Source organism: Hordeum vulgare, chromosome 6H, assembly GCF_904849725.1.
Source record: "Hordeum vulgare subsp. vulgare chromosome 6H, MorexV3_pseudomolecules_assembly, whole genome shotgun sequence".
NCBI lineage: Eukaryota > Viridiplantae > Streptophyta > Magnoliopsida > Poales > Poaceae > Hordeum > Hordeum vulgare.
This window is the reverse complement of record NC_058523.1, coordinates 63,308,565-63,380,653: the sequence shown is the minus strand read 5'-3', so window position 1 is coordinate 63,380,653 and position 72,089 is coordinate 63,308,565. Positions and strand designations below refer to the sequence as shown.

Here is a 72,089-nt window from a genome sequence, read left to right as displayed (position 1 = left end):
ATATCAAAGAGTTCATGAACTCTCAAAAGATTTTCAATGCGTCCATAGAGGAAAAGCTACTCAAAATTGATGATTTGGCTAAGAGCGTTGATAGAATGTCTAGTGATGTTGATGCTTTGAAAGTTAGATGTGCTCCTCCCAAAATCAACAAGGATGAAACTTTTAAAGCTATGCGTGTTTCCATGATTGAGAGCCAAGAAAGAACCGCTCAAAATCTTGCTAGACATGAATGGCTTAAAAAGGCGTGTTCTCGTGATGAGAATCACGAAGATCTTAAAGTGCTTAGTGTGACTTCCATTGAATCTTTGTTTTCTTGTGTCAATACTAATGATTATGGGGCTGGATATGAATCCACTTTGGTTGAAAAGTGCCCCAATGATTCGGAGTCCATCTATCTTGATGCTAAAAGCATTGAAAGTGGAGTAGAAGATGTTAAAACTTTGAGTAGTAATGAAATTACTACCGCGGATTTCAAGGAATTCAATTATGATAGTTGCTCCTTGATTGAATGCATTTCTTTGATGCAATCCATGTTAAACTCTCCACACGCTTATAGCCAAAACAAGGCCTTTACCGATCATATCGTCGAAGCTATGATAAAATCTCTTGAAGGGAAACTTGAATTGGAATTCTCTATCCCTAGAAAGCTTCATGATGAGTCGGAACCTACCATCAAAATCAAAATCAAAAACTATGAGTGCAATGCTTTGTGTGATTTCGGTGCTAGTGTTTCTGCGATTCCAAAGTCTTTATGTGATATTCTCGGTTTTAATGAGATTGAAGAGTGTTCTCTTAATTTGCATCTTGCTGATTCTACTGTCAAGAAACCCATGGGAAGGATCAGTGATGTTCTTATTATTGCAAATAGGAACTATGTACCCATGGATTTCATTGTGCTTGACATTGATTGCAACCCTACATGCCCTATTATTCTTGGTAGACCTTTCCTAAGGACTATCGGTGCTATCATCGATATGAAGGAAGGGAATATTAGATTTCAATTTCCTTTAAGGAAGGGCATGAACACTTTCCTAGAAAGAAAATAATATTGCCATATGAATCCCTGCTGAGGGCCACTTATGGTTTCAGCACCAAAGACGACGATACGTGATTCTATCGCTTTTATGTCTAGCTAGGGAGGCAACCCAATGAATTTATCTTTCTCTTTCTGTTTTGTTGCGTCCACACCATCACAATTCTGTTGTGATTGTGTTTTTTGTGTTTTTTTTGTGTGTGAGCCAAGCAAAACCTTTATGACTAGTCTTGGTAATAGTTGTTTGATCCTGCTGGAAAAAAACAGAAAATGTTCGCTCACGCGATGATTTTTCATTTTTATCCAGAAAGAGATTTTGAGTTGATTATTTTTTCTGCTGGTTGATATGCCTTTTGCCCAGGCCATCGTAATTTTTCAGATTTTGTGAGGTATCAGAAGTATGCGAAGTATACAGATTGCTACAGAATGGTCTGTTTTTGACAGATTCTGTTTTTTGTTGAGTTGGTTGCTTGTTTTGATGAAACTATGGTTAGTATCGGGGGGTACTAGCCATGGAAAAGTGAGAATACAGTAGCCCAACACCAATATAGATATAATTCAAGTTTTCTATAGTACCAAAAGAAGTGGTAGTTTGTTTTCTTGTGCTAATGTTATCACGAGTTTCTGTTTAAGTTTTGTGTTGTGAAGTTTTCAAGTTTTGGGTGATGTTCTCATGGACAAAGAGATAAGGAGTGGAAAGAGCTCAAGCTTGGGGATTCCCAAGGCATCCCAAGCAAAATTCAAGGACACCAAAAAGCCTAAGCTTGGGGATGCCCCAGTAAGGCATCCCCTCGTTCGTCTTCAATCCATCGGTAACATTACTTGGAGCTATATTTTTATTCACCACATGATATGTGTTTTGCTTGGAGCGTCTTGTATCTTAGGAGTCTTTTCTTTTTGTTGTGTCACAATCATCCTTGTTGCACACCTTTTTGAGAGCGAGAGACATGCACTCATCATGATTTTGCTAGAATGCTCATAGTGCTTCACTTATATCTTTTGAGTTAGATACTTTTGCTCTTTGTGCTTCACTTATATCTTTTAGAGCACGGCGGTGCGTGATTTGGTAGTTGGCTTATGCTATGAAAGTAGTCCCAAATGTGATAGGTACCCAAATAGGATGCAAAAACCTCCATCTTCCTACGCATTGAGTAGAAACAGAAGTTTTGATTCCTCTCAATTAGTTTTGAGACATGGATTTGGTAATATTAAGAGCTATGTTAGTAGGGTGTTGTGAATCTAGAAATACTTGTGTTGAAGTTAGTGATTCCCGTAGCATGCACGTATGGTGAACCGCTATGTTAGGAAGTCGGAGCATAATTGATCTATTGATTGACATCCTTTGTGTTGAGGTCGGGATCGCGCGATGGTTAACACCTACCAACCCTTCCCCTAGAAGTATGTGTTTAGCACTTTGTTTCGATTACTAATAAGAACTTTCGCAACAAGTATGTGAGTTCTTCATAACTTATGTGAGTCCATGGTATAGATGCACTTTCACCTTCCACCATTGCTAGCCTCTCTAGTGCCGCGCAATTCTCGCCGGTGCACAAACCCACCATATGCCTTCCTCAAAACAGCCACCATACCTACCTACTATGGCATTTTCATAGCCATTCTGAGATATATTGCCATGCAACTCCCACCGTTCCGTCTCATGACTTGTGCCGTCACTCTCATATTTCCATTGCATGATCGTAAGATAGGTAGCTAGATGTTTCGACGTCATACGCCATGCTAGATCGTTGCACATCCCGGTACACTGCCGGAGGCACTTCCAATAGAGTCATCATCATTTTGAGCTGTGAGTAAATAAAAGTGTGATGATCATCATTATTAGAGCATTGTCCCATGTGAGGAAATAAAAAAAAGGCCAAAGATCCCAAAAAGAAAAAGAAAAAAAGAGGCCTAAGAGCCCAAATGAAAAAAAAGAAGGGACAATGCTACTAACTTTTTCCAGACTTGTGCTCCATAATAGCACCATGTTCTTCATGATTGAGAGCTTCTTGCTTTGTCACTACCATATGCTAGTGGGAATCTTCATTATATAACTTGGCTTGTATTTTCCAATGATGGGCTTCCTCAAAATTGCCCTAGGTCTTCCTGGGCAAGCAAGTTGGATGCACACCCACTAGTTCTACTTTTGAGCTTTCACATACTTATAGCTCTAGTGCATCCCTTGTATGGCAATCCCTACTCATTCACATTGATATCTATTAATGGGCATCTCCATAGCCTTTTGATATCCTGAGTCAATGTGAGCATCTCCTCCTTTTTGTCTCACAACCACCACCACACTCTATTCCACCTATAGTGTTATATCCATGGCTCACGGTCATGTATTGCGTCATAGTTATAAAAAGTTTGAGAAAGTAAGAGTGCGGAAACAATTACTTGGCCAATACCGGGGTTGTGCATGATTTACATTAGTTGTGTGAGGATGATGGAGCATAGCCAGACTATATGATTTTGTAGGGATAACTTTCATTGGCCTTGTTATTTTGAAAGTTCATGATTACCTTGCTAGTTTGCTTGAAGTATTATTGTTTTCATGTCAATAGCAAACTATTGTTTTGAATCTTACGAATCTGAACATTCATGTCATGTGAAAGAAGTTGCAAAGGACAACTATGCTAGGTAGCATTCCACATCAAAAATTCATTCTTTATCACTTCCCTACTCGAGGACGAGCAGGAGTTAAGCTTGGGGATGCTTGATACGTCTCCAACGTATCTGTAATTTTTGATGGTTTAATGCTATTATCTTGTCAGACTTTGGATGTTTTGCATGACTTTTATATATTTTTTGGGACTAACTTATTAACTCAGTGCCAAGTGCCAGTTCCTGTTTTTTTCATGTTTTTGACCCCTTTCAGAGGAGATTTTGAAACGGAGTCCAAACGGAATAAAATCCCCGAAAAGAATTTTTTTTGTAACGGAAGAAGATCAGGAGACTTGAGAGCCAAGGCTGGGGGCCCTAGGGGCCCCACAAGCCCTCACCCCGCGGCCCACGGGCTTGTGGGCCCCGTGGACGCCCTTTGCCCTAGGGGTTGCGCCTATATATTCTCTAAAAATCCCAAAAAATCAGGAGATCATCAAAAGTACTTTTCCATCGCCGCAAGCTTCTGTCTCCGCAAGATCCCATCTCGGGCATGTTCTGGTGCCCTGCCGGAAGGGGGATTCGAACACGGAGGGCTTATTCATCAACACCATGACCTCTCCGATGATGCGTGAGTAGTTCACCATAGACCTACGGGTCCATAGCTAGTAGCTAGATGGCTTCTTCTCTCTCTTGGATCTTCAATACAAAGTTCTCCATGCTCTTCATGGAGATCTATCCGATGTAATCTTCTTTTCCGGTGTGTTTGTCGAGATCTGATGAATTGTGGATTTATGATCAGATTATCTATGAATCTTATTTGAGTTTCTTCTGATCTCTCTTATGCATGATTTCATATCCTTGTAATTCTCTTCGAGTTGTGGGTTTTGTCTGGCCAACTAGATCTAGGATTGTTGCAATGGGAGAAGTGCTTGGTTTTGGATTCATACCGTGCGGTGACCTCACCCAGTGACAGAAGGGGTAGCGAGGCACTCATCGTGTTGTTGCCATCAAGGGTAAAAAGATGGGCTTTTCATCATTGGTTTGAGAATATCCCTCTACATCTCGTCATCTTGCTTAAGGCGTTACTATGTTCGTCATGAACTCAATACACTAGATGCATGATGGATAGCGGTCGATGTGTGGAGTAATAGTAGTAGATGCAGAAAGTATCGGTCTACTTGTCTCGGACGTGATGCCTATATGTATGATCATTGCCTTAGAAATCGTCATGACTTTGTGCGGTTCTATCAATTACTCGACAGTAATTTGTTCACCCAGGGTGATATTTGCTATTTTGAGAGAAGCCTCTAGTAAACACTATGGCCCCCGGGTCTACTCCACACCATATTTTCAGCCTTACACTTTTTACTTCCTTGCACTTTCCGCCTTTAGATCTCACTTTTGCAAACAATCTTGAAGGGATTGACAACCCCTTTGAAGCATTGGGTGCAAGCTTGTTTGTGTTTGTGCAAGTACTCTCGACTTTACGAGACCCTCCTTCTGGATCGATACCTTGGTTCTCAAACTGAGGGAAATACTTACTGCTCTTGTGCTGCATCACCCTTTCCTCTTCAAGGGAAAAACCAACGCAAGCCCAGTCTCCGTCAACGTGTCAATTTCTGGCGCTGTTGTCTGTTTCCGTTGCACCTTCTCAGGCAGTCCGGAGATTAAGTCGCCAGAGTGACTACGGGTCTTGTGCTTGGGTGTATATCTTGCTTTCTTCAAAAGGAAATCAGGGTCCATATAAGCATATGGGTGAGACATAGGCACTTTCCCACATATCCGTCTGGCTGGTCTAGGAGAAGGAGAAGGTGAGTCGGAAGAAATGGAAATTAGCTCGACCGCATCATCTTGGCTCTTATTGTCCTCACCCTACACATAAAGATGCATGGTATAAGCACAAGTCGGAATACACAGATAATGAGTGAGGGGGAAGCCTTACCTCTGAATGCGCTTCGTCAGCTCGTGACTCGCCAACAAAAGGTGAATCTTTGGTGGCGTCTTTACTTTTGCTTGTTTTCTTCTTCTTATTTGGAGGCGGCTTGGTGGTCTTTTGGGCGGTCACTTTGGGGTCCCTTCGCCAAAATGGATCGGTTTTCAGATGAATAGAAGCGAATTTCAAACCAAGAGCATTGGTAAGCATAAAAAGACGAAAGGCGGGTTGGATTCTTACTGGCGGCACCGGGTTAGAGCGGCAGAAGGCCTTGAGCCCAATCTTGGCGCATTCTTCCAAAGGCGCGCCGGTTAGCTTCTTGATGATTCCGACAATTTCACTCTCTGAGAGTCTTTTGCAATTGAAGCACTGCGGATGGTCAACCGTACCATCATATTCATACATCAGCCCATCTCGGCAACTCAAGGGAAGAATATTCCACTCCACCCAGCAGCGGAATAGATCAATCCTGATGAGTCCGTTGTTGGTCAAAGACTTTAACTCGGAGAAAATGGGGATAAATTCCGACTCTTCTTCTTCTGTGAGTTTCTCCGGCGGTTTGAAGTCCATTGGCAGGCGATCTACTCTGAAGCCCGGAAGAGGGTTTTTGCCAAGTGGAGAGGTATCCCGGTAATAAAACCATGACTCGGCCCAGCCCTTGGGATGGCTGGGCAGAAGGACTGATGGAAATCCACGCTCGCGGCTTCTTTGAATGTTGACTCCTCCAAGTTCATGGTTGGGGCCGTTGGGAAACTCGGTCTGGCGATTCAAATGTAAGAAGTTCCAAAATAAAGGAACTATGGGTTCTCTCTGCAAATATACCTCACAAAAGACCTAGAACTGGCAAAGGTTGATGATGGAGTTGGGTCCCAGGTCTTGAGGATGAACGTTAAGGAAGTGCAGGACATCTCGGAAAAACTTCGACTCGGGCGGTTTAAAGCCTCGTTCAAGGTAATCGGTAAAGATGACTACTTCTCCTGCAGCGGGATTGGGAGTCAACTCGCCCGGGGCGGTTTTCCAACCGATGGTTTCCTTGCTGTCAAGGAGACCCGCTTTGACAAACTTCTCGAGAGCAGCGTCATCGATTTTCATGGGTAACCAATTGCACTTTGAAATAGCCATGACTACAAAAGAGAGGCGAACGAGGCGGTTTAGTGACAATTATGAAGTATTCTAACTCCCCGGTATGGGTCTACAGTATGTTCAATAAGGATTTGGTGACTCGCCAAATGAGTGACATACGTCATAACCCGCTATTCACACGATTCATGGAAGTATCTTTGAAGTATTGTAACTCGCCCCTCAAATTGGAAAGAAAGGGGGCATAGCTATGGTAATAAATTTAAGTCGCTATGGAAGCTGGAGCTAAACGGCGACTCTGAAAGGTCTTTTTTTCCTTAGGAATATTCTCGGGAGGCGAACAAACATCTTTCTAAAAACAGGCAGTAAACTATGGATCTACGAGTGGATCAAAAAAAGGGATATTGCTCGAAATAATGGTGGAAAGCTATGAGCATAAGGCAGTGATAGCATTGGATCTACTGTATGAAGGCTTAAGATAACAAAAAGACGCGATAACGTGGCCATAGTTTGCTACTGCCTAAAGCCTATTGCAAAGATATAAAGTGGATCTAAGGCAGGTAAAGAACATTCATCGCATCGCGGAGATAGCTTGCAAGAACAATGGTCATGGTGTCCTCGGCTTAACCCTAATAAGGGAATGTGTGTACCTGGACAAAGGAGATCGATGCCGGATACGAAGGCGCGGAACTTCGTGCTCCTTGGTGCCTGGAAGACCACGGTCGATGGAGGAGCCTGATACGTCTCAAACGTATCTATAATTTTTTATGGTTTCACGCTATTATCTTGTCATCTTTGGATGTTTTATGTACCTTTTATATCTTTTTTGGGACTAACTTATTAATTCAGTGCCAAGTGCCACTTCTTGTTTTTCTGTGTTTTTGACTCTTTTCAGATCTGATTTTGGAACGGAGTCCAAACGGAATAAAAACCCCGAAATGATTTTTTTCCCGAACGGAAGAAGATCAGGGGGCCTCTGGGCCAAGCCAGGTGGGCTCCAGGGAGCCCACAAGCTCCCACTCCGCCACCAGGGGAGGCGGCGGAGTCAGGGCTTGTGGCCTCCCTGGCCGCCCCTGACCTAGATCCTTGGCCTATATATTCCCAAAAATTCAGCAAAAAATCAGGGAAGCCTCGAAAATACTTTTCCACCACCGCAAGCTTCCGTTTCGGTGAGATCTCATATGGAGACCCTTCCCGGCGCCCTACAGGAGGGGACTTTGGAGTTGGAGGGCTTCATCATCATCATCATCATCACCCCTCCAATGACTCGTGAGTAGTTCACTTCAGACCTACGGGTCCGTAGTTAGTAGCTAGATGTCTTCTTCTCTTTCTTGGATCTTCAATACAAAGTTCTCCATGATGTTCATGGAGATCTATCTGATGTAATCTTCTTTGGCGGTGTGTTTGTCGAGATTCGATGAATTGTGGATTTGTGATCAGATTATCTATGATATATATTTGAGCCTTTGCTGATTTCTTATATGCATGATTTGATATCCTTGTAAGTCTCTCCGAGTCTTGGGTTTTGTTTGGCCAACTAGATCTATGATTCTTGCACTGGGAGAAGTGCTTGGTTTTGGGTTCTACCATGTGGTGACCTTTCCCAGTGACAGTAGGGGCAGCAAGGCACACATCAAGTAGTTGCCATCAAGGGTAAAAAGATGGGGTTTTTATCATTGGTTTGAGATTATCCCTCTACATCATGTCATCTTGCTTAAGGCGTTACTCTGTTCTTATGGACTTAATACACTAGATGCATGCTGGATAGCGGTCGACGTGTGGAGTAATAGTAGTAGATGCAGAAAGTATCCCTCTATTTGTTTTGGACGTGATGCCTATAGATATAATCATTGCATAGATATCGTCACGACTTTGCGCGGTTCTATCAATTGCTCGACAGTAATTTGTTCACCCACCGTCTACTTGCTTTCATGAGAGAAGCCACTAGTAAACACTACGGCCCCCGGGTCTATTCACATCCATCGTTTACACCTCCGCTTTTACTTTGCTTTGTTACTTTGTTGCTTTCAGTTCTCACTTGGCAAACAATCTATAAGGGATTGACAACCCCTTCATAGCGTTGGGAGCAAGCTTTTTGTGTTTGTGCAGGCTCTTGTGATACTCCTCCACTGGATCGATACCTTGGTTCTCAAACTGAGGGATATACTTACCACCGCTACGCTACATCACCCTTTCCGCTTCGAGGGAACACCAACGCAAGGCTCCAAGGCCACGGGGGAAATCCTTTGCATACTTGCCTATGAAGTCCCTTAAGGCGTAGCTGTAGCAGAAGGATTCCTGGTGTCGTAAGCACACCTATTTCTGGCGTCGTTGGAAGTTCTTTTGTTGCAGTAGCAGAAGTATTTCTGGCGCCGTTGCTGGGGAGGACAAATCAAGATCTATCCAATTAGGTCTCACAAACTCTTCTCTTGCATTTACTTTTGTTGCCAGTTGCCTCTCGTTTTCCTCTCCCCCACTTCACATTTGCCGTTTTCATTTGCCTTTCTCCTTTGCCTTTTTCGTTTGCATTTTTCCGTTCGCCCTTCTTCCACTCGCTTTCTGTTTGCTTGTGTTACCATGTGCCTTCTTTTATGCTTGCATCTTCACTTGCTGAAACGCTATTGATATGGATCCTCATCCACTAGCTAGTCTCTTTAAGAGACCCACTATTGTTGACCGAATTGCTAGTGAGTTATGGACACTTGACTATCTTTATGGAGTTTTGCTTGAGAGGCGTGACTCTGAAAATTGTGTGGAAGAAAGTTATGAAGTGATTCACGAGGGTTCCTTGGATGAAAAGCATGATTGCAATGGTTTCACTATAAAGCCTATTAGAGACAATCATGCTAAAAGTATGCAAAACCCTAAGCTTGGGGATGCTAGTTTTGCTACGCCCCCTACTTGTTGCAATAATCATGATTGGGATGATGATCTCTCTTATGATCTTGAAAATTTGTTTAAACCTCATGATGAATATGATATTTGCAATGATATTGAAAGTGGGTTTGGAGAAGTCATGACTTTAGATGATAATCCCACTATTTTTGAAGAGCGTCAACTTTGCATCCATGTGGATCATGAAAAGAATATCCTATGTGATAGTTACACTGTTGAATTCGAATATGATCCCACATGTAATTGCTATGAGAGAGGAAAATATTTTGGTAGAAACTTTCATGTTACCAAATTACCTCTCGTTATGTGGAGATTGCTATTTTCTCTTTCTTCTTCCTTGCATATGGAAACTATTGGTTGTCTTGCCAATTTGTTCTGCTATAAAATGCCTATGCATAGGAAGTATATTAGACTTAGATGTGATTTTCACATGCTTTATGATGCTCTTGTTGTGCTTCAATTCTTGTCTTTTGTGAGAGCATCATTCAATGTCTAGCTAAGGGCGTTAAACAAAAGCGCTTGTTGGGAGGCAACCCAACGAATCTATCATTTTTCTTTCTGTATTGTGTTTTCCACACTTCCATAATTCTGTTATGATTGTGTTTTTTTGTGTTTCTTTTTGCGTTTGTGTGAAGCAGAATCGTTATGATTAGTCTTGGGGATGATCGTTTGGTCATGCTGGAAAAGACAGAAACTTTCGGCTCACGAAAAGAATTTTCATTTTTTTCTGTGCGAGGTTTTGAGTTGATTCTTTTTGCTGCTGATTTCTACGCAAATCCTTCAGACTGTCGGAATTTTTAAGAATTTTTGAAGTAGCAGAGGTATACGAAATATACAGATTGCTACAGACTCGTCTGCTATTAACAGATTCTGTTTTTGTTGTGTTGGTTGCTTATTTTGATGAAACTATGGATAGTATCGGGGGGTATTAGCCATGGAAGAATGAAAGTACAGTAACCCAACATCATCACAAGTAGAATTTAAGTTTGCTACAGCACCTAAGGAAGTGGTGGTTTTTTTTCTCATACTAATGTTATCACGAGTTTCTGTTTAAGTTTCGTGTTGTGAAGTTTTCAAGTTTTGGGTGAAGTTCTTATGGACAAAGAGATAAAGAGTGGCAAGAGCTCAAGCTTGGGGATGCCCAAGGCACCCCAAGAGATTCAAGGATGCGTAAAAGCCTAAGCTTGGGGATGCCCCGGGAAGGCATCCCCTCTCTCGTCTTCAATCCATCAGTAACGTTACTTGGGGCTATATTTTTATTCACCACATGTTATGTGTTTTTGCTTGGAGCGTCTTGTATCGTAGGAGTCTTTTATTTTTTTTGTGTCACAATCATCCTTGCTGCACACCTAGAGAGAGAGACATGCACACACCGTGATTTGGTCGAGCTTCACTTATATCTTTTGGTAGACAATTCAGCTCACATGTGCTTCACTTATATCTTTTGAGCTAGATGCTTTTGCTCTATGTGCTTCACTTATATATTTTAGAGCACAGCGGTGTGTGGCTTGGTTGTTTATCTATGCTTTGAAATTAGTCTCAAAAGGGGTAGTTATCCAAAGAATACGAAAATTTCCACCTTCATGTGCATTGAATAGTTAGAGAAGTTTGATTCATCTCAATTAGTTTTGAGTTGTGGTTATGAGAATTTCGGAGTCATGCTAGTAAGGTGTTGTGGATCTAGAAATAATTGTGTTGAAGTTAGTGATTCCCGTAGCATGCACGTATGGTGAACCGCTATGTGATGAAATTTGAGCATGATTAGTATATTGATTGTCATCCTTTGTGTGGCGGTCGGGATCGCGCGATGGTTTATACCTACCAACCCTTCCCCTAGGAGTATGCGTTGAATGCTTTGTTTCGATTACTAATAAAACTTTTGCAACAAGTATTTGAGTTCTTCATGACTAATGTTGAGTCCATGGTTTAGATGCACTTTCACCTTCCACCATCACTATCTTCTTAGTGCCGTGCAACTTTCGCGGGTGCACAAAACCCACCATTAGCCTCCCTCAAAACAGCCACCATACCTACCTACTATGGCTTTTTCAAAGTCATTCCGAGATATATTGCCATGCTACTACCACCATGACATGTTCCACCAGGTCTACATTGCCATTGCATGATCGTAAGATAGCTAGCATGATGTTTCCATTGATGTCTATGCCATGCTAGATCATTGCCACGGTACACTACCGAAGGCATTCCATATAGAGTCATAGTTGCTCTAAGTTTTGAGTTGAAAGTGTGATGATCATGATTAATGGAGCATTGTCCCATGTGAGGACATAAAAGAGGCCAAAGAAGCCCACCAAAAAAAAGAGGCCAAAGATCCCACCAAAAATTAAAAAAATGAGAGAAAAAGAGAGAAGGGACAATGCTACCACTTTTTCCACACTTGTGCATATTAAGCACCATGATCTTCATGATTAAGAGTCTCTCGTTTTGTCACCACCATATAGCTAGTGGGAAATTTTCATTATATAACTTGGCTTGTATATTCCAATGATAGGCTTCCTCAAAATTTCCTTAGGTCTTCGTGAGCAAGCAAGTTGGATGCAAACCCACTAGTTTTCTTTAAGAGCTTTCACATACTCGTAGCTCTAGCGCATCATTTGTATGGCAATCCCTACTCATTCACATTGATATCTATTGATGAGCATCTCCACAGCTCATTGATATGCCTAGTTAATGTGACTATCTTCTCCTTTTTGTCTTGCAACCTCCACCACACTCCACACCATCTATAGTGCTATAACCATGGCTCACGCTCATGTATTGCGTGAGAGTTGAAAAGGTTTGAGAAAGTAAAGGTGTGAAACAATTACTTGGCCAATACCGGGGTTGTGCATGATTTAAATTCGTTGTGCAATGATGATAGAGCATAGCCAGACTATATGCTTTTGTAGGGATAACTTTCTTTTGGCCTTGTTATTTTGAAAGTTCATGATTACCTTGCTAGTTTGCTTGAATTATTGTTTCCACGTCAATAGCAAACTATTGTTTTGAATCTAATGGATCTGAACATTCATGTCACATAAGAGGAATTACAAAGGACACATATGCTAGGTAGCATGAAAGCATCAAAAATTCATTCTTTATCACATCCCTACTCGAGGACGAGCAGGAGTTAAGCTTGGGGATGCTTGATACGTCTCAAACATATCTATAATTTTTGATGGTTTCACGCTGTTATCTTGTCATCTTTGGATGTTTTATGTACCTTTTATATCTTTTTTGGGACTAACTTATTAATTCAGTGCCAAGTGCGAGTTCCTGTTTTTCTGTGTTTTTGACTCTTTTCGTATCTGATTTTGGAACGGAGTCCAAACGGAATAAAAACCACGAAATGATTCTTTCCTGAACGGAAGATGATCAGGGGGCCTGTGGGCCAAGCCAGGTGGGCTCCAAGAAGCCCACAAGCTCCCACTCCGCCACCAGGGGAGGCGGCGGGGTCAGGGCTTGTGGCCTCCCTGGCCGCCCCCTAACCTAGATCCTTGGCCTATATATTCCCAAGAATTCAGCAAAAAATCAGGAGAGCCTCGAAAATACTTGTCCGCCGCCGCAAGCTTCCGTTTCCGCGAGATCTCATCTGGAGACCCTTCTCGGCGCCCTGCCGGAGGGGACTTTGGAGTTGGAGGGCTTCTTCATCATCATCATCGCCCCTCCAATGACTCGTGAGTAGTTCACTTCAGACCTACGAGTCCGTAGTTAGTAGCTAGATGTCTTCTTCTCTCTCTTGGATCTTCAATACAAAGTTCTCCATGATCTTCATGGATATATATCCGATGTAATCTTCTTTGGCGCTGTGTTTGCCGAGATCGGTGAATTGTGGATTTGTGATCAGATTATCTATGATATATATTTGAGTCTTTGCTCATTTCTTATATGCATGATTTGATATCCTTGTAAGTCTCTCCGAGTCTTGGGTTTTGTTTGGCCAACTAGATCTATGATTCTTTCAATGGGAGAAGTGCTTGGTTTTGGGTTCTACCATGTGGTGACCTTTCCCAGTGACAGTAGGGGCAGCAAGGCACACATCAAGTAGTTGCCATCAAGGGTAAAAAGATGGGGTTTTTATTATTGGTTTGAGATTATCCCTCTACATCACGTCATCTTGCTTAAGGCGTTACTCTGTTCTTATGGACTTAATACACTAGATGCATGCTGGATAGCGGTCGACGTGTGGAGTAATAGTAGTAGATGCAAAAAGTATCGGTCTACTTGTTTTGGACGTGATGCCTATAGATATAATCATTTCATAGATATCGTCACGGCTTTGCACGGTTCTATCAATTGCTCGACAGTAATTTGTTCACCCACCGTCTACTTGCTTTCATGAGAGAAGCCACTAGTAAACACTACGGCCCCCGGGTCTATTCACATCCGTCGTTTATACCTCCACTTTTACTTTGCTTTGTTACTTTGTTGCTTTCAGTTCTCACTTGGCAAACAATCTATAAGGGATTGACAACCCCTTCATAGCGTTGGGAGCAAGCTTTTTGTGTTTGTGCAGGCTCTTGTGATACTCCTCCACTGGATCGATACCTTGGTTCTCAAACTGAGGGATATACTTACCACAGCTACGCTACATCACCCTTTCCGCTTCGAGGGAACACCAACGGAAGGCTCCAAGTCCACGGGGGAAATCCTTTGCATACTTGCCTAGGAAGTCCCTTAAGGCGTAGCCGTAGCGGAAGGATTCCTGGTGCCGTCAACACACCTATTTCTGGCGCCGTTGGAAGGTCTTTTGTTGCAGTAGCAGAGCTCCAGGAGCCAGCGACAACGCCGGGGTGCTGGTGCTCGAAGAGTAAGAGCGCGAGGAAGATGAGGAAGAGATGGAGGTAGGTGACGGATTTCCCCCCCCCCCAATTTCTCATGTGGTTATATAAAGGGCAGGAACGGGAATAGAGGCTGTCAAGGCGGAGATCGAGGCGACAAGTCAGAGACTGCGATGATGGCGCCTAGATTTTCGGGATAAGTGATTATGGAGCAAAAGATCCGTTGATGGTTGCGGTGTTAACAACCCCGGAGTTAAAGGGATGAGGTGATATCATCAGAGATTACACGGCGGGTCAGAGAAGATTACAACAAGTGGCGACTTATCGATCGTCGAAAGATAGAAATGGTAAGAGTCGCCCCAAATTGGTGAAGGTTTATTGACATGAATGAATTCAAGACAATCTGGGGCCTAATGTTGGGGATATTACCTGCGGATAACCAGCCCTCAGTGGTCCGGGTCATCGAAGAGGCGGCTTACCATTCAACACGTGTCTCATGGCCCAGAAGCTGGATGGCGGTTCAAGAGGTCGTGCGGGTGACAAATTACCAAGGGAGTTCCCAATCGTGGAGAGCACGGCAACTTACAGATAAGGAAAGCCACGAGGAGTAGCATGGAAGGACTTTGTAAACCCTAGGGCCTCGACCTGTATATAAAGGCGAGTCCCGGGGTAAGGTTAGGCGGGTTAGAGAGAATCGAGAGCTAGGTCAGGCGAGTTGCGCCCTCCTTGTAATCGAAACCACCATTAATCCACACAAAGCAGGACGTAGGCTTTTACCTCCTCACGAGGGGTCGAACCTGGGTAAATTTGAGTCTTGCTTTCCCTCACCCCCTTCGAGTCGCCACCAAGGTGCGATGGCTTCATATTTAAGTCCTTTCACGAGGACATCTGCTGTGACAAAACCATGACATATCCCCTTCTCTATCAACAATCATCAGTTCGTCCATCTCCATGTTATATTTTTATCACTTCACATGTTATGTGTTATGCTTGGAGCGTCCCACTCTTTACTTTTTAGTTTGTTTTAGTTTTGATTGTTGTTCATAACAAGTCAGAACCTAGCCTACCTTGTTTGGTAGAGAAACACGCTCCATTCCACTCTAGAACACAACATAGGTTTTCATGCTTATCTTTTTAAGAGCTTTTATTTAGGTTTCTTTTGGAACTCTCTTGAGTTATCATGCTTATCTTGTTTAGAGAGTTGGCTCGTTGCACTGAGTTGTGTGTCTTGCATGAGTAGGTAATTGAGGTTGCTATTTAAGTATAGTAGTAACTTGCAATAGTTTTGAGGTATTGATTTGAGTAATGTTTGGACTATTGCTGCCAAGATCTTGAGCCTATTAGTGATAGGTGTCGTATTTTGGGAAATCCGTGTGTTTTTTCAAAACTAAAAATTAGTTGAGAACTCTAGCTACTAAATTGATCGCTAACCTCTGGAGGGGTTGGAATATATAGAGTACCCTCACGTTACCATGAGTCGAGGATGCGCAAGGATAACCAAGCCCCCAAACACTCCTCCTTGGGGTACTTGTCTCTTTGTGAATTTCCTAACTAGATAGAGAGTTACCGATAATAAGTGTATGAGTTCTTAGGACTAATGTGAGTATTCGATTGTTGGCACTTCCACCATCCTTATTTTGCTAGCCTCTTCGTTACCGTGCATTGCCCTTTCTCATATTGAGAGTTGGTGCAAACTCCGCCGGTGCATCCAAACCCATGACATGATACGCTCTGTCATACATAAGCCTCATTATATCTTTCCTCAAAATAGCCACCATACCTACCTATTAAGACATTTCCATAGCCTTTCCGAGATACATTGCCATGCAACATCCACCATCTCATGACCTGATCTTCATGTCATACATGATTTTGCTTGATCGAGGAGCCGCAAGCTAGTTCGGCCTTGCCCTCATTACTGCTACATGACGCGCTGGTATCATTGCATATCCTGCTACACTCGCAGAGGCATACATTTGCATAGATCATGATAGTTTTCACTTGTCTTTATGTTGAGCACTTCTTATAAAGTGTGATGATTTTTATTTTTATTCTTAAAACATAGAGTGTTGCCCTTAAGAGAGGAAAAGATCCCAAAGAGGACAAATTAAAAGATCCCAAAGAGGACAAATGAGAGATAAAAGAAAGAGCTAAAGAGGCCACACAAAAAAAGAAAAAAAGAAATAAAAAGAGAGAAGGGAGCAACACTACTATTCCTTTTGAAAGATCTACACTCGTACTCCATTGCTATATTTGTACTACATAGAGATTATTATTCATGCATAACTATGTGCGGACCCTTACACTATAGAACTTGGTTTGCATATTCCAATGATGAGCCTCCTTAAATGAGCTCTAGGTCTTCATGAGCAAACAAGTTGGATGCACCTCCACTAGTTCCATTTGAGAGCTTACCTTAGCTCATATGGGCATCCGTTACATGGCAATCCCTACTCCTCACATCATATCTATCATGTGGCTTTCTCTTGCCTATGGTTGTCCTCATTGATGTGAGCCTTTCACACCCTTTTTGTCTTACTTCCCCATCATTATTCTCTTTGCCATCCTAAGTGCCAACATATCTTAATTACGCTCATCCATTGCATGAGTGCTCAAAGTCAAAAGGGAGAGGATCATTTTGACTTGTGCCTGACTAGTGGTCTCGGGATGAGTCAAAATAAGATTTCGAAGGAGACCAAGTGTGAAATTTTAGTAGATTGAGTTGTCAATTAAAAAATATATATTTTATGCTTTAAACCCATCTACCACTTCTTGCACGCAAACACCATTTGGAGACATTCGAGTCACGGACAGCGAGAGCTCTTGCACCTTTATGTTCTTACTTTGCTAATCTCAATACTAGACATAAACTCTTGCTTGTTATTGTCTTGACTTGAATTGCATATCTTACTTGCTTTACTTTGAAGTTCTTATATGTGTGTTAGCATGTTGATACGTCTCAAACGTATCTATAATTTTTATGGTTTCATGTTGTTATCTTCTCAACTATGGATGTTTTATGTACCTTTTATATCTTTTTTGGGACTCACTTATTAATTCAGTGCCAAGTGCCAGTTCCTGTTTTTTCTGTGTTTTTGACTCTTTTCAGATCTGATTTTGGAATGGAGTCCAAACGGAATAAAATCCCCGAAATGAATTTTTCCAGAACGGAAGAAGATCAGGGGCCTTGAGGGCCAAGGCAGGAGAGCCACACGGGGCCCACAAGCCCTGTAGCCGCCACCAGGGGCGGCGGCTACCAGGCTTGTGGCCTCCCTGGCGCCCCCCTGACCTAGCTCCTTCGCCTATATATTCCCTAAAATATAGATTAAATCAGGGAATCCCCGAAAACACTTTTCCGCCGCCGCAAGCTTCCGTTTCCGTGAGATCTCATCTGGAGACCCTTCCCGGTGCCCTGCCGGAGGGGACTTTGGAGTTGGAGGGCTTCTTCATCAACATCATCGCCCCTCCAATGACTCGTGAGTAGTTCACTTCAGACCTACGGGTCCGTAGTTAGTAGCTAGATGGCTTCTTCTCTCTCTTGGATCTTCAATACAAAGTTCTCCATGATGTTCATGGAGATCTATCCGATGTAATCCTCTTTGGCGGTGTGTTTGTCGAGATCCGATGAATTGTGGATTTGTGATCAGATTATCTATGATATATATTTGAGTCTTTGCTGATTTCTTATACGCATGATTTGATATCCTTGTAAGTCTCTTCGAGTCTAGGGTTTTGTTTGGCCAACTAGATCTATGATTCTTGCAGTGGGAGAAGTGCTTGGTTTTGGGTTCATACCGTGTGGTCACCTTTCCCAGTGACAGAAGGGGCAGCAAGGCACGCAACATGTTGTTGCCATCAAGGGTAACAAGATGGGCTTTTATCGTAGATATGAGATTGTCCATCTACATCATGTCATCTTGCTTAAGGCGTTACTCTGTTCTCATGAACTTAATACACTAGATGCATGCTGGATAGCGGTCGACGTGTGGAGTAATAGTAGTAGATGGAGAAAGTATCGGTCTACTTGTTTTGGACGTGATGCCTATAGATATAATCATTTCCATAGATAACGTCACGACTTTGCGCGGTTCTATCAATTGCTCGACAGTAATTCGTTCACCCACCGTCTACTTGCTTTCATGAGAGAAGCCACTAGTGAACACTACGGCCCCCGGGTCTATTCACACCTATCGTTTCCACTTTCGCTTTACTTTGCTTTGTTTCTTTTTGCTTCCAGTTCTCACTTGGCAAACAATCTATAAGGGATTGACAACCCCTTCATAGCGTTGGGTGCAAGCTCTTTGTGTTTGTGCAGGTACTTGTGATAATCCTTCACTGGATCGATACCTTGGTTCTCAAAACTGAGGGAAATACTTACCGCCGTTGTGCTACATCACCCTTTCCGCTTCGAGGGAATACCAACAGAAGGCTCCAAGGCCACGGGGGAATCCTTTGCATGTTTTCCAAGGAAGTCCCTAAAGGCGTAGCCGTAGCCGAAGGATTCCTGGTGCCGTTGCTGAGGAGTATCAAGACAAGAATAGTCACCCGTCAGCATGCTTGTTTCTGGCGTCGTTGGAAGGTCTTTTGTTGCAGTAGCAGAAGTATTTCTGGCGCCGTTGCCGGGGAAGGAGAGATCTATCCAAGTAGGTCTCACAAACTCATCTCTTGCATTTACCTTTTTTGCAAGTTGCCTCTCGTTTTCCTCTCCCCCACTTCACATTTGCCGTTTTCATTTGCCTTCCTCCTTTGCCGTTTTTATTTGCCTTTCCCCTTTGCCCGTTTTCCTCACTTGCTCTTAGGCTTGTTCGTGAGAGATCTTTCCTCATCGCCAAACCAAACTATTTCAGAATGTTGGAAGACATTGAAACTAGTGTCAAAGGTTTCATGTCCTCTCAGTTTGACCAAAATAGTTACTTCCGTAGGGAATTAAAGGATCAAAATTCTTTTATGGCCTGCTTGGATAAGGAAGTTGATGATATGGCAAAAGAATTCCTTGCACTAAATTCTCAGCTCGCTCACCTTGAAAAATTGGTGGGCCAAATTTCTGACAAGCAGGCTACCTTAGTCAATAAGATGGCGGCTAAACCTGAAATTTTTGACGCAAACCACGAAGATCTTAAAGTGCTTGGTGTGACTCCTCTTGAATCTTTGTTTTTGCGTGTCAAACCTATTGATGAAGGGGCTGGATGTGAATCCACTTTGGTTGAAAAATGCCCCAATGATTCGGAGTCCGCCTATCTTGATGATAAAGGTGTGGAGAGTGGAGTAGAAGAAATCAAAATTTTGGGTAGTAATGAAACTCCCACTTTGGATTTCAAGGAATTAAATTATGATAGTTGCTCCTTGTTTGAATGCATTTCTTTGATGCAATCCATTGCAAACTCTCCACATGCTTATAGCCAAAGCAAAGCCTTTACCGCGCATATCGTAGATGCTATGATGAAATCTCTTGAAGAGAAGCTCGAATTAGAAGTCTCTATACCTAGAAAACTTCATGATGAGTGGGAACCTACTATCAAACTTCATGGTCGACGTGTGGAGTAATAGTAGTAGATGCAAAAAGTATCGGTCTACTTGTTTTGGACGTGATGCCTATAGATATAATCATTGCCATAGATAACGTCACGACTTTGCGCGGTTCTATCAATTGCTCGACAGTAATTCGTTCACCCACCGTCTACTTGCTTTCATGAGAGAAGCCACTAGTGAACACTACGGCCCCCGGGTCTATTCACACCTATCGTTTCCACTTTCGCTTTACTTTGATTTGTTTCTTTTTGCTTTCAGTTCTCACTTGGCAAACAATCTATAAGGGATTGACAACCCCTTCATAGCATTGGGTGCAAGCTCTTTGTGTTTGTGCAGGTACTTGTGATAATCCTTCACTGGATCGATACCTTGGTTCTCAAAACTGAGGGAAATACTTACCGCCACTGTGCTACATCACCCTTCCGCTTCGAGGGAACACCAACGCAAGGCTCCAAGGCCACGGGGGAATCCTTTGCATGTTTGCCAAGGAAGTCCCTAAAGGCGTAGCCATAGCAGAAGGATTCCTGGTGCCGTTGCTGAGGAGTATCAAGACAAGAATAGTCTCTCGTCAGCAAGCTTGTTTCTGGCGCCGTTGGAAGGTCTTTTGTTGCCGTAGCACATGTCACCACAGAAATTATTGTGTTATCATTTATCTACTCGAGGACGAGCAGAAATTAAGCTTGGGGATGTTGATACGTCCCAAACGTATCTATAATTTCTGCTTCTTCCATGATCTTTTGGGTGACAATGTTATATGTTTTGCTACACTTTTATATCATTTTACACATATTTGGACTAACCTACTAACTCAATGCATCCAGTGCCAGTTTCTGTCTGTGATGTCTATTTTGCACGGGCTTTTACCTAATTTTCTGAAGCCCGAAAAATTCCAGGAAAAAAATATAAAAAATCAGCGCAACAAAAGCTTCCAGATCACCAAAGATGGGCTAGAGGGGGCCAGGGGCCGTCCAGGCGACCTGCTGGCACGGCCTACCCCCTGGCCGCGCGAGGAGGCCGCCTGGGTGGGCCCCACCTCCTCTGGTGCCCTACTTTGGCTCCTATTTTTACCCCCGTGGAGGAAACGCTGATTCCGGAACCCTTTTCTCCAGAAGCAATTCCGATCTCCGCCGCCATCGCCAACAAGTTTCAGGGGACCAGAATTCCTGTTCCGGCACTCTGCCGGGACGGGGAAGTGCCCTCGGATTCATATCCATCGACGTTGCTTCCTCCCTCTATGAAGGGGGAGTAGTTTATCCTTTGGGTTGAGGTCTTCTACAATATCTATGTGGTTAATTCTCTCTCTCATGATGTGATCTTGATTGTGATCATGGGCTATGTTAATCTAGGATGATCCCATGATGTTTCCCCTTATTCTATGTATTGGATTTATGTACTTACTTGATCTTATCTAGTATAATCCCCGAGACCATGGTGACAGCGGTCTTTGGACATGGATTAGAAGAATAATATTCATGAGTGATTTCCTCTTTTGTGAATTCATTGAAGATTGAGAGTCCCTTGGTGCTTGTCTTTGACTATCCTTGAGATATGTTGTGGTTATTGTGGTACTCTCTTTGGATGGCCGCGGTGACACTGGGAAATCCATAGATGAGATTGGGAAATCCATAGATGAGAACTACGAACTCTGAGGTGTGCTTTTGTAGCCCTACATAATTCTCGTCCTCTCTTGATCACAAAGGAATGACCTCCAAGTATGTCTCCATTGCATGTTTTGGTGAAAATATCATGTGATTAGATTATGTTAACATTGTTGGGAGTTGCCACTGGTGAAAGTATGAAGCCTATGCCCTATTTCTCACCATTGTTACACCGTTTATGCTCACTTTTGTCACTTGCTACCTTGATGCCATTTTTATTTCAGATTTATATTACCTTGTTTTACCATCCATATCACTTACCTTTTAACATCTCTTCGCCGAACCGATGCACCTATACATCTAACAATTGTATTAGGTGTGTTGGGGATACAAGAGACTTCTTGTATCTTAATTGCAGGGTTGTTTGAGAGAGACCATATTCAACCTCTACTTCCCTGAGTTCGATAAACCTTAGGTCATCCACTTCAGAGAAATTGTTGCTGTCCTACAAACCTCTGCGCTTGGAGGCCCAACATGTCTACAAGAATAGAAGCGTGCGTAGACATCAGCAGGTCGCCTGGGTGACCTGGAGCTCCTCTCCGGCTCCGCTTCAGCTCGGAATTTTCTTAATTTCGCAAAAACACATAATACGGAACTTTTATTGATGTTCGCGAAGTTTCCTTACCGTATTTCATAACTATTCTTATCCTGCTTATGCCGGTGTCTGATACAGTGTTGCAACATTTCTTCGTGAGTGGCTACCTGTATCACATCCACCTCTACATTGATGGGGTCTCCAGCCATGTAATGCTTGAGTCTCTCCCCATTCACAACATGTGGTTTTGTGCCTTCAAAAATATTAATCTTGATTGCACCGGAGCGGTAGACTTCTTCAATATGGTATATGGTCCTTCCCACTTGGAAAGTAATTTAGCTGGAGAAAACCTAAAACGAGATCTATATAACAAAACTTTGTCACCAACATTAAATTCACGTTTCAAAATTCTCTTGTCATGCATCTTCTTTACCTTTTCTTTGAACATTTTTGCGCTCTCGTAAGCTTCACTTCTCCACTCATCTAGAGAAGTCAAGTTCATGAGACGCTTTTCACCAGCAAGCTTTGGATCAACATTAAGCTCTCTAACAGTCCAGAAAGCTTTGTGCTCTAACTCTAGAGGTAGATGGCATGCCTTGCCATAAACCATCTTACACGGAGACATCCCCATGGAATTTTTCTAAGCAGTTCTATACGCCCACAAGGCATCTCCTAGCTTATTGGACCAGTCCTTTCTAGAACTGTTCAGTGTCTTTTGCAAGATCAACTTGATCTCTCTATTTGTGAGCTCGACTTGCCCACTTGTTTGAGGGTGGTAAGGTGAAGCAGTTCTATGATTAACATCATATTTGGCTAGAGCTTTTCTAAAAGCACAGTGTGTAAAATGTGACCCTCCATCGGTCATGAGGTACCTAGGTACACCAAACCTAGGGAAGATTACGTCCTTGAGCATTTTCAAAGATGTCTTGTGATCAGCACTTTCAGTGGGGATTGCTTCAACCCACTTGGTCACATAATCAACAGCTACTAAGATGTGAGTGTACTTGTGTGAAGGAGGGAAAGGACCCATAAAATCAAAACCCCAGCAATCAAAAGGCACAATCACTAGAGAATAATTCATAGGCATCTCATTCCTCCTACTAATATTACCAACTCTCTGGCACTTATCACAAGTCAAAACATAATTTCTAGCATCTTTAAAAAGAGTAGGCCAATAAAAATCTGACTGGAGAACCTTGTGTGCGGTCCTCTCACCAGCATGATGTCCTCCATAAGGACTGTTATGGCATTGTCTCAAGATATCCTTCTGCTCATGCTCCGATATGCATTTCCTCACAATTCCATCCGCACCTTCTCTAAAAAGATGTGGGTCATCCCAAAAGTAATACCTCGAGTCGTGGAAGAACTTCTTCCGCTGCTGGAATGTTAAACCTGGAGGAAAAAACTTTGCAACAATAAAGTTAGCATAATCTGCATACCATGGATCTGAATTAGATTTCACCTGCAAAACAGCTAACTAATCATTAGGAAAACTATCGTTAACAGGAATAGGATCATGTGGTATGTCCTCCATCCTGGAAAGGTTGTCTGCTACAGGGTTGTCTGCTCCTTTCCTATCAACAATCTGCAAATGAAATTCTTGAAGAAGAAGGATCCATCTGATAAGCCTTGGTGGCATCCTTCTTTTTCATAAGATACTTAATAGCAGCATGATCAGTATGAATGATGACTTTAGAATCAACAATGTAAGGCCTAAACTTATCACAAGCAAACACTACCGCTAATAATTCTTTCTCAGTAGTAGCGTAATTCTTTTGAGCAGTATCAAGGGTTTTGCTAGCATAATGGATAACATTTAATTTCTTATCAACCCTTTGTCCTAACACAGCTCCAACAACAAAATCACTAGCATCACACATGATTTCAAAAGGCAAATTCCAATCAGGTGGTTGGACTATAGGGGTAGTTATCAAGGCTTTCTTAAGGACTTCGAAGGCTTCCTTACAATCTTCATCAAACACAAAAGGAATATCCTTCTGATGAAGAATAGTGAGGGGTTTCGAAGTTTTAGAAAAGTCTTTAATAAATATTCTATAGAAACCAGCATGGCCGAGGAAACTACGAATACCTCTGATGTCTTTTGGATAAGGCATTCTCTCAATCGCTTCAACCTTTGCCCTGTCAACCTCGATTCCTTTTTCAGAAATCTTGTGGCCAAGAGCAATTCCCTCATTGACCATGAAGTGGCACTTCTCCCAGTTGAGTACCAAGTTCGTCTCCTCACATCTCTGCAAAACTTTATTAAGGTTGTGAAGACAATGGTCAAAAGAGGTTTGATAGACGGAGAAATCGTCCATGACGACCTCCACAATTTCCTCACAAAAACCATGAAAGATAGCGTACATACACCTTCGAAAAGTAGCAGGAGCATTGCATAAACCAAAAGGCATACATCTATAAGCATAAGTACCAAAGGGACAAGTAAAAGTGGTCTTCTCTTGATCGGCAGTGTTAGCATGAATTTGAGAGAAGCCAGCGTACCCATCAAGATAGCAAAAGTGAGTGTTTTTGGATAACCTTTCAAGCATTTGGTCGATGAATGGCAGCGGGTAGTGCTCCTTCCTGGTTGCCTTGTTCAGGTTCCTGTAATCAATACACATTATATATCCAATAATAATTCTTTGAGGTATTAGTTCATTCTTATAATTAGGAACCACAGTCGTACCTCCCTTCTTGGGAACACAATGTACTGGACTTACCCACTTACTATCAGTTATAGGGTAGTTAATACCTACGGCTAGAAGCTTGAGGATTTCGGTCCTCACAACATCCTTCATCTTCGGGTTCAACCATCATTGATGATCAACAACCGGTTTAGCATCAGGCTCAAGATTGATAGCATGCTGACAAATAGATGGACTAATCCCCTTAAGATCATCAAGGGTATAACCAATAGCGCCTCGGTGTTTACGAAGGACTTCCAATAATCGCTCTTCTTCATATCATGAAAGGTTAGAATTGATAATAACATGATATACTTTCTTTTCATCTAAATAAGCATACTTGAGCGTACTGGGAAGAGGTTTTAGATCAAACACCGGGTCTTCTTTTGGTTTTGATAAAATTACCAAAGGTTCAATCGGAAGGTTGTGCTTCAGGGTAGCAGGTTGTCTCAAGAATATGTCATCTAGCTCATTCATTTCCTACATATGCATATCATGCTCGTGGTCCTCCATAAATTGCTGCAGAGGATCGTTAGGAGGAATAGCAATAGAAGCAATCTCTTCAATAATTTTATCATTACTAGGTAGATCAGTACCACGAGTTTGCTTCGAGAATTTATAAAAGTTAAATTCATATGGCTCACCATTAAATTCAACAGATACTTTTCCTTTCCTGCAATCTATAATAGCTCCACAAGTATTGAGAAAAGGCCTACCAAAGATAATAGGGCAAAAACTATCTTGTACTGAACCAAGTACTAGAAAGTTGGTAGGATATTTTACCTTTCCACATAGAACTTCAACATCTCGCACAATTCCAATAGGAGAGATAGTTTCTTTGTTTGCAAGATGAATAGTAACATCGACTTCTTCAATTTCACATGGTAGAATCTCATTCATGATCTCTTGATAAAGTGAAAAAGGAATAGCACTAGCACTGGATCCCAAATCACATAGCCCATAATAATTATGATCTCCTATTTTAACAGATACAACTTGAGTACCTGAAATTGGGCCTTTATTCTTGGCTGTAACAAGGTTAGTTGAAAGAGCACAAAAATTTATATCAGAATCCTCAATATTACTAGGAACAAGATCCTTGACTAATGCAACTTGAGGATCGACTTTAATGAGGTCATCATGCTCATGAGTCGGTCTTTCACTTTTATTCATGATGCCTGTGACAAAAGAATGCTCCCTCATCCTTGCGGGAAAAGGGGGCTTTTCATATTCAACTGCAGGCAAGATAGGGTCAACAACATTAATATCAACAGGTAATTCCTTAAAAGGTTTATGGTGTTGATCCTCCTCCTTCTCAGAAGAGTCAAGATGAGAGGCAAAGACTTTGCAAAAATCAATTAGAAGTTGGGAATCAAGACCAATCTTAGCACAAAAGGTATTGAAGTAATCAGTTTTCACGTAGCTCTCAATGTAATCACGCTCATAATTTATAACGGGTTCAATACCTTTATCAATCTCCCAGTCTTCAGTGTTCTTCTGGATCCTTTCAATAAGATCCCACTTAGCTTCAGTGCTTTTGTTGGAGAACGCCCCACTAGAGGAATCATCAAGCATCTCTTTATCTTGACGAGAAAGCCTTGCATAAAAATTTGTAAGAATAATTTCTTTGGAGAGCTCATGATTGGGACATTTGAGCATTATTCTTTACCGCTGAACCATTATGAAGCTCCTTGTCACATTTGAGATATCATCCGAGACTCCGAACAACTTTCGGTCACCAACATACATATCCCTATACTACTCTATCATCACCGAACGTTAAGCATGCGGACCCTACGGGTCCGAGAATCATGTAGACATGACTGAGACACCTTTCCGGTCAATAATCAATAGTGGGACCTCGATGCCCATATTGGTTCCTACATATTCCACAAAGATCATTATGGGTTGAACCACGATGTCAAGCATTCAGTCAATCATGTATGCAGTTCCCTTTGTCTATTAGTATGTTACTTGCTCGAGATTCAATCGTCGGTACCTCCATACCTAGTCCAATCTCGTTACCGGCATGTCTCTTTACTCGTTCCATAATACAAGATCTCGTGACTAACTCCTTAATCACATTGCTTACAAGCTTCTTGTCATGTTGTATTATCGAGAGGTCCAAAGATACCTCTCCGTCATATAAAGTGGCAAATTCTAGTCACGATCGATGTCAACCCAACACACACCCTCAGAGATACATGTAGAGCACCTTTATTATCGTCCAGTTATGAAGTGTCATTTGATACATACAAGGTATTCCTTCGATATGAGGGAGTTGCATGATCTCATGGTTTTAGGAACAAATACTTGACATGAAGAAAGCAGTACCAACAAATTAAGTGATACGATCAAATGTTATGCTTACGATTGGGTCTTGCCCGTCACATCATTCTCCTAATAATGTTATTCCGTTATCAAATGACAACTCATGTCTATGGTTAGGAAACCTTAACCATCTTTGATCAATGAGCTAGTATAGTAGAGTCCCATTAGGGACATTGTGTTGTTTACATATCCGTATATGGATTTAAGTTTTCGGTCAATACAATCTATAAGGTGGATGTCATGCATGATAGAATTTTCACAAGTCTCTATTGGAAGGAATTGCTCCACCACGGGAAAAACACTCAACTACGAATGAGTTTTGCAAGACACCCCAAACTAACGGTATGAGCGTCTGAATCAACAAACCAAGTGTTATATGAGATGTGTTTCAAATAGTTGTTCAACATTTTTCAAATACTCGTTCAACATGTTTTAATACGTGTTCAGGATTTTTAATATTTATTCATCGTCTTTCAAATACTTGTTCAAAATTTTCATTAATTATTCAACATTTTTAAATAGTTGTTCACCATTTTTTAAATACTCGTTTAACATTTTTTTTCAAATGCTTGATTAACAATTTTTATATACATGATTAACATTTTTTAAAATACTTCCTCAACATTTTTCAAATATCTATTTAATAGTTCTTAAATACCTATTCAACAATTTTCAGATTCTTTAAATAGAGCGTTTTTTATAATATACACATTTATAATATTTAAAGTATAAAAGCAAAAAAAAACACAAAAAGGCAGAAAACATAAAAAAGGAAAAACAAATTGTGGCCTGCGGTGTTGGTGGGATAGCCCATCTATGTCCCCACTTCAACAAGTGGTTCAAATGTCCAGGTTTCGCACAGGGCCTTCGCTGCCTTTGGTAATGGGGCCCATTTACGTGCCAACAACATCGGTTTTGGAAACCTTCTAGAGATTTTCAGTCGATTTTTTCTTCTTTTGGAAACTTTCTAGAAAATTTTGAACCGATTTTTCTTTATTGTTATTTCCTTTTTCTATTTCTTTTGTTTATTTTTTTTCTGTTTTAAAAATGTTTTGGATTTTTAAAAAATGTTCCGAAATTCGAAAAAATGTTTCAAAATTTGCAAAAATGTTTCAGAATTTGAAAAATGTTTGAGAATTTTAAAAATGTCCAGGTATTTCAAAAAATATTTCAGAATTCGAGAAAATGTTTTGGATATGAAAAAATGTTCTAGAATTATAAAAAATGTATTGAATTTTGAAAAAATGTTCCGGAATTTAAAAAAATGTTCTGATATTTTTGTTAAACCTTTCGAATTTTTCAAAAGAAATGTTCCGAAATTTGAAAAAAAGGTTCGAAAATTTGAAAAATGTTCCGGATTGAAAAAATGTTTCAGAATTTGAAAAATGTTCCAGAATTTGAAAAAATGTTCTAGAATTTAAAAAATGTTCAAGAATTTATAAAAATGTTCTAGAACTTAAAAAAAATATTCCAAATTTTCAAAGAATGCTACGGAATTTAAAAAAAGTATTCTGATATCTTTACCGAAATGTTTCAGATTTTTGAACTGCTGGTCGCTAACTTTTTTTTGTGATCTCCACCTTCGCTACTGGTGGCTAACTTGGACTGACCTAGTCGGGGCGACCCCCCTTGCGTCCGCTCGGCAGTTGCCGCAACGAGCGGCGCATTGGAGGTCCCGACAGCGAGACATAGGGTACCCCCTCGGAATCGCCTAGGGACAACATCTAAATGGATGACCCAGTATTGCGGATTTGTTCGCTACGAGCTACAGGTCCGTTGAGATCATGTTTTCTATGGTTTTTCTTTTCAACAGTTTCTTTTTATTATTTGGGTTTCTTTATTTTCTCATTGTTTTTTATACAACAGTTTTCTTTTTCTTCTTCTTGGTTTTATTTATTTTATTTGTTTGCTACTCCCCGTTCTTAAATATAGTGTGTATAGTTTTTGGCACGGAAATTAAAGAATGCTCGTGGCGGGAAAATTTTACAAGTTTTGGATGACATTAAACCTAACTAATTGACATCAGAAAATAGAGGAGTTTGCCTATATAAGGGCATGTAATCAAATCCCTAAAATAAATATCCAAACGAGTGGTGCAATGCAATACACCTTATATTTCAGATTTTTTTTCTCAAAAAATTATACACCTTATTGTATCCACGACCGGAGGGAGTATATTTTTATTTATTTGTAAGCTTTTACCGATTATATATTTTCAAGAAATCTCTACTTTTTCCTCGTACAAAATGTACATTTCTAGGGCACACGTCAAACATCTTTATGATACATGTTGGACATTTCTCAAGTATATGATGTACATTTTTTTAAATACATGTTTTGAACACTTTTTTGAATTAATGGTGATATATTTTCCATATTCATGTTTTATATTTTCTTAATGGTAATAAAATAAATTTTAACTACATGATTTTTTTTTGGCATTGTATAAACATTTTCAAAAATTTCACGAGTTTTTTTTTGGAAATGTGAGATTATTGCCCGAAAATGTCACCTACATTTTATTTAATGGAATATTTTTTTTTCGAAATTGTGCAAACATTTTCCGTTACAGTGTATACACATTTTTTTAAAGTTCGCATGCATTTTTGGTAACATGGAAACACTTTTTAAAACTTAGCAGCATATTATTAAAACTGCACTTACCATTTTTTTACTACTTTAAGATTTTTAATACATGTCTTGATGACCTCTTTTATGAACATTTGTTTTTCATTTTTCATGTACCGCAGGAACAATTTTTATACACGTTTATTTTTTTGTCAAATAGATAGTTAACATGTTTAAAATGTGCGATGAACACTTTAACAAACTGAAAAGGAAAAAAAAAAGAAAGAGGAACAAAATATAGAAACAATAATTAAAAACAGAGAAGGTAAACAAATGAAAAGAAAAAAAGCAAGCCTGACAAAATGCTACTGGACTGGCCCATGAAGCGGTTGCCTTTAGCCGAGGCAAGCTACTCCCTTGGAAACTATCGTCCCCTCGAAAAATCATACGTTAGCTACAGATTCATTCAAAAGACTAACCCTAGAGGCGACTAGGGTTTAGGTTTTCCTACTCCGGCGGATCACCACCGCCGTTGAGGTTTGGATACTTGCCTCGCAATGGATCATCCCCGCAAGACTCCCTCCCTTGCAATGGCATCCTCGTCTGGTGCCCCTCGTCAGGGTGGTGGCACGGGGAAAGCGCCGGCTGATCTGGAGGCAGCCATGAGGAACATGAAGCTTAAAGAGGCGGAGCTAGATGCGGTGATGGTGGATGAAGAAGAAATCTCGAGGTTCTCGGAGGAAACACGATGGCTCGCTGTGGCAAAAGTGCATACTATCAATACCCCCAGCGTAGCTCAAACCCCCCACGTACCCGGGGCCGCCGCGGTAGGGGTGGAGGACCGCAGGGGCAGGCTACTTCCAACAGTCGAACAGAGAATGCAGCAAAGAAACGCTCTTCGTAGGAGGCAGGGATGAGCGAGGACGAGAACGTTGAGGACACGACTGAGAGCCCAATGAAACCAATGCAGATGGAGCAGGATGAGAGGGAACCACCCCAGACAGAATCTTCTGCAAAAAAGAGGTTGGACATGTCTAATGCTACTACAGCCGGGCCGAAGGATCAAAAGGGTGATCACCAGTCCATGACCAGTATGAGGGAGGCACCTGAACTCCCGGAGAATACTCCACCACCTCCGCAGGCGTATGTTGCACCAAGGGATCGAAAGAAGTACAAGGCAGGTTCTCCACCACATACAATAACAAATACGATGAGCGATTTGGCGGGCTCCTGCGAGGAGCGCCGCCGGGCTCAATGAGTCTTCTTTGCTGGAACTGTCGAGGGGCTGGTAGGCCCGAGACAGTTCGTGAGCTTCGCAATCTTGTGAGGCAATATACTCCAATGGTGGCATGCATTGTGGAAACTCAACTCCCTGGAGGAAGAGTAGAAAGCTTAGCAAGTTCATTAGGGTTCGATCTTTCATTTGCTCTTAGTAGCTCTGGTAGGAGTGGAGGTTGAGGGATCTTTTGGAATGATTCAATAAAGCTTGATATTTTTGGTTACTCGGAATATCACATTGATGCACTCATCACCATGCCGGGGATGGAACAATGGAGAATGACGGTGGTTTATGGGGAAGCAAGGGTGGAGGAAAGAGGTATAACCTGGGATCTACTTCGATCATTAGCTTCGGCAACGGATCGTCCTTGGTTGTGTTGGGGGGACTTCAACGAGGTCTTGCGTTTGGACAAGTACGAGGGATCAAGCCACCGCAGCTTGACACAGGTCAATGGTTTTCGTGATGCCGTTGATGTGTGCGGCTTCTCTGATCTAGGATTCACTGGACCGAGATGGACCTTCGAAAGAAGGGTCGCAGGAGGAACCTATACCCGCGTCCGATTAGACAGAGCATTAGCTACTACGGAGTGGCTGTCTATATTCCCAAATGCAAGATTAGTGCACAAAGTGGCTGCCACATCTGACCATAGCCCCATCTTGCTTGAAACTGAAGGCCAACTGGGCAGCCTCGTGAAACAAACTTTTAAGTATGAGATGATGTGGGAATCGCATGATGGTTTCCAAGAGGAGGTGCAACAACATTGGCAGGGCCCTGGAGTGGATTCAGTAGCAGATTTGAAAGGGAAGATAGATGCTTTGGCAAAAGGGCTCGGGCGCTGGGATCGAAATACCTTCGGTAACGTGCGGAAGGAGATCAAACGGCTGAACGGAGATCTAGCAAACCTACGGGCAGATCAAACACGTACCCAACCTTCTAGGGTTGAAATAAAAATCAGGGATAGACTGTCCGAGCTCTATTTCAGAGAGGAGGTGATGTGGCGTCAAAGGTCCCAGGTAACATGGCTCAAAGAGGGTGACAGAAATACGAAGTTCTTTCATCTACGGGCATGCAAGCGTCGACGCAAAAACAGAATCCAGTCTCTGGTATGTGAGGATGGTACTAAAGTGGATAATGTTGTTGAGCTAGAGCATATGGTCACCGATTTCTACAAACACCTCTACACATCCGAAGGTACATCCAATATGGAGGAAGTACTTAACAGGGTTCCACGTAAAGTTACCACTGAGATGAATAATCATCTTACATCGGAGTTTACTCAAGAAGAGGTGAAGGAAGCTTTATTTCAAATGGCACCCACCAAAGCGACAGGGTCTGATGGATTTCCAGCCCATTTTTTCCAACGCCACTGGGATGTATGTGGCACAGAAATCACTGCAGTCACCTTAAAAATTCTGAAGGGAGAAGATGATGTGGCCATCTTGAACGATACTATTCTGGTGTTGATTCCAAAGGTAACAAGCCCCACACTCCTCACACAATTTCGTCCTATCAGTCTTTGTAATGTTCTTTATAAAATAGCATCCAAGGTCATAGCAAATAGATTGAAATCCATCCTCCCTGAGATCATATCCGAAGAACAATCAGCTTTTGTTGGAGGAAGAATTATTACAGACAACATAATATCTGCTTATGAATGTGTGCACTTTATGAAACGAAGCAAATCAAAGAGGAATGGATTATGTGCCTTGAAACTAGACATGATGAAAGCATATGACCGGTTGGAATGGACATATCTGAGCGCTATGATGACCAAACTAGGTTTTGCACCAGCCTGGGTTGATCTTATCATGCGGATGGTTAGCTCAGTTACGTTCTCGGTCTTATTTAACGGAAAGAAACTGGAACAATTCACTCCTACGAGAGGGATTCAACAGGGAGATCCACTATCACCCCTATCTCTTTTTGTTGGCAGAAGAGGGCCTTTCGTGCCTCCTCAAAAACCATAATGAGTCATCACCTATTCACGGAATTAAAGTGGCACCAACGGCTCCGCCGGTAAGTCACTTACTGTTTGCTGATGATAGCCTGCTGTTTTTCAAGTCGAGTTGTCACGGAGCTACTATGGTATCTTCTTTGTTGGAAACATATTGCAACGCTTCGGGACAGAGAATTAACCAATCTAAGTCCTCCATTTTCTTCAGTAAAGGGTGTTCAGACCTAGAGAAGGAGAGTATCAAGAACATTCTCAATGTGCACAATGAGAGTGAATGACAAATATTTGGGCATGCCCACAAATGTTGGTAGCAGCAAAAATGGGGCGTTTAAATATTTGAAAGATAGGGTTTGGGATAAAGTGAAAGGATGGATGGAAAAGATATTATCCTCAGGAGGGAAGGAAGTTCTTATAAAGTCCATTGCGCAAGCAGTCCCGGTCTTCTCTATGGCGTGCTTTAAACTGCCCCGCGGTTTGTGCCTCCACATCAACTCCCTCATAAGGAAGTTCTGGTGGGGTAGTAAGAACGGTGAAAGGAAGACCAGCTGGGTATCGTGGGAGGTGATGACACGGCCTAAGTATGAAGGTGGATTGGGTTTCAAAGACATTGAACTATTTAACCTCGCCTTACTTGCTCGACAAGCTTGGCGCCTGCTCAAGGCTCCGGAATCCTTAAGTGGCAGGATCCTAAAGGCACGATACTACCCCTCTACTTGCTTCCTCGATTCTCAGCTTGGAAATAACCCATCACAGATATGGCGAGCTATCATCGAGGGGAAGGAGATTCTCAGATTAGGACTGATCAAACGGATCGGAGACGGATCAACCACAGAGATATGGAACCACAACTGGCTCCCTAAAGTTGCTTCCATGCGACCTATTGCATGTCTCACGGCCCAACGTCCCACCATGGTTGCCGAGCTCATTGATCACACATCAGCCAGGTGGAACCGGGAGTTGATCACCTCAACTTTTCTACCGATTGATGCGGACGTGATTCTCAACATCCCTCTAAGCACTCGACACTATGAAGATTACTGGTCATGGTCACAAGAGAAGAAAGGATTGTTTTCTGTCAAGTCTTGTTATCGCATGCTCATTACTACTAAGCTCCGAAGGGAAGCCTGGCTCGAAGGCAATGGCGGCCCGGCGGATGTCACCAGAGAGAGGAAATGCTGGTATGAGTTGTGGCGGATCCAGGTCCCTTCCAAAATCAAGATCTTCTTATGGAGACTGGCCCAGACTTCTCTACCGACAGCAGATGTTCGACACCACCGCAATATGGCACCTACCCGGGCATGCGCGGTATGCGGGGCAGAGGATTCTTGGATCCACTCCCTGCTTACATGCACCATGGCTCGTTGTGTCTGGGTACTACATAATCCAGAGCTAGTGGAGCACATGTTGGCGACTGCGGAACCAGACGCAAAGTCTTGGCTATTCTCCATGCGTTCATCAGTGTGTGAGACCGAGATGACCAAGATCACGGTCACACTCTAGGCGATCTGGTTCGCCCGATGCAAGCTAATTCATGAAGGAGAGCATCAAAGCCCAGGAGCTACACTAGCCTTCGTCAACCGCTATATAACAGAGTTGGAACTGAACAAGCCAGCATCAAGATCAACCCCTACACCAGTTCACTCCAATACTCGGCGATGGATCAAGCCCCCTACGGGTTGGACAAAGATCAATGTCGACGGTGCAGTTTGCAAAGCTCCTCCAATAGGAGCGATTAGTGTAGTATGCATGGACGAGCAGGGAGCTTATCTGGGCTCATCAGCCGTTGTCTTCCATGGTTTAACTGATCCTCCAATTCTGGAAACCCTTGCATGCCGCGAAGCTCAAGCTTTGGGACGAGACTTATTATTGCATAAGGTTGCAGTGGCTTCTGATTGTCTGAATGCTATCCAAGATATCAACTCGGGATCTGAAGGAATAACCGGCCCTATTATCAAAGAAATATCTGATGGCAATAGTGACTTTCAACATATTTTGTTTACCCATGAAGGAAGATTATCCAACATGGAAGCTCACCACTTAGCTAGATATGCTTTACATTTAGGGGAGGGACGCCATGTGTGGCTACTCGAACCCTTTGATACTACTATTATTCCTGTAATTCGTAATAGTGATCAATAAAGCAGTTTTCACCCCTAAAAAAAAGCTACTCCCTTGGAGTAGGTGGGACATAGCCACACCGTACTTATCTTGCATACTGGCCCCTACCTTGGTCCAACAAGAATCTTACACCAAAATAGATCATATGGTGAGGAACTTTGATGTGACATAGCTAATTCTCATCTTTACAAAAATTAGCAAATCTATAAATGAAAATCTTGCATTTAGTAGAGAAAAGTGCCAGCATACACCATCGAGATTAATTCAATGTAAAATGAAAGGCAATTTGCTTGGACACTGCATGATAATTTATTATTTAACATGTAGGTTTTCTTCTCACAAGATTATTGACATATTTATTTTCCATAGATGCAATTTAAACTAACCCAACAAGTATGTTTTTTATATAAAGCAGCACATTGTTATAATATTATGATAGCTTGTGTTGGGGGGGGGGGGGGGGGGGATATTATCAATTAGGCTCGGCCCTCCATGCTCAAATGCTGGCTCGTAAACTTACTAATTGTTCGTGTATTGCAACGGGCTAAATATATTTTAGCAATTTAATATCAAGTATGAGTTCCTCACTAAAGACGCTATAGAGTTTTGTTTCCTATGGCACGTTCCACATTAACATGGCCGGGTAGGATTGTGTGGCAAAACGTAAAGATGGTGAAAAGGAAACAAGAGAATTTAGGAGGAGCCCACATTAATGATATTTTTCATGAATTCAGGCGATTCTCTCACATGCTATAGTCAAAACCAAGGAAAAATTGATACTCTTCACACTTAATGTGAGCATTCTGTCCATCGTTACATTATACTTTCCAGAAATTAATGAATGTTAATTTTGTTTTATGGGAATGATAGGAGAAGGAAATAAAAGTACCAATTTGGTTCATAGACTATTTCAACTTATTCTATATATTTTGGGAAATAATTGTAATCTGCCGGTAGATCACATGTTGAGTTTCCCCGCACGCACGCGTAGCCATTAGATATAGTTTGATCGAACAACGCAGAACCTCTAATCAGCCGACCAAGATGTTCATCCGTTGATGCGTGCCTCTGACACTTTGACAATTTTTGCAACATCATTCGTGTTGTAGAAGTCTTTCCGCAACAATAGCCAAGTTACAAAAAAATTAAGATGCAAATAATTCTGCAACATCATTTGTGTTGCAGAAATTCTTCGACAAGAACACTCATGTTTCACAAAAATGAAGGCAGGAAAAAATATTCGCGATAGAATCTCGGTTACATATGTTTCAGCAACAAAAGTTATGTTTTAAAAGGTTCGACAACACTATCTTTGTTGCATTAGTGAGGAAAAGACACAGGCCACCAAATAACCCCCAAAGATCCGTCGGCCGACGCATAACATTGCCCATATACTTTAGTTTTTTTGGTGCAACATCGATCAAGATTACTAAAAAAATATCTAAAATATCTAGAGAAAATCAAAAGAGGATGTGGATGTGGGAAGGAAAAACCGGAGGAGGAGGTGAGGCGAACCTACCACTTTTTTTCAGGGATAACAACTCTCCTGTAATAGTAGAGACTTGGGCTTTGTCACCTTTCAGGAATGCATTCAGGTGGAGACCCTCAAGGCTCAAAAAGAAAAGAAACGGTGGAGACTCCCCCTATGACCGTAGTAAGGAAAATATCCAGAATCTTTTTTTTTTTGAGAGAGAGAAAAAATATCCTGAATCTTGAGTGACCTTCCAAACTTTAACAACTAACAAGTGGCAAACTGACCCTAAAAAAAAAAACAAGTGGCAAACTGGACCAACTTATCTGCAAAATGGTGTCCACAAGCACGCAAAAAAATGCGCTACAACACCTTATCTTCACCGTTATGCGCGTGATCAGCACCAAGCCTTCACACAGGCCTTTCTTTCCCCCCTCTTTCGGGGAGATATTTTTGGATCCATGGATTAGCGTTGGTGACTCCTAGTCCTATGCACGGCTAGAACTAGAGACAATCGGGCCGCATTTGTTCGTTGAAAAGTCCCTTTCCAGACGGTTCCGGGCCATTCCATGAACCGCATCATGATCGATGAGGGTCATGACGTACGCGGTCCGCCAGACCTTTTCGCTGCTGCTGCTGATCTATCCGCCGATCAAGCATTATTTACGACCATGAACCAACGCAAAGATGCCAATATTCCCTCACGGGAGGGATCGCCACCAACTGATCAGAGAGCCCAGCGATTTTCCAGCTATTTATATGTAACGACGCTTTTGTCGAGTACTATGAGCGGACAATTATTCCATGATCCGTTCAGCACCCCGGCCATAACCACCGTGCGAGTAAATAGTGTCGCACTCATTGGACTAGCCATGGATTTTGGTGTGAGCTCCGAATTTTTCCACGCCCCTGATCGCTGCTACAGTAGTGCCAAATCATTTCATACTCGTATCATTCATATCATGGATAATGGTTACGTCCGATGGGATGTCTTCCTAAAATAGCAAGTGAAGCTCTACAATTTGATGCAAGAAAGAAAACCAATCAATCAATCAGTTCGCTAATTGCTCGGCACATTTCTATGGCATTGCAGTGGCACGCTTCGTCGATTTCACCAACGAATTAGTAAACTGTTACTTCCATATATGCTTACTAGTGTATCTGTATGTATGTAAATCAATCAAATCAAGAATTGACTTTCCTGCAATCCAGCCTGATCTCGCCGCTGGAGGAAGTGAGCGGGCTGACGTTGCCGAGGTTGATCATGGAGGCGGCGAAGTCGGCCGAGAAGGCGGCGGGGTTGGCGCTGTAGAGGCGCACCAGGGAGTCCACCTGCCCGTTGTTGAAGAGTTCCTGGTCGGAGCGCAGCAGCCCGGCGCCGGTCATGAGGTTGCGGTAGTAGCCGTTGTCGAACTCGTTGGGGGTGAGCGGGTCGAGCGGCGCGAGGCTGGCGTCGCCGCCGGAGGCCGGGCAGAGCTGCCGCTGCTGCGACGCGAACGCCGGGCTCACGTTGGCGTCGCAGTAGACGTGCGTGCGGAACTGGACGCAGCGCGCCATGCCGACCGTGTGCGCGCCAGAGAGCGCGGCGAGGTCGCGCGGCGTGAGCCCCTTGGCGGCGAAGGCGGAGACCAGAGCGGCGAGGTCCAGGTCTGGGCCCGGCAGCGTCCTCGCCCCGTCCGGGTCCGGGGCCGTCGCGTCGCGCCGCCCCAGTGGCACCGCCCAGCTCGGCCCGCCCAGCTGAATGCACGCCTCATCATTCACGCCGCCGTACCGGCACATACGCCGGGGAAGAAAGAATTGGTAGGGAGTGTGGAGGGGAGAGAGGGGCTGACCAGGTTGACGCTGTCGCGCGCGGCGAGGGCGAGGATGTCGGCGCAGGAGACGGTGCCGGGGCAGGCGGCCTCGACCTGCGTCTTGATGTTGTCGATGACGTCGAAGCCGAAGGTCGAGCCGCCGGCGTTGGGGCCGGAGCTCTTCTCGCCGGGCGTCGTGGCCGTGTCGTCCAGCAGCAGCGAGGCGTCGCAGCCCTGGAGCCACCATATTCAGTTCCAAGTTCAGTTCAATCAAAGAGGGCGATGCGGAAGCTGAACCGGGTGGATGGTTGAGCGGCGTACGTTGACGAAGCAGTCGTGGAAGAAGAGGCGGAGGATGGCGGCGCCGGTGCGGGTGTCGTTCATGACGGCCTGTGACATGACCTGACGCACGGCGCCGTGCACGGTGGGGCAGCTCGCCGAGTAGAACCCCGCGGAGAGCTGCGCGTGGGCGCCGCGCGCGAGCACCGCCGACGCCGCCAGGAGGAGGGGGAGGAGGAAGGGTCTCGGCGTCGCCCTCGGCGCGGAGGAGGAGACGGCCATGGCTGCTCTGGCTTGGCGACCACAGTCCACGGACACCCACCCGATCGGAGGAAGGTAGACCTCACCGACCGCACACACTCGGAAGCGGCGACAGAAGCTGCCGTAGCTAGCGGCACTTGCTTGGCCGCAACCAATTATTGTGGCTCGGTGCGGCGGCGGGTTGGGTCCAGCCAGGGGCGGAGTCTGGTCTGTGGCTGGAGGGTTGGGTCCGGTCCAGGGTCAGCGACCGCCTACATGTGGCTAGGCTGGACGTTGCTGCAAGCAAACGCACGCACGCAGCGGATTGCACGATCCCATGTTCTCCCGTCCACAGCCCCACGAGATTGCGCAGTCCGACTCGTTCCGCAGGGCACCAAATCAGAGGATCGGACGGACGGGACGGTCGAGGTCCAGATCAAATGTTTCCTTGGAAAAATGAAGGGCCGGGGAAGATGTGTGGCCCGCCGCGTGTACCGAGGATGGACGAAGGGGAGTGGCACCGCACCGCACCGCACCGACCATGGATGGATTGTGAGTTTGTGACCCACCCAACGGTTCGTATGGTTTTTTGTGGTGGTGAGCCATTTGGGGCAGGGCATACCGGGAAGGCAAGGCAGGGGAGTGCGGGCGCGTGCTGGTGGCTGCCGGCTCTCCCCATGGTAATGGTGGGGGTTGGGTCGACATGGCTACCCACCCATCGCATCGGCTGTTTTCGCGTAGGGAGGAATCGTCCATTGATTTCTTCTCGGTCGTAAGAGCATTTGTGGCAGAACCCTGGATCTGCAAAATGCATTTACAGTTTAAAAAAAACGGCTTTACGAATCGGCAAGGACAAGGATAGAGTAAGGGTGTGTTTGGTTTGAGGATCGAAATTCATGAAATGTCATGGTTCCGTCCTGAAGTCATGGGTTGGTTCCATCCTTGTGTTCAGTTGATGATAAAAAAAGTCATGGGTTGGTTCTGTCCCGGTGTTTAGTTGAAGAGATGAAATGAGAAGAATCTGATACCACTCATCTCTTCGATATAAATGATGAGATTACATATCTGAACAAATAGAGTTATTTGCATTTAACAAGCCTATAATTTAAATTTTCAGCAACATTTTCTTTCTATTTTCAACACATGCAAATAAAAATATATGATTCTGAGTACATATCAAATATTTACGAAAAAGAATCACGAACATGAAAAAATAACCACGAAAAAAATTAATCACGAAAACGAGAAAAAATAACCACAAAAAAATAACCACGAAAACTTTTGTTCGGGTGCGAGGGTGAACGCGGTGAGAATTGCTTGGTTATTTCTTTTTTTCTTTGCTTTCTCAGACGAATAACGAGTCGATTCCTCCAAATCGATGGAATCACTTGGTGAAGCATCTGAAGGGAATATTCCCTGCATGCGGATGACCCAATTCCGATTCCTAACCCAACTAAACACGAGAACGGCTTCTAAGGATGGAACCAACCCGTCCGATTCCACCTCATCCTGAAACCAAACACACCCTAAGAATTTATAAATGAATTCATAAAAAGGAATAGTCGGCTGCTACGGATCAACCGACTGATTTTTCAGGAAATCAGTCGGGTCCCCATCCATTAGATGCGTTTTACAGAGACGTTAGATCTGGTCAACGCGAGGAGCAACCGCTCGTCGTGATGAAGCTTCATTGCAGCGCGAGTGGAGCTTCATTGCAGCGCGGGCGCTGCATCGCAGCGCCGCCGGTGAATCTCCATTGCAGCCGTCGGTGAAGCTTCATTGCAGCTTTGGGCGCTGCATGGTAGCTCTCGTCGCCGTCGGTGAAGCTCCGTTGCAGCTCTTGGCGCTGCATTGCAGCTCTTGACGTCGTCGGTGAAGCTTCATTGCAGCTTTGGGCGCTGCATCGTAGCTCTCGTCGCCATCGGTGAAGCTCCGTTGCAGCTCTTGGCGCTGCATCGCAGCTCTTGGCGCCGTCAGTGAAGCTCCATTGTAGCCGCCGGTGAAGCTCCATTGCAGCCGACAGTGAAGCTTCATTGGAGAGCCGCACTGGCGCGGGGGTGCTCCAACGCAGCACCGGCAATGCTTCATTAGAGCGTGACACCGGCGCCGCAGGCTCCATCCCAACATCTCGCTGGCGTCGTCGGCGGAGCTTCACTCAACGCCACCCCCCGTGCATTGGTGCTTCTCCATCTCAGCACCGGCTGTCCCTCATCGTGCTCCATCCCAGCATGGTTGCTATGGAAGGAAAAAAGGAAGAAGATGAGGAGAAGAATGAGTGGAGGAGAAAGCACCCGTAGGGATAAGGTGGGAAGAAAAAGATGTAACTAGGGGGACACGTGAGGAGCTAGCGACCCGGCTGATTTTTGAGTAAAATCAGTCGGTTGATCCAAAATGTTTTTCAAAGGAATATTCACATAATATGCTTTTTTTACGAAACCATCAAAGATCCTCCTTCGTCGCGAGCTCTGCGTCCGTCGGAGCTTGCCGGCCGCGATGACCTCCCAGAGCACGCTCTCGGGCAGCCGCAACGTGAACCTCTCGGCGCCGGAGCCGGTGCCAGCGCCGGCTTGTGCGGCGAGCGAGTGACCTGTCGAGTGCGAGCGAGGGAAGCGCGCGGGCCCGCGGTTGGACTTCGACCGCAGCGCGCGTTTCAGGCTGCCGATACGCGTCAGCTCATCGGTCTCCTCCCGTATGATCCTCTAGTCCTCGCTCTCCTCCACGTCGATGATGACGGCGTGCGCTGCCTTCGTTTCAGATGCTGGTTCCTGCGGCTGCAGGGCGAGGTGGACGCTCAACAGCTCAGCAGGCGCATCACCAGCGGCGGCAACGTCGGTGTCGTCGCCGGGGATGAGGTTCGCGCGGCAGACCGGGCAGGTGACGTTGGAGGCGAGCAGGTGTCCATGCAGTCCGGGTGAAAGACGTGGGAGCACTTGGGCAGGAGGCGAAGCGTCTCGTCGTCGTCGAACTCGTCGATGCAGACGCCATGGTCGGGAAGGTGTCGAGGACGGCCGGGTCGAGCCCGTGCTGCTGCCGCCGCTGCGCCGATCGGGAGGGTGTGGCCGAGTAGGTGTCGTCACCGTAGCAGTGGCGTCTGGGGACGGGCGACGTGCGGGGCGGCCCACGGCAGACCCGCCAACTGCTTTCTCTCAATACAGCGCATCATAAAAGCAGACGTGAAAACTGTGTTTTTACGTATAGGAAGAAGCTTTTTACCTTTTTATTTATTGTTCTTCAAACTCATCAATGAGTATGAGTTATCAAGGAGACAATAATTATTATATGTTATACATCTTTTCTTTTTATTTTTTTCATTTGGTTTAAAAGATTTTTTGAAACATATCTGCATTATTCTTTTCAATTTTTTACAAGATTTTTGAGGAGACTCTCAGGACTATACAAAGATTTCTGAAGATGGAAGACGAATATTCAAGAAGCATTCAATGATGAATCATTCAAGAAGCGGTATCATACAAAGAAAAATATTAGTAATTAATTAGTTAATTAGCACACATATATTTTTATTAGCACAAATAATTAATGATCCATCATTGGCAAATGGGTATGTCCAACCTAAAGCAGTCATGTCCTTTCTGTATTACCAACCAGCCTTGAAACATACACCTCTTTCTCTCATCTCTTTCAGATATAGTATACTTGAGGACCAATAGAAATAGAAATTAAGATTGGTCGTCTATTCACCTTCAATCTTATTTTACTATAACAAAAACTACCTCAAAGTCATGTTTGTTGGCTGCATGTCATTCTTACCACAGATTACTATTAGCGACAACAGTACCAGAAGTTTGGACTCCTTGCTCGATGGTTCAGGATGGTAGTACTTTGCAGTGATAGTTGAAGTGAAGGAAATTAACACCACGGACAGGCCCACATGGGAGAGGCATAGGAGTAGCAAGCAGGGAGAATATCATCCAAAAACCAACATTTAGAAAAAAACTTCACGGAAAAACATATTTTTAGAAGTTCCAAAAAAACTAAAAAACATGAGACGTTAAAAAGATGATGTGTTATTGCCACATAAAATTTTAAATTGAAACACGCTACAAGGTGTGATCTATAAAAAAAACAGCATCAAATAGTGATGTTACTGTTCAACACTATTCAATGTTGATTTTGTTATATTCATAACCAACATCTCAACTTAGAATTTTACATGGCAATAGACATCACCCTCTTAATATTCCGTGGTTTTCATCAATTTTCACCGAATGTTGGTTTCCTTTAATTCCTTATGATATTCTGCCCAGCAAATGTCCTCGGCGGCGTTCTAGCCAGCCACGCGTAAACCTGGAGAGGATCCCGGCTATCTTCTCCTAAACAAATCCTGCTTTCTTTACATCCAATGTACAGTAGAGTCTGGAGTTACTCATCAGTACATCTCACCTATGTATGCTTTGGCCTACATCAACGATTCCTATTTCTTCCAACACCATTTCAAGGTTTCCAAAACATGCTCGAACACGTGACAGCATGGACTGCGCACCAAGAATCGTATGTCTGAAACTTAACTTTCCACTACCTTTGACGCATAATTCCATCTACTGAAATGCACCATCATCTCCGTGGAACCATTTGCCCAGACTCATCCTTCTCAAATATCCTCGCGATCCACTCACTCCAGACCACTGGCGAAGCCTCGCTCACCTCATGAGTTGTATTTTCATCGAATGTTCCGTATGTTGACGGCAGGTTAACATCTGAGATTCCTAGCGCAATAGCACGCCTCAGGGCCGCCTGCTGCTCCTCATTGTGATCCCTTGTCGCCGTGGTTTCACCATCCATCCTTTGATTTTCAGGAGCTTTCATGGTCCTCTCATGCTCCAGCATCAACTGAAATAATGCGAGGAAGCTATTTTGTGGGATACAATTGGGCATCATAGTAAATCTACAGATAAAGACCTGAAGAAAAATATCTGGCAAGTGATGGAGAAGGGCTGATGCTGAAAGAAGGTGTCACGGAAAACTAATGCAAAATTATGTTTTGAACCTTGAGCCTTGATGATTGGTTATTGATGAAGTACTCCCTCCGTCACGGTTTAGAATGCGTGTTTATAAATTTTCTGAAACCTAGATGGTTATTGATTGGCTGTGAGATGGGATAAAAAATAATATTCACACTACCCATGCATATAGAAGTGATACAATGAAGTACTCCATCCGTCCCAAAATAACTGTCTCAACTTTATACTAGCTCTAGTACAAATTTGTACTAAGCTTAAGACAATTATTTTGGGACGGATAGAGTACTAATTAGCTGCAAGGAGTGAATGCAATGCGCCTTAAACCTTGTCTATTATGGAAATGCACGCAAGTTTAACTATGCTTTCTAAACCGTGACGAAGGTAGTACTATTTTCTGGGAAGTACACTATCTGAATTGATACTTTTATGGGCAGTAACTCAATGAGAGGAGGACAGGCGTAGGCTTACATCCACTGCTCTTTGGGCTTCCCTCTCTATCCAGATAATGGCATGGTCAGAAATTGCGTTGCAAGAAAGAACAATGTGCTCGAATCTGCCATCCACTGGAACTGCTGTTCTAACGGCAGGGGGATATCTTCCACATCTGCAGCAGTTATTTCAACAAACTATAAGTCTCAACCAATGTTATAAATCCAAGCAAGAAAAACAAAAACTAAAATCACCCGGGACCTCTATAGCATTTCTCTGTTTCACATACTCCGTCCGTCCCGTAATGTAAGATGTTTTTTTGACTCTACAGTAGTGTAAAAAAACGTCTTACATTATTGGGACAGAGGGAGTACTTGTTAGTTGTACCAGCTAATGAACTGAACAGTACCTTCTATTTGTAGAAAACTTCACTAAAAACATTTCAGGTAAAAACATGCATACCTGAAAGGTTTCCTTTCAACGATGTGGTAAAGCCGGCCTGGTGCGTACAGACGCCTTGGATCCCTCAACATGACACTTTCAGGTATACATGTAGCTATGAGGCAATTCCCGCACAGAAGGCATGGCAAGCTGTACAAATTAAGGGGACTGCATCAGGCACCCTGAAAAGATACAGACTAGAGACAGAGTAACAGGATCCCCCTGCAAGTATGAGTTACCCCGTTGATCATGGTTTCTTTACCAGAAAAGTGACTTGATAATGTCTTCCAACGGAATGTCGGTGCGAGGAAGAAAATCATCCTGTGATTTACCAAAACAAGAATCAGACAATATAAGCAGAATTCAGTTGGGCTGTTTATCTTGACAAATGATAAAAGAAAAATGCTGCTGATGATGGGGGTGTACATTATGGACAAAGCTTAGCACCTGAAGAATGACCGCGTTAATGACGTCGGCATAACGGACTGCCAGATTGAGCGACGTGCACCTGGGGGGCGCCATGGCGAAGCACCGTATCCTCCTCCTCTCCACGCCACCCAGCCGCTCCCTGTCGCGCACCGCCAGCAGAGCCAGCATGGCCGCGACGCCGGAGCCGAGGGAATGCCCGGCGAACGTGAGCGTGTAGCCGGGGTTCCTGGCCAGGAGGTCCCTGAGCACGTCGCACTCGGCGTCGAACACCCACTCGGCGGCCTTGAGCAGGCCGTTGTGCACGTAGCCGCCGTCGAAGCCCGCCTGCCCGATCCTGTTGTCCAGCAGCACGGCGTAGTCGCTCTCCTTGGCCATGTCCATGCCGCGCACGGCGAGCACCACGTCCGCGTGCCGGTGGTCGAGGTACAGCAGGTACGTCGGGGCGCGCCCCTGCGTGTGCTCGGGCGTCCGCCGGCGCAGCACCCACCGGGGATCGATGCCGTAGCCCCCCGGCGGCGCCCACTGCGGGGTCTCGAGGTCGTCCTCGTAGACGGCGAGGATGAACCGGCATAGCCGCGGCACCGGCTCGAACTCCCCGGACGAGGCCAGGCCCCAGGTCTCGCTGTCGTAGCCGGTGGTGTGGAGGCAGCGCTGCCACACCCACCGCGTGCATGCCAGGCAGTACACGCACTCCACCACCGGCAGGCAGCACGCGATGGACATCGTCGTCACATCCACGTCGGTGGGAGTTCACTGTTCAGTGGTCTGACGACGCCGACAGATGGAAGGGCTGCAAAAGAAAGAAAAATATACCATATTGTTGGGTTATCCAGAGAAACATTCAGAAAGGATATGCTCGCTACTGGGGCAATGAAGTTACTGGGGAAACGGTAAACTGAGGATGGATTTCGAATGCAAACAGACGGGGATTGTGAATCCTATGTGTGTGTGATGGGAAAATCGCAGGAAATCCTGAGGGGATATCGAATTCCAGCCGTGAGATTCATCGATTAAGCTAGGGATTTGCTCAGCCGAGACAACTAATTGCCAAAGGGGACCTCTATCCATCAAATTGCAGCATTCTATTCCATCCCCTGTTGCGGCCGCGACTGTAAATAGATACTGAAATTACCGAACTAAACTTCTCTTGCTGGACTTGCGGAGCTTGGAGCACATCCGAGACCAGCAAGAAGGAAAGGGGGGATGCTGATACTGATAGTGGAGGACATGTTACCTTGAAGCGGGAGGAGAGGCATCGGAGACGACGAGTAGGTAGCGTCCGTCCACTCGGTCACTCTCGGGCACACACGAACACTAGCGAAGCGGCGAAACCAGAGGCAGCTACCTTTCTTTGGGTCTTGGAAGGCAACCTGCAACTACAAGTCAAAGAGGGGAAATCACCGCAGCAGGGGACGTGTGGCTATTTTATTTTTTCGCTCCCTCACGCCAATCACTCCACATGATGCAATCCGTGTCACATACAGTAGGAAATTTACTCCGTTGTCTCCGCAGTTTTTTTTCCTTTATCATTTCATTAATGCAAGGAATTATAACGGATACAGATAAAAATAGGCACCCTTCTGTGCCGGCGCACCCGCGCGAGCGCCTCCGCCGGTCAACGAGTGACCCTACGATGCAACAGCTGCTAGCCATCAGATCTGTTTGTCTCTTCGCCAATCTCTTGCATCGTCTTCCTGTGTAAAATTGCAGCGTCACGAGCGCTATTGACCCCGGCAGTAATTTCCCGTGAGGCGACTGAGCTCGAAGCAGCACAACACACCCCGTGCTCGCCGGAGCCGCTCATCGGCGCGCTCGCCAGCACGCTCGTCGAAGCCACTCGTCAGAGCTGCTCATCGGCGCGCTCGTCGCCTCTCGTCACAGCACCCTCATCCCTCCCTTCGTCGCTCGCCGCTCGTCGTCGTCGACGTCGCCGGTTTGAAGCTTTTTTCACTTTCCTTGAAAAAAATCCGCGTCACTTGAAGCTTTTTCCACAACGGTTGAAGCTTTTTCCATGTCGTTTGAAGCTTTTTGCTAGTTGTAGCAAAAATGACAGGCTTTCCTCGTTGGTCTGTGGTTGAAGCTTTTCAAACATATGGTTGAAACTTTTGAGTCAAGGATTGCAGCTTTTTGTGTTTTGCTGGTTGAAGCTTTTTATATCGTCGGTTGCAACAAATCAAATGAAGAACGTAGCAAATTTGTATAATGGTTGTAGCATTTTTCCATCATGGTTGCAGCTCGCCATGCCGACGCTTGTAGCAAAGAGCATAACGGTTTTGCAACAAAATAGAATTACGGATGTAGCAAATTTGTATAATGGTTGTACCATTTTTTTCATCATGGTTGCATCTCGCCATGCCAACGCTTGTAACAAAATTTTCGTCAACGCTTGAAGCTTTTCTTCATGCCGGTTGAAGCTTTTTCAATGCCGTTTGAAGCTTTTTGCACACCGCTTATAGCTTTTTTTAATAGATGCATACACACAGATCCGTCCATGGCAGGAGGCAGCCATGGCATCTCCCGTGGCTCGGCCCGAGCACCGGCGATGGTGGTTTTGCAGCAGTGCCAGCAAAGGGTACGAGGGCGTGCGGCGGCGCATGCGAGTGGGGGGGGCGACGGCGGCCTGCGCAAAGGGGACGCCAGCGAAGGTACGAGGGCGTGCGGCGGCGCCTGCGCGGGGGGAGGGGGCGACGGCGGCATGCGCAGAGGGGACGCACGCGATGGCGGCGCCTGCGCGGGGGGAGGGGGCGACGGCGGCATGCGCAGAGGGGACGCACGCGATGGCGGCGCCTGTGCGGGGGGAGGGGGCGACGACGGCCTGGGCAGAGGGGACGCACGCGACGGAGGCGCCAGCGGGGGGGGGGGGAGGGGGCGACGGCGGCCTGCGCAGAGGGGACGCGCGATCCGCCCAGATCGGACGAACACGGTGCGTCTGGCCGAAACGGTTCGACCGGCGCGCCGTGTATAAACGTTTCCCAATAGAAATACAACAGATGACACAAACGCAAGAAATGCATGGAGCAAAGAGACAAGAAATGATGGACCTGGACAAAGGATACAATGCAACAATCCACCAAGCTCGGAGCTAGAGAGGTAAGTCGAACCAACACAACATCCAACATCGCCAAAAGCCAACATCGGGGAGGCCGCGTGCGAGTAAGATGATACGTTCATGAAGAAGAACGATGTTGTGGCGCCGTCGCCATCCTGTCCAAGGAACCAAAGTTTTCCCTCAGTTCGAAGAGGGACAGAAAAAGGCCATGGGAGCGCCTTGAGGTAAGCCATCATCCGCGAGTGTCGACATTGGCAACCCGAGCAAAGGTGTTGTCTTGGCTTGAGTCTGAGCAAACTTATAGCCGCCGGATCAGGGTCCGGAGATGAGGTAGTTAGGCCGTTGGTCGACACCGCCTCCTTAGTAAGGGAGGTGGGGTTGCACTTGCCGTCGGAGAGTGGCACCCGACACTGCTGGACAAACAAGCTTAGAAGTGGCGGAGGTAGACACAAACTACTGGGAGGCCAAGCGTAAACGATGCAAATCTGGGAGGCCAAAAGCTAATTTCCCCCTCATCTAGGTCCTCAAAAAAAAATCTTCAAACTTTTTTCCAAGGCTGGGGGGGGGGGCAGCGACCCCGTGGCCTCAACATAGCTCCGCCGGTGGAGCTTAGGATTAGGCACAAGGGCGAGGCATGGAGGTAGACACCGTTTGAAAGACGATGAGGCGGAGAGAGCCGATGCAAGGGAAGAGACATCGTCGACGAATTTAACGAGCTAGGAAATGGAGGGTATGTAAATCTGAGATGTCGGGGTCATAGCCGTTAGGACACGTGCGAGCCGAGAAAGATGGAATGGATGCAACTACCATATTATCGGACCGAAACTGCATCGGTAGAGGAAACTCATAAGCAGTTGATGACCCAAAGTGTAGGGTACTGCAACAGTCTATGAAGGAAGTATTTCAAACCAAATTTATTGATTCGGCGCCAGAAAAGCGAAAGAATATTTATAATAAACCTTAGCAATTGAGTTGTCAATTCAATAACACCTAGATAAATAACTTGTTTCACAAAAAATATTAGTAATAAAGTGATATGATAACATTATTAGTCAAAATAGTAACGGTAATAATATTGCAGTAAAATAAAAAATTGCAGATGTAGTAATTATAAAGAGAGCAATGATAATGAAGAATGTAGGCATGGAAGTAGATAATGAGTGTTGCGTGGATGAGAACATTTATGCAATTGTCATAACATAGAGCGACGACAAGCTAACTCCAATTCATGAACCATATGTATGTAGTTATACATGTTTGGTGGTAAAAATTTGTACAACATCTTTTGTCCTACCCTTCCTTTGAGCAGGTTCCTGATACGTCTCTAACGTATATAATTTTTATTATTTATGTTGTTATATCATCAATATTGTATGCTTTATATGTTATTTTATATCATTTTTGTACTAACCAATTAACTTAGTGCCTAGTGTGAGTTTGTGTTTTTTGCCTATTTTTTGTTTCACAGAAAACCATACCAAACGAAGTCCAAACGTGATTAAGTTTTACGATGATTTTTTTGGACCATAAAAGATCCTAGAAGCTTCGAGGGAGCACCAGACGATGCCCGAGGGGCCCCACAAACTAAGGTGGCGCGCCTCGAGTGGTAGGGCGCACCATGTGCTTGTGGGACCCCTGAGGCTCTAACTTACCTAATTATAGCACTATAAATTCTCTAATGTCTGGAAATCCCAAAGTGAGACTTTTACCACCGCCGCAAGCCTCCGTTCTTCCACGATCCCATCAGATAATGTGCAACAGATCAACCAAGCAGTAAGAAGGTGAACATAAACAAATGATGGAAACCTGATTGAAAAGAAGCACCAACTAAGGACAGGAGGGGAAGACAAGCAAAACGTACATAAAATGGACACAAAAGAAGAGTTTGGATGAAGTATTAGTTCAAGTATATTGTATCGCATTCGTAGTATTCCTAGTTTACATCTCTTTTACATACAATTTATCCAAAAGGAAATTTTGGATCATAACGCAAATAATCGGTTGCAGATGGGTGCGCAGTTGCATGCCCTACAATTTTTTATTAAGCCAACCCATGTTTTCTTACCCTTAACTCTAGTTATTTACTTTCGCTTGCATCTTTACTTTTCGTTTGCTATACCCTTATAGACTTGCATGTGTAGGGTTATTGATAGATTGTTAGAAACACCTAAAAATGCTAAAGAAATTAAAATTTGAGAAAATAGTCAATAATTTGGCTTGGTAGTCTATTCAACCCCTTGCTCCTTTATGGGTGAATGTTATTGGAAACGTAGCATGAAAAATATTTTTTCGTACGAACACCCAAGATCTATCTATGAAGGTGCATATCAACAAGAGGAAGAGTGTGTCTACGTATCCTTGTAGACCGTTAAGCGGAAGCATATATAACGCAGTTTCATGTAGACATACTCGCCATGATCCAATCGCGGTCTAATCTAATCTAGCGACGAACGAATGACACATCCTCATTCAATACACGTGCGACTCAATGACGTCTCAGATACTTGTAGTCTGCATTGGGTTTTTCGTGAAGAGGAACAGTGTGATAGCTTGGCTTATTAGGAATGATAGACTACTCATATCAATAAGGAATTCCTTCTTTTTTGGGAGCCCATTCGAACTGAACTTCCAGGTTAAGCATGCTCGGCTTGGAGTAGTTCTAGAATGGGTGACCGACCGGGAAGTTGATCCCGGGTGCGCATGAGTGAGGACAAAGTGCAGAAAAAGACTAGCATTGATATGTGGGGCCAGTCTAGATCCCGCCAGAAGTAACGACTTGGCTTAGTAGTATATTTACCCTCCTTCCGGACATACTTATCGATCCTACACAAGCCCTCATTGAGACAAGTTCATCGATGAAAATAGATTGCTAATCGGGTTAACGGTTCATAAGATCAACCATTGTGTTCGGAAGAATGTAATCACTATTGACCTATAACTAAAAAAGTTAGAATAGAACAAGGATTATGTCCAAAATAGCATAATCTATCGTTGATGGGGTTATAGCCCCAGGGTAGGGTCATAGGCCTGACCTATAAGTCCTACCCAAGGGCACCTCATTATTAGCTTAAGGATCACAAGATACTTACCGACTGGATTAAGACAACCTCTGATCCACTCGGTAAAGAACCACTCGGAAGATTACTTAATACTCGACGACTGGATTCCAGTCGGTAAAGACCAGAAGCGAGTTGACATAGAAGTCCAGAAGCTACTCCAGCGAGGCTAACAGTGAGATGTTAGACTACAATAGTTAATGTCATTTATGGCATACGTTACCTGTAACGTATGCATTCAATCTCACTTATTGCACCCTTGAAGGCTGGACACTTATGAGGGGCAGCACACTCTATATAAGCGACCCCTCCCCTCTGGCACAAGGGTTCGCATTCTGTAACATTCATATTCCACTCGACACTAAAGCTCCAAGAGCACTGATACGTAGGGTTGTTACCTCCACCGCAGAGGGGCCTGGACTCATACAACCTTGTCGTAGCTAGGACTCTGCCCTCTACTTTTGTATCCTACACATCTACTGTCAGGCTTATATCCACGACAATTGGCGCCCACCATGGGGCAGGCGTCTAGGCAACTTCCGGCAAGTTTGCGTTTTTTCCTCTTCACCATATCTTTCGGCGGTGATTTGTGCCTGGGCCACGAGATCGTGCTTTGCACACTCGTCTTCATCGCAGACGATTCGGCATGGATTCGGGAGGCGTCTCTCGATGTCGAGGCGCTTCGAGTTCGCGGGGCGACGTTCTTCCGCGCTAGTGCCTGCGAAGTTCTTCTTCACCAACCGTCGACTCCGTCGTCGACTGTGCTCCCCATCGCACGTCGCAACAAGTGGCTCGGTCGCTCACGGCTCCAGCGCTGGGTGTGTCATGCTCTCACGCGTCAAGCATCTTCGCCGCAAGTGGCAGCCATTGAACGTGCTGCACCTCCGTGTGTTGCATCTCATTCAGTGTTAGATCCGTCTAGCTCTCCTTCCGAGTGTGAGAACCGCAGCCCTGCGGCGGAGGTTTTCATGTCCGACTCACACGAGAGCCCGCCAAGGACCAATCGGGACAAGCGGGAAACCAGAGAGACTTCGGATGCGCGTCATCATCCACGCCCTCCAGCATCCGGTCGGCGTTCGCATCACAACAACATCGAGGTATTCCGCATGCCTATCCTCAACTTGCATGCGGCCGCAAGGATTGCATACTCCATCCAGCCGTCAAATTCATCAGCGGGCAGAGGAGTGCAGCAGATCCGTGCCCTGTTGCACGCGGCACAGCAGCAGAATTCCGCTGTATCTCAGTCTCACAATAGACTGCACAACAATTCCGTCTGAGCAAACACAGTTCAGTCGGTTTATAGCCCAGGTTCTCTCGAGCGTCGTGATACGTCTCCAACATATCTATAATTTTTGATGGTTTCATGCTATTATCTTGTCAAAACTTTGGATGTTTTGCATGCCTTTTATATCTTTTTTGGGACTAACTTATTAACTCAGTGCCAAGTGTCAGTTCATGTTTTTCCGTGTTTTTGACCCTTTTCAGAGGAGAATATTAAACGGAGTCCAAATGGAATAAAACCTCCGAAAAGATTTTTTCCGGAACAGAAGATACGCAGGAAGCTTGAGAAGATAGGGAGGCCACAAGCCCCCTAGGCGCGGCCGAGGGGGGCGCCTTGCAGGCTTGTGGGCCCCCTGTGGCTCGTCTGCCCTACTTCTTCCGCCTATAAATCCCCAAAAAATCCAAAACCACGGGAGAGATCCACGAAAATACTTTTCCACCGTCGCAAGCTTGTGTCTCCGCAAGATCCCATCTGGGGCACGTTCTGGTGCCCTGCCGGAGGGGGGATTCGGATACAGAGGGCTTCTTCATCTACGCCATTGCCTCTCTGATGATGCGTGAGTAGTTCACCATAGACCTTCGGGTCCATAGCTAGTAGCTAGATGGCTTCTTCTCTCTCTTGGATCTTCAATACAAAGTTCTCCATGATCTTCATAGAGATCTATCCGATGTAATCTTCTTTTGCGGCGTGTTTACCGAGATCCGATGAATTGTGGATTTATGATCAGATTATCTATGAATCTTATTTGAGTTTCTTTTGATCTCTTATATGCATGATTTCATAACCTTTTAATTCTCTTCGAGTTGTGGGTTTTGTTTGGCCAACTTGATCTATGATTCTTGCAATGGGATAAGTGCTTGGTTTGTTCATACCGTGCGGTGACCTCACCCAGTGACAGAAGGGGTAGCGAGGCACGCATCGTGTTGTTGCCATCAAGGGTAAAAAGATGGGGTTTATATCTATTGCATGAATTTCTCCCTCTACATCATGTCATCTTGCTTAAGGCGTTACTCTGTTTGTCATGAACTCAATACACTAGATGAATTAATAGTAGTAGATGCAGAAAGTATCGGTCTACTTGTCTCGGACGTGATGCCTATATGTATGATCATTGCCTTAAGGCGTATCTCCCTTGGTTCTCAAGCTTCCTGCGTATCTTCTGTTCCGGAGAAAATCTTTTCGGAGGTTTTATTCCATTTGGACTCCGTTTAATATTCTCCTCTGAAAAGGGTCAAAAACACGGAAAAACATGAACTGACACTTGGCACTGAGTTAATAAGTTAGTCCCAAAAAAGATATAAAAGGCATACAAAACATCCAAAGTTTGACAAGATAATAGCATGGAACCATCAAAAATTATAGATACGTTGGAGACGTATCAAGCATCTCCAAGCTTAACTCCTGCTCGTCCTCGAGTAGGGAAATGATAAAGACTGAATTTTTTATGTGGAATGCTACCTAGCAAATTTTCCCTTTGTAACTTCTTTCATGTGACATGAATGTTCAGATACGTAAGATTCAAAACAATAGTTTGCTATTGACATGAAAACAATAATACTTCAAGCAAACTAGCATGGTAATCATGAACTTTCGAAATAACAAGGCCAAAGAAAATTATCCATACAAAATCATATAGTGTGGCTATGCTCCATCATCCCTACACAACTAATTTAAATCATGCACAACCCCGGTATTGGCCAAGTAATTGTTTTCGCACTCTTACTTTCTCAAACCTTTTTCAACTCTCACGCAATACATGAGCGTGAGCCATGGATATAGCACTATAGGTGGAATAGAGTGTGGTGGAGGTTGTGAGACAAAAAGGAGGAGATGGTCACATCGACTCGGCGTATCAAAGGGCTATGGAGATGCCCATCAATAGATATCAATGTGAAAGAGTAGGGATTACCATGCAATGGATGCACTTAGAGCTATAAGTATGTGAAAGCTCAAAAGTAGAACTAGTGGGTCTGCATCCAACTTGCTTGCTCACGAAGACCTAGGGCAATTTTGAGGAAGCCCATCATTGGAATATACAAGCCAAGTTATATAATGAAGATTCCTACTAGCATATGGTGGTGACAAAACAAGAGACTCTCAATCATGAAGAACATGGTGCTATTATGAAGCACAAGTGTGGAAAAGATAGTAGCATTGTCCCTTCTCTCTTTTTCTCTCCTTTTTTATTTTTTTGTTTGGGCTCTTTGGCCTCTTTCCATATGTCTTTTTTTGTTGGCAACTTTGGCCTCTTTTTTCATTTCCTCACATGGGACAATGCTCTAATAATGATGATCATCACACTTTAATTTACTCACATCTCAATGCTTAGAACGATGAGGACTCTATAGGAAATGCCTCCGGCAGTGTACCGGGATGCGCAACGATCTAGCTTGGCGTATGACGTTGAAACATCTCGCTAGCTATCTTACAATCATGCAATGGCAATATGAAGGTGACGACACATGTCATGAGACGGAATGGTGGGAATTGCATGGCAATATATCTCGGAATGGCTATGAAAAGGCCATAATAGGTAGGTATGGTGGATGTTTAGAGGAAGGTATATGGTGGATTTGTGCACCGGTGAAAGTCGTGCGGCACTAAAGAGGCTAGCAATGGTGGAAGGTGAAAGTGCATCTATACCATGGACTCACATTAGTCATGAAGAACTCACATACTTATTGCGAAAGTTTTTATTAGTAATCGAAACAAAGTGCTAAACGCATACTCCTAGGGGAAGGGTTGGTAGGTATTAACCATCGCGCGATCCCGACCGCAACCCAAAGGATGACAATCAATAGATCAATTATGCTCCGACTTCCTAACATAACGGTTCACCATACGTGCATGTTACGGGAATCACTAACTTCAACACAAGTATTTCTAGATTCACAACACCCTACTAACATAACTCTTAATATTACCAAATCCATGTATCAAAACTATTTGAGAGGAATCAAACTTCTCTTTCTAATCAATGCACATGAATATGGAAGCTTTTATTGTATCCTCTTTGGGTGCCTATCACCTTTGGGACTACTTTCATAGCACAAGCAAACTACCAAGTTACTCAGAGAGAGCACTCTCAAAAAGATATAAGTGAAGATCGAGAGTTCTTATTTCTCCAAAATATGACACCACCATGCTCTAAAAGATCTAAGTGAAGCACTTAGAGCAAAGTTATCTAGCTCAAAAAGATATAAGTGAAGCACATGTGAGCTAAATTGCCTAACTCAAAAGATATAAGCGAAGCTCAATGAGTATTCTAGCAAATTCACGATGAGTGCATTTCTCTCTAAAAAGGTCTGCAGCAAGGATGATTGTGACACAACAAAAAGAAAAGACTACTATAATACACGACGCTGCAAGCAAAACACATATCATGTGATGAATAAAAATATAGCTCCAAGTAATGTTACCGATATTGAAGACGGAAGAGGGGATGCCTTCCCGGGGCATCCCCAAGCTTAGGCTTTTTGGTGTCCTTGAATTTGGATTGGGATGCCTTGGGCATCCCCAAGCTTGAGCTATTTACACTATTTATCCCTTTGTCCATGAGAACATCACCCAAAACTTGAAAACTTCACAACATAAAACTTAAATGGAAACTCGTGATATCATTAGCACAAGAAAACAAACTACCACCTCTTTAGGTACTGTAGAAAAATTGATTTCTATTTATATTGGTGTTAGATTATTGTATTCTCACTTTTCCATGACTAATACCCCCCGATACTATCCATAGTTTCATCAAAATAAGCAATCAACACAGCAAAAACAGAATCTGTCAAAAACAGACAAGTCTGTAGCAATGTGTATACTTCGTATACTTCTGGTATATCAAAAATTATGAAAAATTACGAAAGTTTGGGAAATTGACATATCAACCATCAGCAAAAAGAATCAACTCAAAATATCTTTCTGGATAAAAATGAAAAATAATTTCGTGAGCGAAAAGTTTCTGTCTTTTTCCAGCAGGATCAAACAACCATCACCAAACTAGTCATAAAGGTTTTACTTGGCTCAAACACAAAAAGAAACACAAAAGACACAATCATAACAGAATTATGATTGTGTGGACGCAACAAAACAGAAAGAAAAAAGCAAAGATAAATTCATTGGGTTGCCTCGCAACAAGCGCTATTGTTTAACGCCCTTAGCTAGGCATAAGGCGATAGAATCACGTATCATCGTCTTTGGTACTCAAACCATTAGTAGGGTGAACACTCATCATCTTAGGGTCTTCATATCTCTTACTAGATGGTTCACCGCTATTTTTAGGAATAAAAACAGCCTTGGTGGCCTTATTGTGGGCAAAATTTGGAGTGTTCTGCACAGCGGCAAAAGCGGAACCCAAGTTGGTTATAACATCCTCTAGTTTGCCAATCCTAGCGGAATCATGACCTAATTTTTCGTTAACTGTGGGTTCCCTCTCCTTTAAATTTTTCAAAGTCATTCCCACCTTGTATCCGTACCAAGTGATTTGATTGTGGATTTTTTTATCCAAATTCTCAATGAGTTTGATCGTAGCAACTTTATTTTTAGTGATATCCAGCCTACGCATCACATGTTCCAGAGTTAAGGTAGTTCCATTAACCATGAGTGGGGGTGAGCCTACCAAATTTATTAAAGCACCGTAAGAATCAACGGTATGGCTACCCAATAAATTTTCACCTACGATGGTGTCAAGAACATACCTATTCCAAGGGGAAATACCCACATAAAAGCTGCGAAGTAGGACGGTAGTAGATTGCTTACGAGTAGATCTACTCTGAGCATTGCAAATCCTATACCAAGCGTCCTTTAAGTTTTCTTCCTCATTTTGTTTAAAATTGAAAACTTCGCTCTCGGGAGTATCGTTCGAAGTGGTAGGTCTAGCCATGAGGACAGGTAGACTATCCCACTCAAGCAGGCAGAAAGCAAGCGAAGGAAAAGGGCGAACGAAAAAGGCAAATATTTTTGTAAATTTTTGTTTTTCAGAAGTGGGGGAGAGGAAAATGAGAGGCAAAAAAAGGTAAATGCAAGAGATGAGTTTGCGACACTTACTTGGATAAGCTTCACTTGATGCTCCACGACAACGGCGCCAGAAATTCTTCTTGCTACCTCTTGAGGTTGCGTTGGTTTTTTTCCTTGAAGAGGACAGGGTGATGCAGCACAGTAGCAGTAAGTATTTTCCCTCAGTTTGAGAACTAAGGTATCAATCCAGTCGGAGTATCAAGATGAAGCACCGATGTACCTTGATGACCCACAAGTATAGGGGATCAATCGTAGTCCTTTCAATAAGTAAGAGTGTCGAACCCAACGAGGAGGAGAAGGATCTGACAAGTGGTTTTCAGCAAGGTAAAATCTGCAGGCACTGAAATTGTCGGTAACAAGTGATTGTGTGGTGAGATGATTTGTAGCAAGAAAGAAGTAACAAAAGTAGCAACGATGCAGCAAAGTGGCCCAATCCCTTTTGTATTAAGGGACAAGCCTGGACAAAGTCTTATAGGAGGAAAAACGCTCCCGAGGACACACGGGAATTTGTGTCATGCTAGTTTTCATCATGTTCATATGATTCACGTTCCTTACTTTGATAGTTTGATATGTGGGTGGACCGGCGCTTGGGTACTGCCCTTTTGTATTAAGGGACAAGCCTGGACAAAGTCTTATAGGAGGAAAAACGCTCCCGAGGACACACGGGAATTTGTGTCATGCTAGTTTTCATCATGTTCATATGATTCACGTTCCTTACTTTGATAGTTTGATATGTGGGTGGACCGGCGCTTGGGTACTGCCCTTACTTGGAAAAGCATCTTACTTATGATTAACCCCTCTCGCAAGCATCCACAACTATGAAAGAAGTATTAAGACAAAGTCTAACCATAGCATTAAACTAGTGGATCCAAATCAGCCCCTTACGAAGCAACGCATAAACTAGGGTTTAAGCTTCTGTCACTCTAGCAACCCATCATCTACTTACTACTTTCCAATGACTTCCCCTAGGCCCAAATAATGGTGAAGTGTTATGTAGTCGACGTTCACATAACACCACTAGAGGAAAAACAACATACAACATATCAAATTACCGAACGAATACCAAATTGACATGACTACTATTAACATGACTTATCCCATGTCCTCACGAACAAAAGTAACTACTCACAAAGCACAATCATATTCATGACCAGAGAGGTAATGAATAGCATCAAGGATCTGAACATAAACTCTTCCACCAAGTAATACAACTAGCATCAACTACAAAGAGTAATCAACACTACTAGCAACCTTGCAAGTACCAATCGGAGTCGCGAGACGGAGATTGGTTACAAGTGATGAACTAGGATTTGGAGATGAGATGGTGCTGATGAAGATGTTGATGGTGACGAGTCCCCTCCGATGAGAGGAGTGTCGGTGATGACGATGTCAACGATTTCCCCCTCCGGGAGGGAAGTTTCCCTGACAGGATTGTCCTGCCGGAGCTCTAGATTGGTTCTGCTCAAGTTCCGTCTCGTGGCGGCGGCGAAACCATGAAAAAGCTCCTCCTTGATTTTTTCCAGAAGAAACCCTTCATATAGAAGAAGAGGGGGGCAAGTGGGCTAGCAGGCTGCCCACAAGCCCCTCATGGCGTGGCCTGGGGGTGGCTGCGTCGTGCAGGCTTGTGGCCAACCCCTGGCGCCCCTCTAGCGCTTCTTCGGCCCAGTAATTTTTTATAAATCCGGAAAAAAATCCTCGTTGATTTTTACGGTGTTTGGAGTTGCACAGAATAGGTATTTCAAACTTGCTCCACTTTCAGGCCAGAATTCCAGCTGCCGGCATTCTCCCTCTTCATGTAAACCTTGCAAAATAAGAGAGAAAAGGCATAAGAATTGTACCGTGAAGTGAAATAACAGCCCAAGAAGCGATAAATATCAACATGAAAACATGATGCAAAATGGACGTATCAACTCCCCCAAGCTTAGACCTTGCTTGTCCTCAAGCGAAAGCCTAGCTCAATAAATATGTCCACATGTTTAAGGAGAGAGGTGTCGACAAAACAAGATACGAACATGCATGCATCATGATCATGTTCAGAACAACAATACCAATATATAATCCCTCATGCTAAAATGATAATTCCTTCACAAAGTAAAGCATGGATCAAGAACCTTATTGAGAAGTAACAACCGATAGCCTTTAGTCATTGAAGCAATTGCAATTTATCACAACATCATAAAGAGTCAAATAAGAGCTTGTAAAGCAAATCCACATACTCAATCATTCTTTCGTTCTCTACAATTGCTACAACTCACGTGGTACTCATGAGATCAAAGTTTCAGCTGGACACAGAGAAAGATAGGGGCTTATAGTTTTGCCTCCCAACTGCTTACCTCAAGGGTAATGTCAACAATAATTATTCATGAATACTTATCTCCAAGTTGACATATGAATATAGATCTTTCCCAAGCATATGACGTCAGCCAAGATAAAGGCGACATAAGGAATTGGTGAAGATCACCATGACTCTTTCAAGGGAAAAAAGTAAAGGTACAAGATAGGCCCTTCGCAGAGGGAAGGAGAGGTTGTCATGCACTTTTAAGGTTTGGATGCGTGTCCTCTTAGTGCGGAGGAACGCCACTTTATATTGCCTCCTGTGATAAAGAACTTTATTATGCAGTCTGTCACTTTTATGTCTTTCTCATCACACGTTCGTACAAAGCTTATTTTCCACACACTAATAGATCATACATATTAGAGAGAAATTTTTATTGCTTGCACCGATGACAACTTACTTGAGGGATCTTATTCAATCCATAGGTAGGTATGGTGGACTCACATAACAAAACTGGGTTGAAGGTTTATGGATGCACAAGTAGTATCTCTACTTAGTGCGGGAGGTTTGGCTAATGTGAGGTGGAAGCAATCGTCACATGCTAAGGGATCTCTAATCATATAACATTGTTCGGAGCCAAGAAAACACAATTCATTATGTTGTCTTCCTTGTCCAACATCTACTTCTAGGCATGCAATAGTTTAGTGAGTGTTCACAATCATAGATGGTGTCAGAGATGATATATTTATATGTGAACCTATCCTTCTTTATCACTTCCTATTAATTGCAATGATGACCAAGGTCTACGTTTGCCTACCCTCAACAAGTTTCAATCCTCATTCTTTTTATATGTGAAGCCATCACTTCCCATAAGATCATTACATGATCTTTCATGCTTTTGTTCTATTCTCACTCTTTTGATCATGGCAAGAGGCAAAGCCCTTCAACTAAGACACTCTTTATTATATGGCTCATGAGCTCGAATACATCGGGGGTGACATAAAGCAAAACTCAAGACTAAAACACTAAGACCTTTAATCTACTAGAGAAACAGAAAACTGAAAGGGAAAACTAAAACAAAGGTAAAGGCAAAAGATGTGATGGTGATACGATACCGGGGCAACTCCCCCAAGCTTGGCACAAGCCAAGGGGATTGCCCATACCAATGCTCAGTTGTCTTCCTTTGGTGGTGGTGGAGGAGTTGTTGCAACATGAGTTTGATCCTCCGTCTTCCAAGGCATAGGTGCTCCATCATGGAAAGATGAACGAGTCTCCGGAATCCTCAAATCTGCAGCCAACCGTATTGACTTAAATCTATACTCATACTCACAGTTTTGGTTCTACAGGTCATAGATCTGGGCCTGGAGTTGATCAATCCTGTCATAGAGCCTGGAGAGGTGCTTCCCAATGTCATTGACATTAATCATGTGCTTGTTGGTGAACTCCGTGATCATCATGTGGTTGGCGTTGAGTCCATGCTCCACCATCCCTTGGCACTTGAAGACTTGTTTCTCCATTGCTTCGAGCCTCGTCTCCACGCTTCCGGTTTTCTTGGGCCCCTCAACATCACGGATGTGCAACATCCCCTCACGCATCTCGATAGATTGAGGGTGTTGCAGCACTCCCATGAGGTAGGGATTGATGACCTTCTCGAAGATCTTGTCCTTCGGAGCTTTTGGGGAAGTCATAGCGATCTAGATCTGCAACAGAAACAGGCTCAAAACAAAAAACAGATGAAATCTGCGTGATGTAGGGGTCAGACCAAACGGGAGTATATAAAATGATTTTTTTCAGACCAGAAGGAGTACCCCGCACAAAAACGGAGTCCGGGAAGTGCACGAGGTGGCCACAAGCTCTCACGACGCGACCAGGGGGTGGGCCCGCGCCGTGCAGGCTTGTCGCCTCCTCGCGCACTTTCCGGACTACTTCCATTTTTGTATTTTTTCAAATATTCCAAAATGGAGAAAATTTCCTACTGGAGAAGTTTTGGACTCTGTTTTCTTACCGAATCACATACCTCTTCGTTTTCGGAGTCTGAAATAGGGTGATAAATGTCCCTTAGGTATTCTTCCGGAGTTATGGTATTGATGATATTGCTTTCAACATTTATGGGAGTACCTAAGATATAATGCTTGATTCTCTTCCCATTTACCACTCTCGGACAATTACCTTCCGTGTTGTTGATCTTGATAGCACCGGGACGATATACTTCCTCAACAACATAGGGACCTTCCCATTTAGAGAGAAGCTTGCCTGCAAAGAATCTTAAACGAGAGTTATATAGCAAGACATAATCACCTACATTGAACTCACGCTTTTGTATCCTCTTATCATGCCACCTCTTAACCTTCTCTTTGAACAACTTGGCATTCTCATATGCCAGAGTTCTCCATTCATCAAGCAAGCTAATATCAAATAACCTCTTCTCACCGGCAAGTTTGAAATCAAAGTTGAGCTCTTTGATTGCCCAATAAGATTTATGCTCTAGCTCAAGAGGTAAATGACATGCTTTACCGTACACCATTTTGTAGGGAGACATGCCCATGGGATTCTTATAGGCAGTTCTATAAGCCCACACTACATCATCGAGCTTTTTAGACCAATTCTTTCTAGACCTGTTTACAGTCTTTTGCAGAATTAGTTTAATCTTTCTGTTGCTTAGCTCTACTTGACCACTGGACTGAGGATGGTAGGGAGACGCAATTCTATGGTTGACATCGTACTTAGCAAGCATTTTACGGAAAGTTTCATGAATGAAGTGTGAACCACCGTCGGTCATTAGATATCTAGGGACTCCAAATCTAGGGAAGATAACTTCTTTCAGCATCCTGATAGAGGTGTTGTGATCAGCACTACTAGTGGGGATAGCTTCTACCCACTTAGTGATGTAATCAACAACAACTAGGATATGAGTATACCCATTGGATTTGGGAAAAGGTCCCATATAATCAAAGCCCCAGACATCAAATGGTTCAATGACAAGTGAATAGTTCATAGGCATTTCCCGACGTTTGCTAATATTACCTATGCTTTGACATTCGTCGCAAGACAAGACAAACTTACGGGCATCCTTGAAGAGAGTGGGCCAATAGAAACCTGATTGCAATACCTTGTGTGCAGTTCTATCTCCCGGATGGTGTCCTCCGTAGGCCTCGGAGTGACACTTCTGTAGGATTTGTCCCTGTTCATGTTCAGGTATACAACGTCTAATAACACCATCTACTCCTTCCTTATAAAGTTGAGGATCATCCCAGAAGTAATGTCTCAAGTCAAAGAAGAATTTCTTCTTTTGCTGGTATGTGAAACTAGGTGGTATGTATTTGGCAACAATATAGTTTGCATAATCAGCATACCAGGGTGCACTACGTGAAGCATTGATGACATTCAGTTGCTCATCGGGAAAGCTATCATCAATAGGTTGTGGGTCATCAAGAACGTTCTCCAACCTAGACAAGTTATCTGCTACTGGGTTGTCAGCACCCTTTCTGTCGACAACGTGCAAATCAAATTCTTGTAGCAAGAGAACCCATCTAACAAGTCTAGGTTTAGCGTCCTTCTTCTCCATGAGGTACTTAATAGCAGCATGATCAGTGTGAATAGTGACTTTGGAATCAACTATGTAAGATCTGAACTTTTCACATGCAAACACGACTGCTAAAAATTCCTTCTCCGTAGTAGCATAGTTTCTGTGGGCACTGTCTAGAGTTTTACTAGCGTAGTGAATAACATTCAACTTCTTATCGACTCTTTTCCCTAGAACAGCACCAACAGCATAATCACTAGCATCACACATGATTTCAAAAGGTAAGTTCCAATCAGGTGGTTGAACAATAGGTGCAGTTATCAAAGCCCTCTTAAGTATTTCGAAGGCGTCCTCACAATCATAGTCAAAGACAAAAGGAATATCCTTTTGTAAGAGATTGGTAAGAGGCCTAGAAATCTTAGAGAAGTCTTTAATGAACCTTCTATAGAAACCAACATGACCAGGGAAACTTCTTATACCTTTGATATATGTGGGGTATGGTATTTTCTCGATTGCATCAACCTTAGCCTTATCGACTTCAATACCTCTTTCAGAAATTTTATGTCCTAAGACGATGCCTTCATTAACCATAAAGTGGCACTTCTCCCAATTCAAGACAAGATTGGTGTCTTTACATCTCTGTAAGACTCGATCAAGGTTGCTGAGGCAACCGTCAAAGGAAGACCCGTAAACGGAAAAGTCATCCATGAAAACCACAACAATCTTTTCACAAAAGTCAGAGAATATAGCATCATACATCTTTGAAAGGTGGCAGGTGCATTACATAAGCCAAAAGGATACGTCTATAAGCAAAGGTACCGAAAGGGCAGGTGAAAGTGGTTTTCTCATGATCCGGTTGTGCAACTGGTATTTGGGAGAAACCAGAATAACCGTCTAGAAAGCAGATGTGTGTGTGTTTAGACAACCTTTCTAGCATTTGGTCGATAAAAGACAGAGGGTAATGATCTTTCCTAGTGGCTTTATTCAGTTTCCTAAAATCAATCACCATCCTATAGCTAGTAATAATCCTATGTGGGATCAATTCATCCTTATCATTAGGGACAACGGTAATGCCTCCCTTCTTAGGGACGCAGTGCACTGGACTCACCCAATCGCTATGAGCAACAGGATAGATAATGCCCGCTTCCAGGAGCTTTAGTATTTCTTTTCTTACTACTTCTTTCATCTTAGGATTTAATCTCCTTTGATGATCAGCAACTGGTTTGAAGTCCGGATCAGTTTTAATCTTGTGCTCGCATAGAGTGGGATAATGCCCTTAAGATCATCAAGAGTATATCCAATAGCAGCACGGTGCTTCCTCAGAGTTTTTCGTAACTTCTATTCTTCATGCTCCGAGAGGCTAGCACTAATAATGACAGGATATATCTCTTTTTCATCAAGATATGCATACTTAAGAGTAGCAGGCAGGTGTTTAAGCTCGAACACAGGATCTGTGACAGCCTGATGCCGACGTTCCAGAAGATTCCCCTTTTCTTTCTATTTTCGTCGTGTGGTTATTTTAATTTTTTGCATCATCATCGCATCATGCGCATCATCAGCATTGCATCGGCATCCCGTTGACGCCCGTTTTCAAAACTAGCATTCGTTAGTAGTCGCCGGTTCTCGTCGTTGTCCGATCCGAGCCCGACCGCACTCGCACGCGCCCACGGCACCGTCGAAACCCTGTTTTAAAAGTGCGTTGAAAACTTTCTCTGATCGGGTTGAGATTTGACGTGCGGTCGTATTTTAATAAATGTAGGCCGCCTTTCAAGTTTCGTCGCGATTGGAGACCGTCTGGTACCCGAACGGTCGACCGTAGCGGCACCGTCTTCGGTTATTCGTCGGACGTCTGTCGGTGTTTTAAAAGTCGATGCCGCGCCGCACCACTTCCCTTTCATCTTAGCCAACGCCACTCTACACACCTAACCCTAACCCGCCTCTCCGATCGGACCGCACAAACGCGACCGGAGGGTCGAAAAACCCCCAGATACCCTGCACTCTAGCCCTTTTCCCTATTTAAGCACCCCTCCCTGCCTATTTTGGGACAGCCTCCCCCTATTCCCTCCTCGATTTCCGCACCAAACCCTAGCCGCCCCCACAGCCTCTCTCCTTCCCCAGCCGCTGTGGGCCCGCTAGGCCCATCTCGGGCCCGGCCGAGCCCATCGCCCGCCGCCGCCGGCTCCTGTCCCTGCCAGCGCCTCCAGCCGCCTTCGCCGCCTGCCCGGGACGCCTGCGGCGCCTCCTCTTGGTTCCAGCGCGCCGTACCGCCCCCCTCCTGTCGGCCAGCCGCGTCGCCGGAGCTCCCTAGCCGCCGGAGCGCCGCATCATCGCAGGAGCTTCCCTGCCGGCCGAACCTTGCTGCCTTGTCCCGCCAGCGCCGCCGCCCTTGTTGCCTCGCCCCGTCGGCAGCCGGATCCGGCGAGGTCCAGCCAGATCCGGCCGGCCCCGCCGCCCCTCGGGTCCCCTGCGGCCCGCACCATCCTCCCGCCGCCGCCAGTTAGCTCCCGGTCGGGAGCAGCACGACGAGGCGCAGCACCCGCTTGTCCCAGAAACCGCGCCGTTGACCCCGCGCATGGGCCCCGCTGGCCCAGCCTCCCCAGCGCCTGAGCCGGGCCCAGCAGCCGGCTCGGCCCCGCCTCGCCTCGGCCCAGTAGAGCAGCGCCAGGCCGGCCTTCTCCGGCACCTCGCGCTGGGCCGCGTCGTCGCCTCGCTCCGGCCCAGTAGAGCAGCAGCAAGTTGGCCCAGCTCCAGTGCCGACCAGGCCGAGCCCACCAAGGTGAGCAACCCCCCGCAAGCCTATTCTTCGCCCATGCACTGTTTAGTTAAATTGCGCCTCCAGATTCGGCCCGTTTGCTTATTAGGATTCTCCTGAGAATATGTAGTTTTTAAGGATTTAGACATATAGTTAAACGCTTGTATCTTTTAATCCGTATGTCGGATCGCGAAGATTTTTATATGCTTTTCGTGTAGAATTTCGCGTAGAATCCGTTTATAGAACTTGCTTATTTATTTAACGCCGTTTAGGGTGCCTAATGCTTTGTTTTGCATGCTGTTACAATAGGATCCGATCCGTAGTTATTTTTCGCGCGTGTCTGGGTTGTTCGTATGACGTAGAATAAATGTCCATGCTCTAGGGAGCTATTTTCCATGTATTTTAGAGCGGTCAAGTATATTTTTTGCGTGTAGGGATTGCCCGTTAGATTATTTTTCGTGTCTAGGGTTATTTTTCCCGCATTAATGTGTGGCTTTGTTTTGTGTTGCAAACCCCACATATTATATATGTTTCCGGGGTAAGTTAGTCCGCGAGATATTTTGCCGTGAAGCCCTTTTGATTAATTCGTAGAATTTATTCCGTGCCTCGTTTGAATTAGTTGTCAACTAGGGAGTTGATCTTGGATGTTTTGTTTAGCCCCTGGTATTTTTGGTTGCAATAGAAATGCATGTTTAGGTGTTGTTTGACTGCCCTCAAGTTGCCTGAATAGTGCTGTTTTAGAGGAGCTGAAATATTTCTAAGTCTGGAATCTGTTATTATTTTGTTGCTGTCTTGTCTTGCTTGCATCCTGTGATCTGTAGCTCTTTTGAGGTTGGTCCAATGGAGTTAGTTGTACCCCTGGTGTTTCTCTAGCATGCTGTTAAGTTTCATGCCATTTGGAGCCTGTAGCTATAGGTTTTGCTGCTGTCAATATTGCTTCAGGCTGAAAACTGCACTTTCATGAGGTGTTATTTTCACTAAGTCTGAGATAGTGTGTGTGATGTCATTTTGTGATTTCTTTATCTAGTGATCCGTGCTGCCATGCTAGATGTTGTTAGTTGATTGTAGTAGTGCTTCTTGCCCTCTTCCGTGCCATGCCTTGCTTGAGCTAATCGGAGTTGTGTATCCGTAGTTGTGGGGCGTAGAATATGCTATGTGGCTGATTTTGACAGTTTGTAGTGTCTTCTTGTTTTGCTCGTAGTTTTCGAACCGTAGCTACGTTTTGATCGTGACCTACATGAAACTTGCTTAGAATCTTGTGTAGTTTATTTTTCTGCTTTGGGTTCCAGCTTTTCAGGCTGAAGCTTTTTGACATAAGCATCACATCCCCAAACTTTAAGAAACGACAACTTTGGCCTTTTGCCATACCACAGTTCGTATGGTGTCGTCTCAATGGATTTTGATGGTGCCCTATTTAAAGTGAATGCAGCTGTTTCTAATGCATAACCCCAAAACGACAACGGCAAATCAGTAAGACACATCATAGATCGCACCATCTCTAATAGAGTACGATTACGACGTTCGGACACACCATTACGCTGTGGTGTTCCAGGCGGTCTTAACTGTGAAACAATTCCACATTGTCTTAAGTGAGTACCAAACTCGAAACTCAGATATTCACCCTCACGATCAGACCGCAGGAACTTGATCTTCTTGTTACGATGATTTTCCACTTCACTCTGAAACTGCTTGAACTTTTCAAATGTTTCAGACTTGTGCTTCATCAAGTAGACATAACCATATCTACTTAAATCGTCAGTGAAGGTGAGAAAATAACGATATCCGCCGCGTGCCTCCATGCTCATTGGACCACACACATCGGTATGTATGATTTCCAACAAGTCACTTGCACGCTCCATTGTTCCGGAGAACGGAGTCTTAGTCATCTTGCCCATGAGGCATGGTTCGCACGTGTCAAGTGAATCAAAGTCAAGTGACTCCAAAAGTCCATCAGCATGGAGTTTCTTCATGCGTTTTACACCAATATGACCCAAGCGGCAGTGCCACAAAAATATGGCGCTATCATTGTTAACTCTAACTCTTTTGGTCTCAATGTTATGTATATGCGTATCGCTATCAAGATTCAATATGAACAATCCTCTCACATTCGGTGCATGACCATAAAAGATGTTACTCATAGAAATAGAACAACCATTATTCTCTGACTTAAAAGAGTAACCGTCTCGCAATAAACAAGATCCAGATATAATGTTCATGCTCAACGCAGGCACTAAATAACAATGATTTAAGTTCATCACTAATCCTGACGGTAACTGAAGTGACACTGTGCCGACGGCGATTGCATCAACCTTGGAACCATTTCCTACGCGCATCGTCACTTCATCTTTCGCTAGCCTTCGTCTACTCCGCAGTTCCTGTTTCGAGTTGCAAATATGAGCAACAGAACCGGTATCGAATACCCAGGCACTACTACGAGAGCCGGTTAAGTACACATCAATAACATGTATATCAAATATACCTGATTTTTCTTTGGCCGCCTTCTTATCTGCCAGATACTTGGGGCAATTGCGCTTCCAGTGACCCATACCCTTGCAATAGTAACACTTCGTTTCAGGCTTAGGTCCAGCTTTGGGTTTCTTCGTCGGATTGGCAAAAGGCTTGCCTCTCTTCTTCGAATTGCCCTTCTTGCCTTTGCCGTTTCTCTTGAAACTAGTGGTCTTATTCACCATCAACACTTGATGCTCTTTACGGAGTTCAGACTCTGCGACTTTCAGCATCGCAAACAACTCGCCGGGAGACTTGTTCATCCCTTGCATGTTGTAGTTCAACACAAAGCCTTTATAGCTTGGCGGCAGTGATTGAAGGATTCTGTCAGTGATAGCTTCTTGCGGGAGTTCAATCCCTAGCTCAGCTAGACGGTTTGAGTACCCAGACATTTTGAGCACATGTTCACTGACAGATGAGTTTTCCTCCATCTTGCAAGCATAGAATTTATCGGAGGTCTCATACCTCTCGATCCGGGCGTTCTTCTGAAAGATAAACTTCAACTCCTGGAACATCTCAAATGCTCCATGACGCTCAAAGCGACGTTGAAGTCCCGGCTCTAAGCCATACAAAACTGCACATTGAACTATTGAGTAGTCCTCCTTACGTGCTAACCAAGCGTTCTTAACATCCTGATCAGCCGTAGAGGGTGGTTCATCTCCTAACGCAGCATTAAGGACATAATCCTTCTTCCCAGCTTGTAAGATTAGCTTAAGATTACGAGCCCAGTCTACAAAGTTGCTTCCATCATCTTTCAACTTAGCTTTCTCTAGGAACGTATTAAAATTCAGGATGACTGTCGCGTGAGCCATGATCTACAACACAAATATATTCAAAGTGGACTTAGACTATGTTCAAGATAATTAGAGTTTAACTTAATCAAATTATTCACTAAACTCCCACTCAAAAAGTACATCTCTCTAGTCATTTGAGTGGTTCATGATCCACTTACACTAGCTCAAGTCCGATCATCACGTGAGTTGAGTATAGTTTTAGTGGTAAGCATCCCTATGCTAATCATATCATCTATATGATTCATTATCGACCTTCCGGTCTCATGTGTTCCGAGGCCATGTCTGCACATGCTAGGCTCGTCAAGCTTAACCCGAGTGTTCCGCGTGCGCAACTGTTTTGCACCCGTTGTATGTGAACGTTGAGTCTATCACACCCGATCATCACGTGGTGTCTCGAAACGACGAACTGTAGCAACGGTGCACAGTCGGGGATAACACAATTTCGTCTTGAAATTTTAGTGAGAGATCACCTCATAATGCTACCGTCGTTCTAAGCAAAAAAAAGGTGCATAAAAGAATTAACATCACATGCAATTCATAAGTGACATGATATGGCCATCATCACGTGCTTCTTGATCTTCATCACCAAAGCACCAGCACGATCTTCTTGTCACCGGCGCCACGCCATGATCTCCATCAACGTGTTGCCATCGGGGTTGTCGTGCTACTCATGCTATTACTACTAAAGCTACATCCTAGCAAAATAGTAAACGCATCTGCAAGCACAAACGTTAGTATAAAGACAACCCTATGGCTCCTGCCGGTTGCCGTACCATCGACGTGCAAGTCGATATTTCTATTACAACATGATCATCTCATACATCCAATATATCACATCACATCGTTGGCCATATCACATCACAAGCATACCCTGAAAAAACAAGTTAGACGTCCTCTAATTTTGTTGTTGCATGTTTTACGTGGTGACCAAGGGTATTTAGTAGGCTCGCATCTTACTTACGCAAACACCACAACGGAGATATATGAGTTGCTATTTAACCTCATCCAAGGACCTCCTCGGTCAAATCCGATTCAACTAAAGTTGGAGAAACCGACACTTGCCAGTCATCTTTGAGCAACGGAGTTACTCGTAACGATGAAACCAGTCTCTCGTAAGCGTACGAGTAATGTCGGTCCAAGCCGCTTCAATCCAACAATACCGCGGAATCAAGAAAAGACTAAGGAGGGAAGCAAAACGCACATCACCGCCCACAAAAACTTTTATGTTCTACTCGAGAAGACATCTACGCATGAACCTAGCTCTGATACCACTGTTGGGTAACGTCGCAAGGGAAACAAAATTTTTCCTACGCGCACGAAGACCTATCATGGTGATGTCCATCTACGAGAGGGGATGAGTGATCTACGTACCCTTGTAGATCGTACAGCAGAAGCGTTAGTGAACGCGGTTGATGTAGTGGAACGTCCTCACGTCCCTCGATCCGCCCCGCGAACAATCCCGCGATCAGTCCCACGATCTAGTACCGAACGGACGGCACCTCCGCGTTCAGCACACGTACAGCTCGACGATGATCTTGGCCTTCTTGATCCAGCAAGAGAGACGGAGAGGTAGAAGAGTTCTCCGGCAGCGTGACGGCGCTCCGGAGGTTGGTGATGACCTTGTCTCAGCAGGGCTCCGCCCGAGCTCCGCAGAAACGCGATCTAGAGGAAAAACCGTGGAGGTATGTGGTCGGGCTGCCGTGGAAAAGTCGTCTCAAATCAGCCCCAATACCTCCGTATATATAGGTGGGAGGGAGGGGACCTTTCCATGGGGCTCAAGGAGCCCCAAGGGGGTCGGCCGAGTCCAAGGGGGGAAGGCTCCCCCCCCCAAACCGAGTTGGACTTGGTTTGGTGGGTGGGAGTCCTTCCCTTCCTTCCCACCTCCCTTTTTTTTTCTTTCTCTTTGATTTTTCTTTGTATGGCGCATAGGGCCCTTTTGGGCTGTCCCACCAGCCCACTAAGGGCTGGTGCGCCACCCTTATGGCCTATGGGCTTCCCCGGGGTGGGTTGCCCCCCCGGTGAACTCCCGGAACCCATTCGTCATTCCCGGTAACTCCGAAAACCTTCCGGTAATAAAATGAGGTCATCCTATATATCAATCTTCGTTTCCGGACTATTCCAGAAACCCTCGTGACGTCCGTGATCTCATCCGGGACTCCGAACAACATTCGGTAACCAACCATATAACTCAAATACGCATAAAACAACGTCGAACCTTAAGTGTGCAGACCCTGCGGGTTGGAGAACTATGTAGACATGACCCGAGAGACTCCTCGGTCAATATCCAATAGCGGGACCTGGATGCCCATATTGGATCCTACATATTCTACGAAGATCTTATCGTTTGAACCTCAGTGCCAAGGATTCATATAATCCCGTATGTCATTCCCTTTGTCCTTCGGTATGTTACTTGCCCGAGATTCGATCGTCAGTATCCGTATACCTATTTCAATCTCGTTTACCGGAAAGTCTCTTTACTCGTTCCGTAATACAAGATCCCGCAACTTAAACTAAGTTACATTGCTTGCAAGGCTTGTGTGTGATGTTGTATTACCGAGTGGGCCCCGAGATACCTCTTCGTCACACGGAGTGACAAATCCCAGTCTTGATCCATACTAACTCAACTAACACCTTCAGAGATACCTGTAGAGCATCTTTATAGTCACCCAGTTACGTTGCGACGTTTGATACACACAAAGCATTCCTCCGGTGTCAGTGAGTTATATGATCTCATGGTCATAGGAATAAATACTTGACACGCAGAAAACAGTAGCAACAAAATGACACGATCAACATG

The 72,089-nt window shown here is 44.2% G+C and overlaps 2 protein-coding genes and 1 pseudogene across 3 annotated transcripts; all 3 read right to left on the bottom strand.

The window, feature by feature from the left end:
- Positions 1-37,559: 37,559 nt before the first annotated feature.
- LOC123402828 (peroxidase P7-like) lies at positions 37,560-39,115 on the bottom strand. The gene is made up of 3 exons (XM_045096787.1): positions 38,565-39,115; positions 38,283-38,477; positions 37,560-38,187 (listed from the first exon to the last, which is right to left on the bottom strand). The coding sequence occupies exons 1-3, from the start codon at positions 38,802-38,804 to the stop codon at positions 37,636-37,638; spliced, it is 987 nt and encodes a 328-aa protein (XP_044952722.1). The 5' UTR covers positions 38,805-39,115; the 3' UTR covers positions 37,560-37,635.
- Positions 39,116-41,086: 1,971 nt separating this feature from the next.
- LOC123405091 lies at positions 41,087-41,918 on the bottom strand (annotated as a pseudogene).
- A 1,060-nt stretch (positions 41,919-42,978) lies between these two features.
- Positions 42,979-46,417, bottom strand: LOC123402827. Of its 2 annotated transcripts, none has more exons than XM_045096785.1 (6): positions 46,275-46,417; positions 45,059-45,830; positions 44,874-44,932; positions 44,633-44,761; positions 44,210-44,345; positions 42,979-43,610 (listed from the first exon to the last, which is right to left on the bottom strand). In XM_045096785.1, exons 2-6 carry the CDS (start codon positions 45,761-45,763, stop codon positions 43,335-43,337), a joined length of 1,305 nt encoding a protein of 434 aa, XP_044952720.1. In that variant the 5' UTR covers positions 45,764-45,830; positions 46,275-46,417; the 3' UTR covers positions 42,979-43,334. The 2 variants fall into 2 exon arrangements, with proteins under 2 accessions (XP_044952720.1, XP_044952721.1); XM_045096786.1 differs by lacking the exon at positions 46,275-46,417 and adding an exon at positions 46,173-46,264.
- Between the last annotated feature and the right edge of the window lie 25,672 nt (positions 46,418-72,089).

What these genes read in the sequence shown, in the direction of transcription:
- LOC123402828 (XM_045096787.1), bottom strand. Translation starts at nt 38,804, where the DNA reads ATGGCCGTCTCCTCCTCCGCGCCGAGGGCGACGCCGAGACCCTTCCTC. An exon ending in TCCACGACTGCTTCGTCAAC is followed by an intron (nt 38,478 to 38,564) that starts GTACGCCGCTCA and finishes TGGTGGCTCCAG; the next exon opens with GGCTGCGACGCCTCGCTGCT. An exon ending in CGCGCGACAGCGTCAACCTG is followed by an intron (nt 38,188 to 38,282) that starts GTCAGCCCCTCT and finishes GCGTGCATTCAG; the next exon opens with CTGGGCGGGCCGAGCTGGGC.
- LOC123402827 (XM_045096785.1), bottom strand. Translation starts at nt 45,763, where the DNA reads ATGTCCATCGCGTGCTGCCTGCCGGTGGTGGAGTGCGTGTACTGCCTG. An exon ending in TTAACGCGGTCATTCTTCAG is followed by an intron (nt 44,933 to 45,058) that starts GTGCTAAGCTTT and finishes GGTAAATCACAG; the next exon opens with GATGATTTTCTTCCTCGCAC. An exon ending in AAGCCCAAAGAGCAGTGGAT is followed by an intron (nt 43,611 to 44,209) that starts GTAAGCCTACGC and finishes GCATTATTTCAG; the next exon opens with TTGATGCTGGAGCATGAGAG.